This window comes from Berghia stephanieae, chromosome 2 (assembly GCF_034508935.2).
Source record: "Berghia stephanieae isolate SIO BIC M18660-M18661 chromosome 2, UCSD_Bste_1.3, whole genome shotgun sequence".
Lineage (NCBI taxonomy): Eukaryota > Metazoa > Mollusca > Gastropoda > Nudibranchia > Aeolidiidae > Berghia > Berghia stephanieae.
In genome coordinates this window covers 8,633,438-8,705,526 of record NC_088361.1, presented here as the reverse complement: position 1 = coordinate 8,705,526, position 72,089 = coordinate 8,633,438, and the positions used below count along the sequence as shown (strand labels likewise).

Sequence of the window (72,089 nt, the reverse complement as noted above, 5' to 3'; positions counted from 1 at the left end):
TTCTATAGTGATATCATTGCATAATTAAAGATATCATTCAATGAAAGGCGTGCTGTCTCTTATCATTGTTTGTATCAATTAGCTGGGCCTCCAGACCAACACAAGTGCTTGATTTTGATGTTAGAAGTAGAAGTTGAGACTATCTAATCTAGATATATCTAAATGTAAAGTGATTTTTTTTAATTGAGCTTTATATAGAGCAATATCCGCTAAATGTACTCAAAGCGTTTTACAAGGGGTCCCTGACCTACAGCAACATTTAACATATAGGACGGGGCATACCGCCTGTTAGGCACCCTAATAGATATCCCCCCCCCCCCCCCCCCCCCCCCCCCCAACAATAATCTATTTTTAGAATCGTGAGGAATGCCGTCATCGCACGTGACGGCTACGTCGCTCCTTGCTTCATAATACGTCCCCGTTTATAAACTGAGTGGGCAACTTCAGGTATTGTAATTTTCAGATACCACATAAGTTAGAAGTATCGATTATTATCGCACACCAAAAATGTCATCAAAAAATGTAACCAGCGCTTGTATATACTCAGAAAATTAAGGTCTTTCAATGTGAACAGAAAGACCATGATACAAATCTACAAGTCATTAATATTGAGTATCGTTTCGTTTGGCATCACAATGTGGTATGGAAGCTGTGGAACAAAAGAAAAATCCAAACTACATAGAACCCTCAGAGAGGCTTCAAAAATAATTAACACCGACCTAAGAAGCCTTGACACAACTTTTATTAATGCAGTTGAGAAGAAATCTTTTAACATTATCAACGAAAAGAGGCATCCGTTGAGCGAAAAATTCCAACTTCTGCGCTCCGGAAGACGGTATCTAGAAGCAAAATGTAGGACAAATCGACATAAGACAACCTTCATTCCAACCGCAATAAAATTAATTAACAAATCTATTGTGGAAAAATGAGACAACCAATGAAAATAAGAGAAGCAGTGTCGTGAATCATCATCATCGACATTGCCGCCGTCGTTATCATCATCATCATCATCATCATCATCATCATCATCATCATCATCATTATCGTAGTCATCATCATCATCATCATCATCATCATCATCATCATCATCATCATCATCATCACAACCATTGCCATCTTCTTCTTAATATAAGACACTATATTTATAATATGGTTATCTGCTGTCCCAGCAAATATATCGTATCGTTCTATCTGTCTGTCTGTGTGCCTGTATATATGTATGTATGTATGTATGTATGTATGTATGTATGTATGTCTGCATGTATGTATGTATGTATATGTGTTTGTATGTACGCTCATTTCTTTTGTATACATGTGTAGAAACAATGTGCAAGCGTGTATGTTCGTGTATGGCTGTGTTTGTATTTTTAAATGTGTTGATGTTCATACCATGAACCAAACTGAGCATTGTTTACCTCACATGAATTGCCTTTAATTTGGACAATAAAGATTATTATTATTATTATTATTATTATTATTATTATTATTATTATTATTATTATTATTATTATTATTATTATTATTATTATTATTATTATTATTATTTCACTATTTCCATATTTATTTTCTTACCGCTGATTTGGTTGCATGGCGTTGAAGCGCCCCCCCTCTCTCTCTCTCTCTCTCTCTCTCTCTCTCTCTCTCTCTCTCTCTCTCTCTCTCTCTCTCTTCTAGTGAGGCAAATTACATATTATAACTAATACAAATTGAGACTGCGTGAGGAGAAGAGAGGTTGACAAAACACGAACCACAAATCAACTGAGGATATCTAACTATGACCACAGACGTAATAGAGGAATTATTTTCATATCCGTGGACACAGACTGACAGTCATTTTTTTTTTCTCCATGCCAATGATCCCTCAGAAAAATGTTTTCAAAACAATAAAAATCGTGGGAGCATGCAATTTTTGAAACTTCCAACACATTTGTTCTAGGGAAGTAATTACTAAATCAGCCTTTCTTCCAACCCAGTTATCGATCACATAGTTTATTTTTGATGTTCAATTATTGGATAGATCTAATAGAGAGAGAGAGAGAGAGAGAGAGAGAGAGAGAGAGAGAGAGAGAGAGAGAGAGAGGGACTACTTTGTCTATTAAAATTGTGAATAAAGCTAACGAGTCGAGATGGACATCATGATCTATTGTTGTTGGAATTTTAGACAGCTGTAAGCAGATTTCTTGATGCGGATCCTTTTAGACTCATGTCTCTATATGATCCATAACTCGAGTCCATAAAACATTTAGATCATCTCCATATGATCTACTTAATCCGTAGAGTTATTTACATCTATAATAAACAATGTAGTATGAATGGGAGCGATCTATATTCAGGTTTTTGTCCGAGTCATCAATCACATGATTTGTTGCTGTCTAACGATTGGATTTTTAAAAAATGTAAACACGTTGCTTTGTTTATGAAAGTTATAAACATACCCATGCGTCAAGCTGAACGACATGACCAACCGTGATGTTAGATGTTTCAAAAGCTGTGAACACTGTTCATATGTGTGTCACTCTGAGCACACTTTGCAACGTGACCAATGACCTCGAGCACATGGAAAGTTAATATAGATCATCCCCATTGATGCCTAATGTTTATGTAAAAGTACTTGTATGACTATAGAGAAAACTCTGTGTTGTGTTTTTTTCTGAAATCTGGCTGAATAAAACATTAATGACGCTCATGTAAAGATTGACGAGTTTAATTTGATTCGAGATGACAGGACACTAAATCCTGGTAAGGAGAGAGGAGGGGGTGTTTGTTTATACTTGAACAAACGAAAACAATATAACGTGTAATAGAAACACTGCGTACGCCCTTTATCGCCCTCTCTATACGACCCTGTTATTTACCAAGGGAATTTACGAGCGTCATTTTCAACGGTGTGTAGATTTCACCCAGTGCCAACATTGTGAATGTAAAAGAAATTATTTCGAACTGTATGAGACTACACACCCAGATTCCATACGCATTGTAACGGATAATTTTAACCAAAGTAATATGAGCACAGAGTGTCCAAAATATCACAAATATGTGTCAGTGCCAACAAGGGGTAACATCATTCTTGATTCGTGTTGTGGAAATATAAAAAACGGCTATAAACGTACACAGCAACCACCACTGGGAGACTCGGACCACAACAATATGTTACTGACACTAAAATACAAACCGAAGTTGAAGACGACAAAAACATTTGGTCAGACGACGCGACAGCTGATTCCAACACTGATTGAGAAATCAGACTGGGAGGTTTTTGTAAACAATACTGATGACTTAAATGAACTCACTGACACTGTAATATCATACATAAAATTTCATGAAGATTTGTTTATTCCACGTAAGACAGTGACATACTACCCAAATAATAATCGGCCAATCAAAAATACAATTCTATAGATAGTATGCAGATGACGTCACTCAGGCTTTTGTTATTGTTTTTGCCATCCGCGTTTGTGAGTTGTTCTCACTAAACTGTATTAACCAGACTATAAAATTTCATGGTTACACAGAGTTTGTGTGTTGGTCCGTTATACTTCCGGATGGCAATGTTGTGAACTCCTTGGCCAAACGCATTCTATCTATAGATAGTTCGAAGATGACGTCACTCAGGCCTTTGTTATTGTTTTTGCCATCCGCGTTTGTGAGTTGTTATCACTAAACTGTATTAACCAGACTATAAAAGTTCATGGTTACACAGAGTTTGTGTGTTGGTCCGTTATACTTCCGGATGGCAATGTTGTGAACTCCTTGGTCAAGCGCATTCTATCTATAGTATGATAAATATATTAGATGACCGCCAGTTATTAATAGCCTGCCTTGATTTCTCCGCAAATATTGCAAGTTTTCCACTAGTTATTATAAATTATAATGATATTTATTATAGAATGATTATTATTATTATTATTATTATTATTATTATTATTATTATTATTATTATTATTATTATTATTATTATTATTATTATTATTATATATTAAATTATTATTATTATTATTATTATTATTATTATTATTATTATTATTATTATTATTATTATTATTACTATTATTATTATTATTATTATTATTATTATTATTATTATTATTATTATTATCATCATCATCATCTTCATCATCATTAATATTATTTTCATTATTATTATTGTTGTTATTTTCATTATAATAATAATAATAATAATAATAATAATAATAATAATAATAATAATAATAATAATAATAATAATAATAATAATAATAATTCTATAATAAATATCATTATAATTTATAATAACCGAGTCTTGAAGTGCTACGTGTGGCCAATCTTGTTATACGAATGCGAAAGCTGGACTACAAATGCAGAAACACAAAAGAACATTGAAGCTTTTGAAATGTGGTGTTTGAGAAGGATGCAGAGAATATCGTATACTGCACACAAAACGAACGAAGAAGTGCTAAAACAAACATACCAACAAAGGAAATTAATGCCCTTAATAGCGGATCGACAACTATCCTTTTTCGGACACATAGTAAGGAAAGATAAGAATGAATAACTGGCAAGTTGTGGAAAAATACCTGGTAAACGCGCCCGGGGGAGACAAAGAAAAACACTCACAGACCAACTGAAGGGCTTCACCAACCTAACAATCCAAGAGCTGTTTGAAAAAGCAAGAGACATGGAGGAATGGAGAGAGATAATTCATGCAGTATCCGAAGCCTGGACCAGGCATGGAACCTAGAAGAAGAAGAAGAAGAAGGTATCACTTAGTAGATTGTCCATTTTATGGGTGTGTGAAGAGCGGGACTATAGGGAATGAGATTAGCGGAAGAGTAGCGTCCCTTGATTGGACGGCACCCTTAGTCTGTGACGTCACCGGCGGAAAAGTTATTAGAGAGAGAACGTCATGTTGGTTGTGCGCATGCGTCTCTCGTCCTCGCGAAAATGTTCTCTAAACGAGGACTACCCCCCCCCCCCAAACACACACACACACACACATGCGCGCGCGCCCACACACACACACACACACACACACACACACACACACACACAAAGAACAACAACAATCAAAAGTACCCGGAAACAGTCATATCTTTTAAACCATTTAAGATTTTTGTTTACAATCTGTAAACGCCAAATGAAGGTGCATCCAAATTGCAATCTCTTCAAGGAGCACCAATATTGTCATTAATATTGAACATAATGACGTCATAGTAAAAATGGCCATCCTAATTGAAAAATGGTCAAAAGCAGAAGTTCGAGGTGATATTCGATTTATGCAGCCTAAAGAGCTAAATATGAAATTCATGGTGTGGTGAGATTCAAGCAGTTTATAGTAAAGATGTATTGGGAGAATCAAACGTATGTAGCCTATATAATATATTGGTGTCAATTGTGTAGGGCTGGGCACACTAATCTAAAAGATAAGCCGGGCCGTGGACCGAGGAGGCCTTCGCAAAGCTCCTCGTGATAGAATTTCTTTTACTTGGGAGGCCTACCGAAAGCTCCTACAAAGGGAAACAACTCAAAAAATATTCCCTAAACTAACCCAAAGAAAAAATAAAACCTAATACCTTTAACTAACCCTAATAGTAATAGGAAAAACAAACACCCTAGCACCTTTGCTGAGACTTATGACTAACCATAATAGAGAGAATCAAAACAATGGTCAAATTAGGAAACTTTAAACTTTCACAAATCCAAATCTATCAAGGTTTGTTCTAGAGTTTTTAAAATGTTTCTATATGATGACAAATTGAATAATAACCACATGACAAAAGATCAACGGTGAAAATACAAATTGAAAGAAGACTGAGGATGTAGGAGCTTTCGGTATGCCTCCCTTTAAAAACTCTAGAAAAAAACTTGATAGATTTGTGAAAGTTTAATATTTCCTAATTTGAACATTGTTTTGATTCTCGGCCGCCATTTTGATTTGTGAAGTATTGAAAAGTGCAACGCAGTCCTGGGTTGTTGTTGTTTTGTTTTTTTTTATCTATTAGGGTTAGGTCTAGGTCGAAGGATTTTTTTTCTATTAGGGTTAGTTATAAGTCTGTAAAGGTGCCAGGGTGTTTTTTTTTTCCTATTAGGGTTAGTTAAAGGTACAAGGTTGTATTTTGTCTTATAATTAGTTGAGGGAATATTTGGGTTGTTTCCCTTAGCACGGGGAACTTTGAGAAGGCCTCCCGAAAATTTGAGAAATTGCTGAAACTCCCAAACTGAAGGCATATCTTAGTCAACCGTCCACACAAATGTTGCTGATGAGATAGGTTACTGCAAAGTGAGCTCCAAAACAGATTACAGTTGATCACATGACACAAAGAGTTTAAATTTGCAGAACTTTGCTGGGATAATGTGGGCTTCGTGTCATGAATGCAGGTCGTGATCTCCAAATGCTTGCTGAAGACTTCCTGGGACAGATTGTTACAAGTGACGAAACTTGATTACACCATTCAAACTCAGAGACAAAACGTGATTCTATGATGTGGAAACATCCCCTTTCACCAACGCAAAACAAAAAAAAAGTGCAAGAGTTAGAAAATCAGCAGAAAAGGTCATGGCAACAGTTTTCGGAGGGTGGGGGTGGGGGGGGGGGGGGTCCCGGTAGCTAAGTTGGAGAGCACTCGCTCCACAAGCAAAGGGACCAAGATTGATCCCGGGTGCAATCGAGATTTTTTTCTGACTCCCCAGTGAATGGGTAGCTGAGTTCGTTAGATTTAGTGGAAAGTACTTTGCAATAGATTAGCGTCCTATCAAAAGGATAGCAAGCGATTACTAATGTCCGTTTCACGCTACAAAAACCGGGATAAACTCCACCTCCATGGGTCCAGTGGCTCTGAAGGACAACTACAGTTTTCTGGGATATGCAAGGACAAACAACCAATGCCACGAGACTCTGCCAAACTCTCGACACACTCAGAGAAGCTTTGCGCGGAAAGAGACCAGGGCAACTGACCCGTAGCGTGTTTTTTTTTTTTTCAACATGACAACGGAACTCCCCAAATACCGCTAGTGTCACCAATAGCTGGATCCAGAGACACGGATTGAAAGTTTTACCTCACCCCTCTTACAGTCCGGACTAAGCATAATCTGATTATCAGATTTTTGGACTGATGAATCGCTTTCTGGTAGAGATTCGATTCACCGATGACGACGAGCTTCCGGAAACTGTGTGCGAGACTGACTGCAGCCACTTGACGGAGATTTCTTAAAGCTCGGAAAAATGCGTCGATCGCAACGAAGATTACGTTGAAAAATAAAGCAGCGAACAAGGTAATGTTATGTGTTATTAAAAAGATAGGAATGAACCCAAAAATGTTGAATCTATGGCCATTTTTCGTGTTTTTCGTAGATCAACACAAACATATTTTCAGATGCTCCCCAAAATGTTCCTGACATTATTCTGATTATTCAATTTCTTTTCTTACGCTGTATTTTCAATGTTGTCTCTGTGGGTGTTTTGTGTAAAGAAACACCAATATATTTTGGACGAGGATCGTATGGTAGTAATGAGACATGAGCATTAAGGGCAAGTTGGTGTTAGTTTTGTGGTTGTTAAGATGAAAAAATCTGCTGTTTTCGTAATAGTGGGTTTTAAGCACCATTTTTCAAAGAAGGATCGAAGCTAACTGGTATCTTGGCTGAGTGAAGTTTCAATATCCCATGCACGTAGGGGATGTCAGAAATGAATTAGTGTTTCAAATCTTTGCAAAAATACCATGGTTGCTTAGGATTTAATCCAATCCGTCTGACATTGCAAACCCATATAAAATCACCGTTTAGAATTTTATCTCGTAAAATTAAACCTCTCTACACTTACTACAGAACTCGTGTTCAACATAAAAAAATAATTATGCACACTCTGATTTTCATCCGTGTGTGTTTGTGTGTGTGTGTGTGTGTTTGTGTGTGTGTGTGTGTGTGTGTGTGTGTGTGTAGGATCGTCTTAACGATTGAATTACCTCTTTGGCGTCGGGTAATATGTCCGTTTGAAAACCAAAAAGTCTCTGAGGCTTAATCCATAGCCGGGGTAGGCTGTTTGGGATTTTCCTATTCTTCTGTTTTTCTTTCTTTTTATTATTATGTGTTAACCACTTTGAGCCAGTGTCCTCCATACTTGATTTTCCTCTTACATAATCGTAAAATACTCAGACAATAGCCCGTTATTTCATTAGTTCCTTCCTTCCTTCCTTCCTTTTTTATAACCAGTGTCCTCCATACTTGAATTTCCTCTTACATAATCGTAAAATACTCAGACAATAGCCCGTTATTTCATTAGTTCCTTCCTTCCTTCCTTCCTTTTTTATAACCAGTGTCCTCCATACTTGAATTTCCTCTCAGATAATCGTAAAATACTCAGACAATAGCCCGTTATTTCATTAGTTCCTTCCTTCCTTCCTTCCTTTTTTATAGCCAGTGTCCTCCATACTTGAATTTCCTCTCAGATAATCGTAAAATACTCAGACAATAGCCCGTTATTTCATTAGTTCCTTCCTTCCTTCCTTCCTTTTTTATAACCAGTGTCCTCCATACTTGAATTTCCTCTCTGATAATCGTAAAATACTCAGACAATAGCCCGTTATAGCCCGTTATTTCATTAGATCCTTCCTTTTTTATAATGAAAAAACGGAAGTAATGTTATGTGGGGCAAAGAAAAATGGTCCATTCCCGACGATGAACTTGGACATCAATGGCAATTCAATAAAATCAAGTTAAACAATTAGAAATTTAATATTTTTAGATGATAACGATTTTGGGCATGAATTTACATGTTGATAATTGTATGCAAAATGTTTAATTCACATCTCAAGAAAATTGCTAATGGACGAACCTACTTGACTTAAGACGGAACGAAAAAAGCTGCTATCAACATTTATATTATCAAGATTAGATTATTGTAATTCTTATTTGGCTGGGATAACTAAGGATAACATTTTCAGACCTCAAACAATTCAAAATAGTGATGCAAAATTGATTACAAAACAAAAGAGATATGAACATTCGGTGCCCATTCTGTTTGAATTGCACTGGCTGCCAGTGAAAGAAAGGGTTAAATACAAGATCGCGCTGATCTGCTATAAATGCCTTTTTGGTTTAGCACATAGGTATATTAATGAATTCATAAATGTCTATTCTCCATCTAGAATGCCGCGGTCTTCATCTGACCATACTAAACTTCATGTAAACAACTAATCAAATTATTTATTTCATGGTGGGAGGTCGTTTTCAACACTTAGTCCTCAATATTGATAGATCTTCCCACGGCCCGTTTTCATGGACGAGGACTAGATTTAGTCATTTACTAGTCTAGTAAATGACTAGCTAATCTTATCCCAAGCGAATTAAGTGTGTAAAAAAATCGGATTTAATGAACGCTTTCTAGTCTCTGACTAGCTAGTCTCTTGCCTAGAAGTGGGCGTTGTAAGGACGGTGACTAATTCGACTATTTTGTGCGGGTAACATCGCCTCTCTACTACATGAAGGCAGGTTAAGATACACCAACTTTCATACTTACAAGCAAAAGATTTTCAAAGAGGAAATAGCAACACATGTGATATTGACTGTCGACTGAAATGTTATAGACTGAAATGATGTCCATTGTCGACTGTCAATTATATATTTAGAACAATGGCAGTTTCATTAAGACCACGAGCACCGAAATTGAAACTAAAAGAAATTGAACCAAAAAAAAAATAATTAAAAAACCCAAATAATTATACAAAAGAGAAAGTGTGTTCTGATTAATCACATTATTTCAGTCAATTGCAATGTCAACAGAATAACTTTTGTCTTCACTTTACTTTCTAATCATTTTTTTTGTTCTTTGACGCAAACCCTTTGATTTCGGAGTCTTTCCTTCAATCTCAACTCACTGAGCCGATAGATTCAGTTTTAGTTTTAGTTTTTACTCACAAAAATGTGTACTTTCGACGTCTGCACTTATCTTATAGTTTTTAAAGCCAATGTCAATGGCAACAGGACACTTTTTGCCTCTGTCATTCGTAACCGACGTATTTTTTTCCGAATCGAAACGCACTCAATCTAAAAATAGCTGCTATCTTGTTGACGCTATGACGCATCCTAGTTACTAGTCTCAGTCTAGCTTGCGAAGTCCTGCCTCAGCAAATGACTAAAACTTTGTCCGAATGTGTCGTGATTTTAGTCCCGGACTTGCTTTAATTAGCTCACATGAAATCCGATTTTTTCAAGTCATTGACTAAAGTCAGAGATAGTCAGAGACTAAGCGCTAGTCCGCGTTCATGAAAACGGCCCCTACCCTGGGCGTCAACGTTTTTAAATCAAAGCTTAAACATTACTTTCTTACAAAAACATATTTTAAAGTCTCTATCAATGTTTCACATTTATATGATATAGATGCTTGTTATTTTTTTCTTCTTTTGAGTGATAACTGAAAGTGTGTTTGTGTGTGTGTGTGTTTGTGTGTGTGTTGGTGATATTTTCGATTGCCATTCTTCTATGAAGCGCATAGAGCATGACATAGTCATGGTTATTGCGCTATACAAGTGCTGTACATGATAATATTAAGCAGTGGCATGGGGCCATTGGATCGAATGGTGCCAGGCACCACACCAATCTTTTAAAAATCATTAACGGCATAATTTAATTAAAAATAAAACTGAGAAATTTTAACTCCACTGTCTTTCGCCAACTCGCCAACAACATACTGCCTTTTCAGTCTCCACTCGATTCAAGATTCTGGATCACGCACTGCGCCGACTCGTGTGTTGGTGACATCACTGCGCGAATTAGTGACTGAATCAACACCGTGGTGCAAAGCAATCCGAGCTCCAGTTAATGCTCTATCCATTAGTATCGCTACAGCTGATTGAGCGAGAAACTGGGTCGAATTATACTATCTTCAAATAGCGGAAAAACCCTCGACTTGTGCCAGGATCTGAGAGCTCCACCGTTGGACGTCATAATTAGGGTAACTTCGGCCATCCAAAATATTACATTAACTGTCAAAAACACTGATCATTGTTAAGTTTATTTATGAGCAGCAAAGAAAAACAACATAAAACTTAAAAATATGACCTATCAAAATCCCCCTCCCCCCACCTCTTTTTCACGATTATTGAATAAAGTAATTCTTTGCAACACGAAGCATTGGGGACGAATTTGCCAACATTTTTCTTGCTTGTAGTGCCGAGTTGATGGTTACGTGTGTATGAGTGTTTATTTGAGTCTGTGTGTGTATGTGTGTGTGTGTGTGTGTTTGTGCGTGTGTATTTGTGTCAGTCAGAGAAAGAAAGCGAAGATTGTCAACAGTTATACTTTGGTGTGTTTTTTTTTTTTGATTTCTTAAGTACTTAAGTGGAGTGATTTTTTCTTTGTGATGCTTTAAGATCTGAATCTACCTTTTATTTGTGCAATCATTAATCGTATTCCACTGATTTCCATTATTTGAGATATACTTTGAAATTTTGTTTTGTTAAACAATGAATTGCAATGAATCAAGTTGACTCTTTACTTCACCGACCGTTTGGGAGATCGACACTAGATGACAAATTAGAAATAAAAAGACTAGTTCTTCACCAACCAACTGATTTTGAATTAACACAGGTGTGGAAATCTCGAAAACGCTCTTTTTCAGTGACATGGTATGACAGACATGAATGGCTCACAGTTAGTTTAGAAAAAAACCCCACGTTTCTTTTGTTTTTATTGTCTAGTTTTTACAGATACAACAAACACTGACAAATAATGGACATCTATAGGCTATAGTGACCTTAACCACTTTCATCGTATTTCTTGATCTCCTGAACGTTGTTTTAGCACCCTTAAAAGAGTGAAAAATTTCTTGCGAAATTCAATGAAACAGGAACGGTTAAATTCGTTAATGATTCTGTCAATTCACAAAGCTGAATAGATGCCAATTGCCATTCCAGATTTCAATAAACAAATTATAAAAAGATTTGCAGAGATGAAACATCGCTGTGCAGATTTTCATTACAAGTACTAAAAGTAAGTAATTTCTGTCATAGGTTTTTTTTTCTCTTTTGATTTACATATATCACATATTGATTGCATTATCTACCAAATCCAATCCTTTAAATGGTTGACAAAGAATAATTACAAAGACCTTTTCACACGGGACTTGTATCTCAGTGTTGTGGCTTGTTGTTTTCATGAATTATTTGTTTTTGTGAGTTTTGTACACTCGTAGAAACCATCGACCCTCCCCCAACCCTCCCAAAAAAAAGAGAGTTTTCAACATGTGCTCTCTCCTCTTAATCGTGTTCACTGTTTAAGAATTTTTTTCTTCTTCTAATCATGGCACCACCATATGCCGTCAATACGCCACGCCGCTGATATTAAGTGGTCATTGTGTGTACGAAATTATGAATAAACTAGGTAAAATTAGCGTTGCCGCTTACAACATCGTAATAGTCTCAAATCGGCGACTCATTTACGTTGAAGTACGTTGGGTCGTCTCCCAAGACAAAAAAGAAGGAATGAATTAAAATCGCCAGCCAAGGCAAATTTATTTAATTATATTAATTAATCACTTAACTGATTGAATAATTAATTCATTTATTTATGTTCCTATCTATTTTGCTTTATCTGGCATTGTCCATCAACTATGTTTTTACTCTACAAAATCTCCTCTGAGCTTATACAAATGGAATATCCAACGTGTACTTATTTGCATATAGATCTATGTATACGTCGTGTATATCCCATGATTGGTGATGCTATCTCTAAAACATTGATATAAAATATTGTAACAAAGGCAATGCAAACTAACAAAAACAAGAAAAAAAAAACAGGAAGAAAAATAAAGAAATCTGAATTTAAAGAAAGAAAGATAGAAAGAACGAATCATCGGTCTGAGCCCGACCTGTCACAAAGAGTAAAGAAAATATCTCCATATTTTCAAAAATAAAATGAAGGAGGGGTGGGGGTGATTTCAAAACAACATTCTGTATAATATCCCTCCCTCTCTATGAACTGTCAAGTTAAAATGCTTTAGAACTGATATTTTAACAAATTTTACGAAAATAGCCAATATTCAGACTTTAAAGAGTAACAGGAATCCCCCACCCCCACCAAAAACAAAAAACAAAACACATCTCCCTTTATTCAGCCCAACAAATTTAATTTTAGGATTTTTTCTCGAAAAAAAAAGAACCGAGATAATCCAGAAATCAGTCACAGGGCAGTGCAACAAAGTAAGCAAGAAGAGCTATGCTCTCAATAAAACTACGAGATGCCAATATATGGGTTCCAACCCGGCCCTCGGTTGGAGATGCAATTATTTTCTCTGTCCATCATCTCCGTAAGTAAATAATCGTGCTAACACTTTCGATTTGCAGCGTCGATACCAATCCAAGAAAATTTCGATATTCTACTACTTCCTGTTAACTTCGATCCTTTCTACTGAGTCCATTGATAGGACGACAATATTTTGTATTGTGGTTGTCCATCTCGACTCTATCCAAAATGGTTTGTTAACATCATCAAATTATATATTGATATTCCATTATTTAAATTCTATTGTGTTGATTTAAATCATAAATTTCGTCCTCCAAGGGCCAGTGGGCCATATTTTATATCAATTTTAGTTGGTGTATCTCTGCCAACCATTCATTTCACTATGTTATGAAATCAAAGGAGAGACCAACTGAGCATTTTGACCGCTCAATACATACATAAATGATCTATATTCATTTTTAACTAGTCCTGCTATTGTTGCCATTAAAAAAAATCAATCATTGATCTTAAATCCCAAGGCTGTTATTTTTGTTTACACATTTTTTTTCGTATTGTCTATAATTATTATAAATTATAATTATAATTGTCAAAATCAATGTCAACCAAGCAAGATCAAGTCTGTCCAGGCCAAACTATAAAGAATATGACCCTTGTAAAAGTAAATGAGAGTAAGACCCTTAGTCTTAGCCTTAGCCCCTGTCCCAATTATGTACCAAACACCGCTACACTCGAAGGTCAGCTTGTATCGTATTTCAACAAACTCAAACTGAAAGTGAAAGGAGTAAAACTTGGACTTGACATTGACCATTGTCATTGACACATTCCATCATTGTAATTTTTGTCTTGGCCTTGGGAGAAAAAGTGCAACTTGAGTTGTAGTCCTGCTGTGTTGTCAGGCACCATGTAACTGATTATGTTAACATTTATTTTTTTGACCCAGTTAGGTTGATAGATTTTGGATTTGATAGCTTCTACTCATTTCTTACCTAGAACAAGAGTAAGAGTTATAGTTAATGAATATTTATTAGTAAATTAAACGTTCTGATCTCAACAAGTAACGAGTCAACTAGTAGCTACTCTTCTGTTGACTACTGCTGACTTTTTATTGATTGTGAATCAACCACTGGGTGACTACAAAAGCTAGATTTTGCAAATTTGGAAGAAATTGAAATTCCCTTTACTTTACAGGCCCACATGTTGCTCACCTTGAATTACAGTAGAACTCGGAAATAGCGAGTTCGACGGGTCCACTCCTGATTACTTGCTATTCCCGAGTTGCCAGGAAAGGTTTTGCTGGTTATTCCCCTCTGTGTAATTCGAGTAAAAGCCGTCGTCCCTTTTTCAATTTCTTCATAGAAGTGGCAGAATGCTTGGTTTTTTGTTATTTTCAAGTAAAATCATGACTAGAAAAAAAAACAAAACCATAGAAGTGTGCGTGTGCGCGCGAGTGTTTGTATGCACTCGGCATGTTTGATGAGGTAAGCAAGCGCATCACTCAATCACTGACCCATTGAAATAATGGTTCCACACTCCCCTCTCTCGCTGATCGTGTCGTTCATTAACGATGCTACGAAGTGAGGCATGTTAACATGTGCTTACCTCGCGCGTCGCGTGGCACCACATTAGGTGAATAATTGACCCCCACCCCCAATACACACACACACAAACCCAACCCCCACCCAAATTTGTTTCGCCTATTATGTACTACAGACTAGGCTACTATGTAATATTACTCGTAATGAAAAATAAGAAAAGAAAGAGGCTAGGCTAAAAATATTTAAATTGCCATTGTCTCTTGTTTTGCTTTACTTCGTTCGCAGTCCTAGGCTGGGGCAGGAAATGCTCGTTATTTCCGAGTTGACCTCTTTTTCATACTCGCTACTTTCATGCTAATTTTATTGACTCAAATAAGGGGAAAAAAACGGGGATTTAGATTTTACTCGCTATTTCCGAGTTCTCGCTATTTCTGAGTACGTTACTTTCATGTTCTACTGTAGTTATCCAAAGAAAGAAGCAAATTGACCTCCAACGACTTTTCATTTTGGAAGTGTCAATTGCCAAGGAGTGAGTCCTTGGTAGTTGACGATTCATCAACTGCCAAGGAGTCAAATTGGTACACCAGATGCATGCGCTGATTTCAGTTGAGCCTTGATTTTCGTGCATACGAATATTGAATCCCTTAACTTCCAATCATTCATTCCTTGTCAATCCCTGCCAAGTCCTAGATCTGAAAAAAAAAAACGTAGGATTTCCTTTGTTTTAAAGGAAATTATACTGCACACATAAAATTTGTGCAACAAAATCAATCCTTGATATTTAATTGTAAATAGCTATTTGATGATTTACCAACTGGCAAGGTCCATGAGAACACAGGCCTGTAAATCTTCTATTGTCGGGTTCTAATATTTAAAAAAATAAATTTATAGTCAATAATAATACAATTCGTAACGTAAAAGAAGTTTTATTTTGTTCCTTGAAAACAGATTTTATTCCATTTCGAACGCCAACTTTAAAAAAAATGTTTTTATTTGCCGCACCAAAGACAAAACAAAACGAGACCGTCTATCGGTTAGCGATATTATTATGCCATCTATACGCTCCGCTAAACGTGTGTGTATTCACCTGTCATCTGCAATTTTTGCGGGCGCAAATATCAGGGCGATCCGCAAATTTCCCAAAATTGACAAATTTTGGGGAAAACAAGAAGCGAAAACAAAATAACGAACAACTATTTTGTAAATTAATAAATGTAGCATCCTTAAATGTAATAAGTTGTCTTTTATATATATTTTTTCTGTATCGCGTGTTAATTTTTAATGAAACGCTTAGTTCTCCTCGGCAAAGTTTGGCCTTATTGGCAAATTTTGGGCAAATTTTAGGTCCCAATTTGGCAAAAAATGCAGATAACAGATTCACTGCCTGCCTACTGTGCCACAGGCAGCGAGAGAGGGTCGCTGCCAGTTCGTGCGAGTCGTCTAAACCACGCCTATTCAGTAAAATAACTAGCAAGCATTGCGTGTGTGACGGACCAGGCTGTTTCTATTTTGCTACCGACACATGTATTTCTCCGTCTCTCTTTTCTTCTTGCCATGGTCTCTGTTTCCGTCTCATTGTTAACTGGAAAGAAAAAAATTATTATTCTTCGAAATATATATTCTTTGAAAGCTGTTAGCGACAGCTTTCTTTCCTCAATTTCTCTCTTTTTCCTCCACACACGACCGCGCCACCACCACTTTTTAAAAAAATTAGTCCAAATAAACGATAATCAGCTTTAAAATGTTACAAAAGAAAAAAGTAACAAGGAGCGAATATACACAGCTTCTCTTGTCAAGCACTAGACATCCTTCAAAAAGGTGGGAATTGTTCTCTTCCTTTCATTTTACAGCTAACTCAGACCTGGGCCCAGAAATGTGTATATCCTCTCAAATAATTGGGATTTTTTTTTGGTACTATAATATAATGACCTCTATAAATGAGTTGGGGAAAGTGACAGGATTGACTAGTCACTTGACATGTCATATCTGCGTTGTGTTTATTAATTAATCCATGTTTTTGTCCTGTTGGTCTATTTCCGCGTGTTCAAAAAGTTCCGGCAATTTTTTCACCAACCATTTACAGGCCTGATTTCAGCAGATGGAGCTTTAATTCTGCTGGGCAAATATGGGCGACTCTGTGAGAAATTATGTATTGAGTTATTTAAAATCCTGAGAAAGTTGGGAGGGATTTGAAGTAGATCACTACAAGCAAGCAAGAGTATTTGAATTTTGGTTACACAATTAAGATTCTTAATATTTAGTATGGCTAGATATTGTATTATTAGTGCCCACCACTAGCTTGAATTAAAAGTTAATAAACTTAATTAATTTATGACTTTATTAGTCTGTTAAGGTTTCCCGATGACTTCACCTCTTCTCAGTTTGCCTCAATTCTGATTTTCTATTTTTTCCCTCCCATAGGTGAACTTTACTGTTGACCAGATCCGTGCCATCATGGACAATAAACGGAACATAAGAAATATGTCCGTTATTGCCCATGTCGATCATGGCAAATCAACACTGACCGATTCACTCGTCAGCAAGGCTGGTATCATTGCAGGTGCCAAAGCAGGTGAAACTCGTTTCACAGACACCAGGAAAGATGAGCAGGAAAGATGTATCACCATCAAATCAACGTAAGTATTTGTATAAAGTTTATCTCCTTGTGGACTATTTAGACCTGTAAATTCTCAGTCAATTAACTGTAATCAGTCAATTCGTCAAATTCAAATATTTTTAAAAAGGGAAGAAAGAAATGAATAAAGAAAGAATTCATGAATCGTAGTCGATTGACTGTAAAGTTAACTAGGAATGTTCCTCAGCCCCACGCATAGCTCATGGGCTGTTTATATTAATGATGGATATATATTGCCAAGGCTAAGCGACGCTTTTTAGAATTGCCGTGTCTGAACACACCCCAGTTTATTTTCACACAGCCTTCGTGAAAAATTCGAAACACCGTAAGTTCGTTGTGTAGACACCTTCAAATCGAAAGTTAAATGATTGCTACAAGCACATCTCGATTACCTCATGTTGTAAACAAACTGGTTGACCGTTTCTAAGTTTCTTCACTGATTGGGTACCTAATTACAAGGAACAATGGTAAGTAGCCTAATTAATTCCCTCGAAATTTAGTTTTCTGCCATTGCTTTGCTCAAGTGAGCTTGCTGTTTACCTTTCATTTTGATTCTTTGGATTTTACCGCTACGACGAATTACGAAGAGTTTCAGTTTCAGTCAATTTTTATAGAGCTCATTTACAGGTCTAAGACTATTCCTGTTTTTGATAATTTGATATATCATACATCAATTGGTTTGCATTATCCCATTGCTGCCCGGGCATAATCTGAAAAAAATGTCCGTCACAGACCATGCGAGGGGAGATAACTCTTCCAAATGTCATAGTACACTTCATTAAAAAATTGATTGCAAGTATGTGAGGCATGCTAGAAACAAAATAAAAGCTGTTTTGGAAAGAAGAATGAATGGCCTTAAAAATTTGATGTATTGTTTTGGACTATTGATTCATATTTTGATTTGAAAAAAAAATGTTAAAGTTGAATAATATGTAATAATATTAAACCCTGATTAAAACACATGAAATCCATTGTCAATCAAAATACGCATCCAACTCAACCTCAGTGTCTGAAGAACACTTTCATCATCACTATCCATTAAAAAACGTTGATCACGCCCGAGAATTGAGGAATTCAAACGCGATTCCAGCAAAAAAGAAAAAAGGACGTTACCACAACCGATTTGGTTGACAAACTTTAAAAAATCACAGCAAACGAATTGAGATAAAAACGATCGGGAAATTTCTAGTTTCACTTTCACTCTATCTACTTTCGTTTTCTAAATAAAAAAAAAATTTTAGTTTACGGGTTCAAAGATGCTGGGTACCTGGCGGGTGATTTGGACTGATTGAGATTTTTTTTAGCGGGCGATTTGGGCGGCAATGGGTTAAAATAGACAAATTCATTCTTTATTAGATGGTCATTTAATGGACTTAAGGGCAATGCAAGAAGCACTCAAGAGTATATCTGCCATGATGGTCGTCAAATTGAAAATAAAAACGCAATGCATTTTTATACATTCCAAAGACGATTGAATTGGAGTGGGGGCATGATAAAAGATATGGTTTTGACCTGCAGGTGTTTGCTAGATTCGTTGAGTTGACCCAATAAATTAGCAGTGAATGATAGTGTGTCAAAGAAGGTAGACAACCCTAATTTTTTAAAAACAATGGACAACAGTATTATTATGTTAGGGCAGACTGTAGATTTTATTTTCGCTCATTAATAGCTCCCATACCACACCGTGAATTGGCAGCAGAGGGGATAAGACGGGGGGGAGGGGGGGGGGGGGGGCAAGTATGGAACATTGCATGAGTGGTGATGAAAGCAGTATGTGTATGATAATTTTAAACTATTACAAAACTTGGGGTTTATGTGGAAAATATAGGGCAGCGCAAAGCAACTATGTTTGATAGTGCCAGTAATAGGCAGTTTAGTGAGCAGTGGCCGTCAAATTGTGACCCAACTCACCCATAGGAAAGTTGTGACTAAAAATTGCCGTTCACGTTTTTGGGGGTTCAATTAAAGATGCATAACTTCGTTATACAGAGGAGTATCGCAGATATTTTGGTATCATTTTCGTCTTTCAATTTCCTTTTAAATGGTACCAATTAAGGAAAAATCCATTTAAAATTCCAGAAGTTATATGAAGTTAAAATTTGGCAATTTTCAAATGCATTTATTTTTTTATTTACCGCGTGTGTTTTTAAAATAAAAACGCTTGTTTTTAGAATAATATCTAAACTTTATTCATGTCAAGTTTCAGGGCTCTATATCTATTTGCAGACAGTTTTTAACTCTGCGCCGAAATGCCATGTTTACATTATCTTCTCATCATGGCTGCCCGACGATATCGATATTTTTAATTTAGTTCTGTATTATTTTAAATTTAGTCCATAATATTTTCAGTACTATTATTTACTTTATTTTGATTACATACTTTCCAACTTTTTTTATGGGCATTTTGTGGTTTTTGTTTTAAATGTTCGTATATTTCTTCTCTTTGTGAAATTCGAAATTAATAGTATCGATATTTTACAAATACCAATTACTTTGATTTTATTTTGTCATCAAGTTTCTTTCTCATATGTTTATTATCATCTGTATCCATATTCTAAAGGCCTTAGCCTTAATTGTTATGGTAAGAAGTTCTACAAGTTATAAATTTTGACACCCCTACACATGTATTAAATCAAAGAGGGGAATTATTTGCAATTGTTTCAGTGAAATATTGGAGATAAATCCAAAAGTGATACAGCAAAATGTATCTTGCGTCTTTTAATTATGTAACATTTACATCATATTATGTAATGTGTTAATTTGAAATATTTATCTTCCTCTTTATTAATGTAAATGCATTGTCCTCTATAAGACGAACATTTTGGTATACAATATGTGATAACTCCATATTGACTGTTTTAACCATTTTTTATTAACATCACGCGATTTCGGTCACAACTTTGCAATGGTAATTTTGGGGTAAAAATCAGTCTAAAATTTCAGACTTTGAACTGCCGTAACTACATTTCTAATCAAGATAGAAACAAACTTCAGACTGTTTTGTAGTATGTGTTGTCAGCTTTTTCATATGACTTTGGTTTCTAGTGTGTGAGTTACATTTCTTCATTTTTAGAATTTCTATTAAACTCCCTACCGGTGATGTCTTTCAATTCTCTCATATTAGTATGCACCCTATGTAGTGCCTTGAGTAAAACTAATTTTAATTGCATTCATGTATTGCTGTATGATCTCAGTTGAGTGAGAAGTGGCTTTTAGGTTATGCTACCATTTTATTTTCCTCAGTGCCATTTCTCTTTACTATGAACTTGCCAAGGAGGACATGAAGTACATCAAGCAGGAATACGACCCTGATAACAATAGTTTTCTCATCAATTTAATTGATTCACCGGGTCACGTTGACTTTTCATCTGAAGTAACTGCTGCCCTGCGTGTGACTGATGGAGCACTTGTTGTGGTGGATTGTGTATCAGGTTTGTTTTTTATCATACCGTGTTATACATAATTATATACTGTATATTCTTACACCTTGTCTTGTCTTTACATCGGTTATCATAGCTGCCAACCGTTCCGTAAAAAACGGATTTGTTCCGTATTTGTCTTTCTGAGTCCGTAAGTCCGTATTTTTAGTTCAAAATCCGGATTTTATAATTTTTGGCTGATTGGTGCTAAACACGGCACCTGAGCTTAATGAATTATTACTATTATTACTACTACCATACTATTATTATTATTATTATTATTATTATTGGTGTCCAGCGAGAGAAGTGGGCAGGGTTTAAATCAACACAGCATATGCTTCATTCCCATGTAGTTCTTTAATTTGAATTATACCTCTCTATCATAAATGATTTTCATCAATTAAAAAAATTTTAGTTGATTATATTACGCATTTTTTTCACTAAAACCTTTCATAATGTTAGGTACTTTGGTAAACGTCCATTTGGCCCTCCAGCAGGGAGCCGATAAATGGCCTAGTGGCTGTGACCCGATTTTTTTTTACTTTTGAGTGATGGGTCTCAGAAAAAGTTCCATAAATTTTTTGTTTATGGATGGATTTTAATGATTGATGTCTTATTTTCTTCAGGAGAAATTACTCTATCGTTTGGTGTAGTTTATTTTAAAATCAATGACAATTTAGTATAACTTTTGATTATGGATAAAATAGGGTATGATTTAGCTTTGGATAATAATTAAAAGATCAGTACTTGGTAAATCAAAATTTCATGCTGGCACGTTTATTTAACATCTTAACTTTTTTATAAAATTAAATTCAGGGCAAAGTTGTATACCGCATCCATGAAATTCGTTCCAGTATTATCCTTACTCAAATCTTAGCGGCCATTTTAGACCAGTTTTGAAATCCAAATGGTGGTTACTACCGGAAATGCAACAATTTTCAGGTCACAAAGTCCGTCAGTAAATAACAAAGGCAAATAGACCGTTTTTCAGCCTTTAAACTAACATAACTTTTTTTTCTGTTTATCTGATTTTCACAATTTTGGTATCATTAGAATCGTGTTGAAAAGCACTTAAAAATGATATAGGTTTCATTGAGCTCAATCCAATTTGATTTTTTTACCAAAGTACCTAATAATGTATTGGATATTTGCATAAAATATGCGTGTTAGCTTAGGATATACTTTAGTATTCTCAAATAGAATTGCTACGTTCACTATTTGATACAAATATTGTGTTAATTAATAATAAAATTAAATCAACATCGTTGATTGGAAGGTATTCAATCAGAAACCTACTACTTATATAGATTAAACATTACAATGATTATTGCCATTTATATAAATTCAATCCCTTTAAAAAGAATGTTGATCTGATTATATATATATTTGTTTTTTCAAGTAAGCTTTTATAATGGTTTAGGTTCAAGAGAAATAAGTTTACTTCATTTTTAGGTGTGTTTATATTGTCAAAGTAAAGAGGTTGGAATTCTCCAATATTTAGAGGTCCAATTTACTACAATTACTGTGATTTGATGAAGGGGGGGGGGGGGGGGGCACACGTCCTCCCCTCATCCCGGACCGAATGGGCGTTCCTTATTTTATTTTTCAAAAGCTGGCTGCTATGGGTTTTATTTGGTCTGTTATTGTACTGTCTGGTATGGAAGAGGCTCTATTAATCTTTGAAGTGACCATGCAGCTGGTTGTCGCCATTATGGACATAACTGTTGTCTTGTAAACATCCATTCAGCATTTCAGCAGTGAGCTGGTAAATTGCCCTAGTGACTGTGGCCCGATTTTTAGGACTTGGTCTCAGAAATAAATCCATAGATTTTTTTGGTTTATAAATGGATTTTAATGATTTATGTCTCGTGTACCTTTTTTTTTTTGTGTGTGTGTGTGTGCTTAGACTTATGACACGGGAGTTCATATTCGGAGTTAATAATATTTCATTCCAACATATTGGATTTATAGGATGATTTAGCTTCTGAAAAATCTTTCTCATTTTGGCTCTCCACAGTACATATTTTCATAGGCTAGTGTTGACAACACTGCCATTGCATGTTTTTCGTTTGTGGGATTTCAGTCAAATGATTATAATTGAACTTGTAGATTTGCCATAAAAGGCATAAACTTTACTTTGGGCAATTGGCATCAGAGGTACAATTTCAAATCAATTGGATACGTAGACATTCCATTATTTTACCAGCCATTTTTTAGCCATTGGAATCTTTTGAATTTTGCATCATATTCCCTTTAAGAATAAAATTAAAAAAATTTTCTTAAGCTTTTGTGTATAAAACTTTCATTGAATCCCAATTGCGAAATCTCTGATCCTAAAATATTTTTGCTTGTATTAAATTCGTGTTTCGATTAACTTTTGTACCCCGTTACATTTGGTCTAGGTGTCTGTGTGCAAACTGAAACTGTACTGCGTCAAGCTATCACCGAGCGAATTCGTCCAGTCCTTTTCATGAACAAGATGGACCTGGCTCTCCTGACTCTCCAACTGGAACCCGAGGACATGTACCTGACTTTCCAGAAAATCATCGAGAATGTGAATGTTATTATTGCAACATATGGAGAGGATGAAGGCCCAATGGGAGACATCCAGGTAATTAGCTGTTGTATTTAGCTTTTTAAAAAATGATTTGACAGTACATTGTGAAGCTACATTAAAGTTGTTTTGTAATTTATTTTAAATTGACTGTTTTGTAGCTTCCAACTTTTGCGCAACAGATTTTTTAATACCGTTTTACCTTGGCAGGTATATTGACAGATCTGGGTGAGTGTTCAATACAAATGAAAAATATATTAAAATTGTTTTGGAAAAGTTTCTATTTTACTTTATATTTACTTTGGTTTTGTCATTTAGGTGATCTCAAACTAAGTACTTTGATAGTGTGCTCTTGGAATCTACATCTGATCCCTATTTCAACAAATTCCCCTTTGTCTTACCTTTTCTTGGATGCTTTAATTGTAATTCTAGAACTTTTTACTATCCCATTTTCTTCCTTTTTACTGGCGCTGATATGACCTTAATGTGTTGCAAGCGCCGTAAAACCCTCAAAAACAAACAAGATCAATAACATAAAATATACCTGTAAATTCTCAGTCAATTAACTGAAATCGGTCAATTTGTCAAATTCAAATATTTTTTTCAAAAAAGGAAAGAAAGAAAGAAAGGATTCCTAATCGTAGTCGAATGACCGTAAAGTAATTAGGAGTGTTCCATAACGCTACGCATAGCTCATGAAGCAGTTTATATTAACTTTGGATTTATTGCCAAGGCGAAGCGGCGCTTTTTAGAATTGGCGTGACTGAACACATCCCAGTGTAATTTCACACAGCCTTCGTTAAATTATTTTTTCACTTTCCAACCTGTCGTGATCTCAACTGTAGCCAGTTTTAACTGAGACGTCGAGCGATAAATTTCACTGTTTCGTCTAAGCCAAAATTGACCACATTTACAAGCTGGGTTTTAAAAGTATAAAATAAATAAAATGCGAATGTCGGAAGTAACATCTCTAGTGGATGATAATGGGAGACACCTTTAAATCGAAAGTTAGTTTAGGATAGATTGCTACAAGCACATTTCGATTGCCTCACGTTGTAACCAAACTGGTTGACCGTTTCTTCACTGATTGGGTACATGATTATAAGGAACAATGGTTAGTAGCCTAATTAATTCCCGTGCAAATCAGGATGTTTTCTGGCATTGTTTTGCTCAAGCCCAAGCGAGCTTGCTGTTTTGTGGCGATTTACCTTCATTTCGATTCTTTGAATTTTTCCGCTACGCCTGCCGAAGTTTCTTCTTGATAATTCGCTTCTACTTAATAAATCAGTGTATTGGCCTGGAGTCATATATTTACTATTTTTTTCTGTCATTAACTGTTTGAAGATCAAGTTTGCTCATTGCTACATTATTCTAATGTTCTCACAATGGCTGAGCTGTTCGTGGATCGCAATTCAGACTTGTCGAGCATCGATAAAGATGTGAAGAATAAAAATTTAATTGGTCATGGCTAGAAGTTAAAGATGATAATGGTGATTATTTTTCTATGTCAGAAAAATTCCAGAGGCAGGAATATGACTTTGATGAAGTCATCTTTACCTATATGAATGACATGCTTATATTTAGCATTCCTTCTACATAAAATTATAGCTGTCATACTTCCAGTAAGAAATAACACCTACTATTTTAATGTATTGTATTTATCACTCTCCTCACCAATGAGGCCCTTATTTTTTTAAAAAATAATTGAATCTTCGGTTTGTCCATTTCAGTTTCAGTCAATTTTTATAGAGCTCATTTACAGGTCTAATTAAATAAAAGATAAAATATTCTTGCATGCTTTAAAAATCTTTTTTACTTCTTCTTAAGAGTTTCATAATTTAAGACAATGGGCTCCCATTATGCTGCAATGATTTTATATATATATATATATATATATATATATATATATATATATATTTGTAGCGTCTAAAGACGGAGCCAACTAAAAAGAAAATAAAAGTGTGCCTCGACGAGAGTATTTAAAAAACAAGCATTGTACTTATCTCGTCTAAGACAAAACAAACCAGCAGCATTCCATCTTGTCAATAATTATCACCTCCACACGGACGTGTACGTATTCACTGCCTACTGCCTGCCCATAGACTGTGTCTGCCCGCACGTAGCCAGCTAGTGTCGGTCGCTCGCGTTCGCGAGTCGTCGATCACACACAACGCGGTCAGTAATCAACTAACACACATAGCGTGTTGGGGACTGGGCCGTTTCTTTCTATTTTGCTACGGACATACACACGTCGTTCCGTTCTTCTTTTTTCAGGTCCATTCATTATCTCGTTCCGGGTGGAAGTGAACCGGAAAAATATGAATGCGAAATGAATATTTTTCCTGGAATGAAAAGGTGAATGAATGCTTATATCGGAAGTTTTCGCTCCTTTGGCCTACGGCCGAGCACGACCGTAGTTTTCAGTTATTTCTTAATTCAATTATTCTTCCTATTCAATATGCCTAAAGTGTTTTTAGATAGCAGTTGCGACTTACTTACCTTAGAATATGGTGTTAACGATAAATTTAAATGTTCTTGGCTTGAAGAGCAAGACACCAACGGCGATTTCTTCTCTTGCTATGTGAGGAAAATTGAGGCACTGGGAATGGCATTTTGTATTTATTGCCAACGTAGTCTTATTTATGGATCGAGAGGAAAGTCCTTTTTTGCAAGGCATGCCGAATCATGTGTTGTTAATCCACTTATTTTTGGTTTGGTTGGTCTATTTTCGCATCCTCGAAAAGTTCAATTTTTTTCACCAGCCATTTACAGGCCTGAATTAAGTAGATTGCATATTTTCCAAGACTTGACATGATCTCTATTGCAGGTTGATCCCAGAAATGGCACTGTTGGATTTGGATCAGGACTTCATGGCTGGGCTTTCACACTGAAGGACTTCGCTAAAATGTATTCTGGAAAATTTGGCATCGGAGAAGAGAAACTTATGAAGAGGTTGTGGGGCGATCAATTCTATGAGGCTAAAACCAAGAAATGGTTGAAAATGGCGTCGGATACTGCTGAGAGGGGTTTCACCAAGTACATCCTGAAAGCTATTTATGGTGTAAGTTCAATCTCTACCTATCTTAAATTTATTTAGTAAAGACTTTGTGCGTCCTGTTCCTTTGACAGGTGTCAATTTTTTTTTATTAAATCTGAAACACACAGATGAGTAGTTTGCTGTTGAATTTGGTTTCTGATTATCTCCCTTGTGTTTATTTTGCTTTTTCATATTTGCATCTTCTATTCTTAGGGCCCCATTCATCTCTCGCTGTATTTTTATTTTTTTCTGCCTTTCTTACCTTGATATATTTTTTTTGTGTAGGGAGTTTTAAGCCCAGTTTCTGATTTTTAAAATGTTTTGGGTTTTTAAATGTTCTGATTCTACTTTCGGATTCTACTTTCGGAATTTATTGGATTGGGCAGTTCATCTTGGATGGGAGTCTACCTCCTATTGTGTGCATGGTTAACATTTCTTCATTGTTATTATTTTTATGTTGGCTCCAATCTTTGAGGTCAATGAGCTAGGTAATATTATATGTTGGCTCCAATCGGTAGTGTTTCTTGGTTGCAGTCGGTCGGCATTCAATGCTTTGTTCTGAGACTGCCAAGGCCCCCTTTTTAGTCCTTAAACAATCTGCACATTTTACACATTTTATATTGTTTAGAGTAATTTTGGTTCTGTAAGTTGATTCTGGTTTTTGGTCTTAAATTCTTCTTTTTATGCATTCTGATTCCTATTTGGGACTATTGGAGGTAGGAGCCTCTGCAAGAATAGCATGTTGAACTTCATAAGACTTGTGTCGTATCTAAGTATTCTGAGAGTTTGTCAGTTTCAAGTCTTTACTATGTATTATTAAAGGATACTTTGTCTTATTTTTTTAGGGAGCTTTAATTGTAATTCTAGAACATTTATACTATAGCATCTTTTTACTGGCGCTGATATGTCCTTAATTAGTTGCAAGCGCGTAAAAACTTGACAAATTATTTGTTAAATTTAGCGCTTTGGTGGTAAATTTTTGGAACACTGTGACTTCATTTTCATTTTTATATTGACAACTCTGAATCTAGAAAATCGATGGCCTTGGTAGACTGATTCAACTTACAAATAGATTGGGATTAGCTAAATGTTATGCCTAAAATAGAGTATGCCTTATTTTACATTTTCACTCTTGTATTGGCAGATTTTCAATACCTGTATGAATAAGCCCAAGGAGGAGGGAATGAAGATGGCTGAGTCCATTGGTGTAAAACTACAGATGGAAGAGAAGCAGTTAGAAGGCAAACCCCTTTTGAAGGTGAGATCAATCTACTAATTTAAAATAATTTCAGTGTCCATCTTGCTCAAATGTATTGTCACAGGGTGTCCAACAAGGCCGAAACTCTGACCCTGTTCGTTTTATTTTATATTAATTTGATTTATATATATATATAAGTTAATTATTTGAAGAAGTATTTCACAAGTACTTTCCTCTTATATCTTGCAACCAGGCCTAGTTTATTTTGTTTGTTTGTGGGTTAATCATTACCTTAGCTGATGAATTTCTCATTTTATTGGAAGGAAAAAGGAAGTAGCACCAGTCTGAAGCAGCCGAGCACAGGCGTTTATTGCTTTCAGTTTAGTTCGCCAGGTAAATCTAGCCAGTCTAGTGATGATGAGTCATAGCTTTACACTGAGAGAGGGAGACAATTTTTTCGCCGTTTTGATCGATTTTTTCTGAATTTCAAACTAATGTAGTATTGCCGTAGCAAAAATATTTTTATACTATAAAACAGTTTATTAACAGAGTTTTCATTGATTATTTAATCATTATTATGATGTTGTTAAAAAGCAAGAGGGATAACCCATGAAATTGATACATAAATTTAAGTGAATTAAAATTTTTAAGAGAATATTTTAACATGTTCAACACTTAAAATTTTAAAACAAAAGTAGTGGAAATGATGTTGCATATCTGTAGAATGTAGACATATAAATTTTATACCAGTAGATTGAGGCGTTTTTGAGATATCAGTTTACCTGTACGTAAAAGGGTTTTGAGTAAGGTAAAACTGAAATCCAATCACAGCATTGTCTTAATAGACATTTTTTTAATAAACCAGAAACATAGTCAAATGTGATTCACTTATATTTATCCCAGATTCAACGAATTATAAGAATTCCATTAAAAATTGTTATATAAGGACATTCATTTAAAGACAATCAAAACCACTAAGAAAATCTTAAAAGAGTTCTTATAATTTTCATAAACTTATTTTTGAGATATCCAAGCCCATTACTTTTTTTATGTACTTGACCTGCACCTCGTTTAATTTGTGTGCCATATAGACTGCATATAGCACATCATTGGTGAAAGATTAGGATCATATTCACCCCATTTAGTATTGTTTCTTGTTCAGAGTTTTCTCATTGAACCAAAGGTATCAATACCTGCATCGCATTTCTTTAAATTATGTACCAGGGAGATACATTTCTCGCAAAATGAAATATTTAAATATGTCAGAATTTCTCATTTATATTTATAGTCAAATCCTCTCAGCACGGCTCTGTACTCTTTCACAACAAATTCGACATATTTCATTTGTACTGGTGTGATGACCGTCTTCAGTGTCTCTCTCCATGACCTGAACAGAACTTAAATAAGTAAATCTAAAAATTTCCGCTTAAATTCAATGAAATCAAATTAAATAAATGTCTTATCATCACTATCTAGTTTTATTATTGGATTTCTAAAATATCATGAAATATTCTCCTCTTTGTTGGTACCAAAAATAACTATTGAGATTCCTTTCCACACTCTCTATTCTTATATCCCTGAATCTACATAATAAAGTATATATCATATGAAAGATAATTTTATCTACTTTTCTCTGATCCCTCGCACTTGATGGTAAAAAGTGTTGGTTTGATATTTTGAATTTTTAAATATTTCTTAAACAACTCTGATTATTTAAAAGAGCAAAACACAAACTTATCATTTAATGATGTAAACAAAAATAATTGCGTCTTTAGAGGAAAAGCTGGTCTTTGTATCCATATATGTTTGAAGATTATGAAAAAGATGCTGCGTCCACAACAGGCTGAGAAAATTGAGTATTTTGATGAAATTTCTACTACTCTCTGCCTGAGAGTAATTCAAAGCGATGAGATTTACCTGCAGACATAATTTATTGCCAGTGCACCCCGTCTTGACAGCTATCACTGTGGTTGATGGTGGATTGTTTACATTACTTGACGGTAGCCAGTGAGGGAAGAAGTAACTAAACTGAAAGTTTGGGCCCTATTTAAGCGGCTGTGCGAGAAATTACATTTTATGTGGGATTGAATTCGTTTAATGTGACTTATTTTAGGAGAGGGGGGTTGGAATGTAAACTTTAACCAGGTGTCTGATTTAATACGGCTGGGTGTCCGAACTGGAGTTTTCAGTCTTTTAAAATAAAAAAACAAAGCAAACATAGATATGCTTACTTATACTTCATAATGGCCAATTGCCACAATAGAGTCGTAACTGTTACGATCTGACCTGCTAATTAAATTTTTTGAATTGATGGAAATTACTGCTATTTTATGTGTGTCTGGGACTATTATCTGAAGGCATGCGACTATAATTGCCAACTTCCCTTTAGAGAATGAGATCTTTAAATGAATAAGGCCTTGTCCTTTTTCAATCTCAATTTTATTTCAGAGATACAGAATATCGAAGAAAGACAATTGCATCATCTGTGAACAAATACATAACAGTGAAACGTAACAATAACTGATATCGTAAGGCTTTTATAATTCTCTATGCCCCCCAAGTCTTTGGATAGTGCTTTCTTGACAAGTAGGGGACAAAGACTGATATTAAATTAGAAAAATGATGATCAGTTGCAATAATATGGTGCTTTCTTCGCAGATAGAGGACAGGGATATAGATTAGACTCGTACTAAATGATTTTTGAGTTTTAAGTAACGTAAAATGAAAGTCATTTAATTCTTGAGCGCCTCTCGGGTAGCTGGTCTGTTTCCTTCAGACCAGGCTTGTATGGCTGGAGGGCCATCAAAGCGCGGGGCAAGCGAGCTGTCCTAGGAGGTGGAGTTCCTTCGGCATCACCGGCTGGAGCAATCGGTTTGTTAGGTTGTTTTGTTGGGACGATAATTTCGTCAGCAGGACCGTTGCTGGGTGGCTCTTCGAGCGGTGGAGCATCGGGCTGTACTGTCTCTGGAGTTGCTTTCTGGCCTGCTGAGTTGGAGACCATCTTGGGTGTTGCAGGCGTTGAATTATTGCTCTTTGCCACTGTTGTGGTGGGTGTAGGCAGTGTGGCTAGAGGGGCCCTGGCAATCACTGGGTGATATAGGCGCAGGAATTTTCTGTTTCTTGGTGTTATTCTGCCCGATCCATCAACTCTGACGACATACTGGTCGAACTGACGGACTTCAATAACGATTCCTGTTTTGTCCCATTTCGTGGGAAATGGTCCTGTCTGATTTTGTATCCTGACGCAGTCTCCAACAGTAAGGGGGGGTAGAATGCGAGTATGGGCAGATAGTCTTTCTGCATCCTTCATGTGCCTGTTTCTTAAGGCATCTTCCCTGTTGGCCAAGGTCTCTTGCCAGGTTTTATGGGGGATATATTTTCCTGGGTGTATCGGAATAAAGTCCCTGGTTGGCCTTCCAAATATGCGCATCGCAGGGGATAGCCGAGTGTCCCTGTCTGGCGTGTTACGATACTGAAGGATGGCGCATTGGAAGGAGTCTGTGTCAAGGTTCCCGTCACGACCTGTGTTGTCCATGATCATTCGTTTGATGGTCTTGACACCAATCTCTGCCCTGCTGTTGCTGTGGGGGAATGCCACTGAGGAGAGACGGTGTTGGACCCCCCAGTTGCGCAGGAACGTTGTTGTGGCTGTAGAGGTGAATTCTGGGCCACCGTCAGATGAGAGTTCATCACTGATGCCGTAAGTAGTGAAAGTGCGTCTTAGGCTGGTAATGAGGCCTGTGGATCCACCATGTGCTCTTTCCACGATGGGCCAATTGCTATATGTCGACAATAACTAAGTAGTTATGTCCTGCATATTGGAAAAAGTCTGCACAGATACACTGGAAGGGGTATTCGGGTTGCATTGGCGGGGTAGGGGGAGCACTTGGTTGAGTTGGGGCTATGCGGTTGCAAGACTGGCACTTTGTTCGCATTTCACTTATTGCAGCGGTCATCCCAGGCCAGAAAAATGAGGCGTCAGCGCGGGAGAACATTTGGGACACACTTTGATGAGCTGAGTGGAGGGCTCGAAGGGCTTTGTCGCGCAGACTAGGAGGAATAATTATGCGGTCATTGTACAAAGCCACACCGTCGAAACTTGTAAGTTTGTCTCTGAATTGAAAGTAAGGTCTAAGTTCTGTTGGCAAATTGTCTTTTGCATCAGGGAACCCATTTTCTATCAGGTCAATTAATTCAACCATTGAGTGGTCACTGCTGGTGGCAACACGAACATCGTTGCAAGTTATTGAGCTGATACCTCCAATGGGTATTTCTTCATCTGGGTGTAAATTGGGGTTTGCAGGTTGTGCTCTGATGGCCATGAGGAAGTCATGAGGCAGAGTAGGGAGACTGAGGTCAGTGGAGATGTGGGTTGCATCGTCGGGTAGATGGAGGTGTTCGGCTTCGCCCACTGGTTTGCGTGAGATGGTGTCTGCAGCAACATGATGGACACCAGGGATATGAGTAATCTGGAACCGATATTTCAGTGTCTTTTCTTTTAAGTTCCTGAGTCGTGGGTTTGGGATGGCATCCAAGTTCCTGTCACTGAACACCTTAAGGAGGGGTTTGTGATCAACTGCGATAATCAGGTTGGGACACTGGGTGGGGATCCTGACCTCCCATAGTGGGCAGGGAGGTACATGCTATGTCTTCTATCCCCCATACCCGTTTTCCAATTGTTTCCTGTCTTTGTTGTGGAATGAGATTACTTGGTTTTGTCCTGATCCTTGCCGGAGCTCCTTGGCTGGGAGGGAAACAGTCGAATGTATAGTTATAGTTTTGGGAGATGATTTTTTTTCTTTTTTTGTAAATCATCTCTCTGTTATGCATTGTATTATGTTTAGTTTACAAATTATATTATATGATTGGTAAACATTTGAGTGTATTCCTCTTAGTTGGGAGCTGTGCTTGTGTCTGGATGAGACTTTTAGGTGATCTCAAACTAAGTACATTGGTGGTATGCTCTTGGAATCTACATCTGATCCCTATTTGTTCCCAGTTCCCCTATGTCTTGCTTTTTCTTGGGTGCTTCAATTGTAATTCTATAACTTTTTACTATCCCATTTTCTTCCTTTTTACTGGCGCTGATATAACCTAAATGTGTTGCAAGCGCCGTAAAACCCTTAAAAACAAAACAAACAGGTTGGGACAGCCTAGCACGAAATGACGAGTTTTGTTGAGGGCATCTACCACAGCCAGGGCCTCTCCTTCAATCGGGGCGTATCTTGCCTCTGCTGGTGATGTAAAGCGGCTGCCCACTAATGTCACTTTCCACCCTGTTCGGCAGCAGAATGGTTTGTTTGATGCGCATGTGCAATGCTTTTGTAGTAGCCAGAATCCAATGCCATCTTTGCTGAAATCAGTGGCCAGGCATGTCGGTTTGTTTTTGTCAAATATTTCCACGCCTCTCTGAATTTCTTGGACGATGATGGACTTAGTTTCTTCAAACAGCTTGTCTAGATCTTCAGTCCACACGAATGATGTCTTGGGTTGAAGCAGTGTGCGGAATGGTTGCATTCTTTCTGCTGACGCAAAGGCATATGCGACCTGGTTTACAAGGCCAAACCAGCTTCTCACGTCGGTGATTGTGCGGGGTTTGGGAAATTTCTGAATTGCTTCTAAGACTTGTGGGCATGGACGAACAGTTGTTGGCGTAATTTCAAACCCTGTGAACTGGACTGTTTCTTTTGCAAAGGAGAACTTTGATGGGTTAAGAATAACCCCATTCCTGCCACATGTATCCAGGAACTTGGCTGTTTGGAAGAAACTGTCTTCTATGGATTGGGACCACATGATAGTGTCATCAATTACTTTTGTCTTGTTGCCGATGTCACGTATGATCTCGTCGAATCGTCTTGTGTAGGCATCGCCAGATGAAATGTACCCTTGAGGGCACACGCGATATCTGTATCGGCCCCAAGGGGTTATGAAGGTAGTCAGGTGTCTGTCCTCGGGGTCTAGTGCTATGCTGTGATAGCCATTCCAGGCATCGAAAGTACTCTTTCTCGAGTTGTGTGGAACCATGCGGGCCTGGTGGAATGGCGACTGAGTGTGGTGCGTCTCTCTAGTGGCATAGCGATTAAGGGCTTGGAAGTCCACGGTTCGGCGAGGTTTTCCCGATTTCTTAGCGCAGACAACCATCTGATGACACCATGACACTGGGGTCCCGATTGGAACTGGTTCCAGTACGCCAAGTTGATTGTCCTGATCAAGGCCAGCCTTAACCTGTTCCTGCCAGTAGATGGGTACTGGGATAGGGGTGTGGTGTGCAACAGGCGTGGCCTCATCGTCGATAAGGAGTCTCATTGGGGGTCCAGACATCATTGGTAGCCCTTGGTGCTCGCAGACATTGAAAGTGCTACTTTTGTAGTGGTCTAAGAGCCATTGTTCAAGCTTTTCTCTGTTTTCTTCTATGCCTGGGAAGGGAAGGATTGTTGGGAGGGGTGGTGGTTTCTGGCGAGGGGGACAATTGCAAGGGTCTTTGTCAGCAGTATTATTAGATTCACTATGTAGGACAGATTGGATGGTCTTCATAGAGTCTGTTATTATGGCTGATTCTATTGAAGGGAATGAGTGGTGTATGATACCAAGGTCTTTGCAGGCTTCCATGGATAAGAAAAATTTGTCAGTTGCTTGCGAGATGTAAACAATTTGACGCGTTGTTTTCCGTTGCATGGAATGTGTGAAGCCTGTTATTCGAAGGGCTAGGGCACCCACGATCTCGATGGGGTTTTGATTTGCAGCTCTCATCTTCATTGAAGTAGGAGTGAGGTGGGCAGTGGTTAAACCTAGCTGTGTAAGGAGTGAGGTTCCAGCAAGACATGATTGGCAGCCGGTGTCTGCAATGGCCAGGGCTTTTGCCGTATTGGTTGGGTTGCACAGGGTGGAATCGATTCCAAGGTCGTTAGCATCTGACGGGAGGGCTTGGATCTCAATTTGGACTGTCGGCTGTTGTGCAGATGGGCGCTTTTCCCATGACTCGCGTGCAGAATTGTACACATGATGGTCAAGACGATCAATCGAGCATAGTGCTTCAAACACAGCTGTTGCAGAGTTGCCTTGCCTTTTCTGTTTTGGTTTTCTGCAGACATTTTCAAAGTGGTGCGGAATGTCGCAATTGATGCATATATGACCGTATGCAGGGCAATGGTTGACTCTGTCTTGTTTCTTAGTGCCATGTCCATCTCTACCACAATAGCCGCATTTCCTTTCAGGGGGTCAGTTAGTGAGGCGTTTTCTTTCCATTTGTCTATACGTGCTACTTGCTGCGTTGACTGATGTAGGGGTGAGCGTTAGAGGAAGGGGGTTAATCCTGCCAGCCGAGCGCTTCCCGCTTTCCTTAGCCTCGATAAAACGGATGGTGTTGTCGAGTGACATGTCTTGGTCAGCCTGTCCCAGCACATCGAGGCGAATGTCGTCGTCTGCTAAGCCGATTATCAAAGTGTCCCGAATCATCTGATCACTGTATGAGACATTGACTCCACATGTGCACTTCAAATCGTACTGACAGACACTAGCTTGACCTTTGATGCGTGCGGCAAAGGTCCGGGCTGGTTCATCTCTTGTCGCATCTGCTGGAGTTGTAACCTAGCCACCATGACGTTTTCTTGGCGGATTGCGAGTTTTTTAATATTATCGAGGAGAGTATTTTCATCACATGACGTGAGGTTAGTGAAACTCCTTGATAAGTCTCTACGGAGGGCCTCGTCGCAGCATTCAAGGAGTTGAAAAATGATGTCCTGGCCGCTAAGTCGCGTGGCGAGCTTATATTCCGACCACCTCTGCTTGAAGTATGTCCATTCCACACAGAGATGATCGGTCGCTTGACTTTTTCAGCTTTAACCCCTGTGGCCGTGGGCGCTGTTGCAGGGGATGTAGTCGGATGAGCAGTCCTCTCGTGGATGTCGAGGAGTCTGAGCAGGACGTCTGAAGGGATGTTTGATGTCCATGATTCTAGACAGCCTGGGCAGGACATCGTATTGCGGTGATCTCCGCGAGATCTCTAGCGTCCGTCATACTTTTAGTTTCTTCGATATAAATGAATAAGGCCTTGTCCTTTTTCAATCTCAATTTTATTTCAGAGATACAGAATATCGAAGAAAGACAATTGCATCATCTGTGAACAAATACATAACAGTGAAACGTAACAATAACTGATATCGTAAGGCTTTTATAATTCTCTAATCTTGAAACGTGCTGAAGTGAGGGTTTATGCAAGAATAATTGTGTATCGTTCTGCTCAGCAAAGTTGCTTTTTTGTACCAGTGTTTTGGTCCTTGTAAAGGATGGAGTCAATTCTGGACAAATTGGAGTATGAATTCAAAATATATGGCATTGAAAGCTTTTGATCAGGAATTCCTTCAGCTTTCCTCAATTCAGCAGTGGTTTGCAGTAAGTAGACCTGTAAATTCTCAGTCAATTAACTGAAATCAGTCAATTTGTCAAATTCAAATATTTAAAAAAGGAAAGAAAGAAATAAATGAAAAAAAGAAAGAATTCACAAATCGTAGTCGAATGACCGTAAAATAATTAGGAGTGTTCCACAGCGCTACGCATAGCTCATGGGGACCGTTTATATTAACGATGTATATATTGCCAAGACAAAGCGACGCTTTTTATAAAGGCGTGTCTGAACACTTCCCTGGGTATTTTCGCACATCCTTCGTTAAATTATTTTTTCACTTTCCAATCCGTCGTGATCCCAACTGTAGCCAATTTTAACTGAGCCACCGAGCGATAAATTTCACTGTTTCATCTAAGTCAAAATTGACCACATTTACCCTTCGAGTCTCAAAACTATGATAAAGTAAATTGCGAATGCCGCAAGTCCGTTATGTAGACATCTTCAAATTGAAAGGTAGGATAGATTGCTACAAGCACATTTCGATTGCCTCACGTAAACAAACTGGTTGACCGTTTCTTCATTGATTGAGTATCTGATCATAAGGAACAATGGTAAGTAGCCTAATTAATTCCCGTGCAAATCAGGACGTTTTCTGGCATTGTTTTGCTCAAGCCCAAGCGAGCTTGCTGTTTTGTGGCGATTTACCTTCATTTCGATTCTTTGAATTTTTCCGCTACGCCTGCCGAAGTTTCTTCTTGATAATTCACTTCTACTTAATAATTCAGTATATTGGCCTGAAGTCATAATTATTAAGTTTTTTTTTCTCTCTGTCATTTACTGATTGAAAATCAAGTTTGCTCATTGCTACATTATTCTAATGTTCTCACAATGGCTGAGCTGTTCGTGGATCGCAATTCAGACTTGTCGAGCATCGATAAAGATGTGAGTCCCGTGAGGAATAAATTCAATTGGTCATGGCTAGAAGTTAAAGATGATAATGGTGATTATTTTTCTATGTCAAAAAAATTCCAGAGGCAGGAATATGACTTTGATGAAGTCATCTTTACCTATATGAATGACATGCTTATTTAGCATTCCTTCTACATCAAATTATGGCAGTCATACTTCCAGTAAGAAATAACACCCACTATTTTGATATATTGTATTTATCACTCTCCTCTCCAATGATGCCCTTATTTTTTAAAAAAATAATTGAATCTTCAGTTTGTCGAAGAGTTTCAGTCAATTTTATAGAGCTCATTTACAGGTCTAAGTAAGCAAATTTGTTGATTCTCTTTGGGTGTTGAAGTTTCAAAGGCTTGCTCACTTCTAAACTTCGTGAGGAAGACCAAAACCAATTTCAGAGGATCCTTCAGTGTAGTGCGGGGCGGTCCTTGGCAAGCTTAAGGACCACGGTCCTACGGTCCTTGGGAAATGAAGACCGCAAGGACCGGTCCTTTTCGACATTGAACATTCCTGAGAGACTGTTGGAAATTCGAACCGGTTTGACCTTTGAGACCATGGGATCGTTCATTCTTGAACCGTTAAAGACCGCTACACGATGAAAACCGTGGTCTACAGGAGTAAAACACACGGATTAGTCACACTCATTTCAAATTGTAACCTAATTAGAGAAGAGGGGTGATGTCTTCTTTATTTGCTCACCGTACTTCATTGTTACTTCGATAATTTAATAAAATTTGAAATTTATCCCCATTAACGGAGATAATGGCATCGCCCAAGGCGGTGATCGAGTTGTTCGTGGCGTTGATACACACACGCAACTCCTACCCACCCCCTCATCCCCCCCCCCCCCCCACACACACACACACATTAGAGGCCAACGAGCATTGAAGAGTAAGAGAGAGACGTGAAGTTATAATAAGAGGGGGTGGATGAGGTAATAAGAGGGGTCGATGGTGACTTTTCGCCAGATCTAACAAACTCAGGTACCCATTCATTGCTGAGTAGACAGGGATTCAGAAAAAAATGACTGCACCCGGATCGATCTCTGGCCCTGTGCGTATAAAGAGAGTGCTCTATCAACTGAGCTATCGGGGTCCCCAAATATTCTATTGGACTTTTTTAAAATTCAGACGTTATAACTGGGTTTTTTGGAAGGAAGAAACTAATGAAACTCATATTATTTGATTAGTAAAAACACCAACGAAATTTTAATATTATTGTATTATTTTAAATGACAACACTGCGATAGAAAGGAGTGGTGACAAGGGATGGACAAAAGAAAACAAAAAATCGGATTTGCTACTTGCTAGGTTCGACACACACACACACAAACACACACATCTTTAGTAGTCACATACATTTCAAACAATAACCCATTAGAGAAGAGGGGTCATGCCTTCACCATAGATCATTGTCATTGCGATCATTATGGTGTAGTAAATTTTGAAATTTACCCCGTATAATGGAATCGTCCAAGGCGTGCGCCTCCTGTTTGTTCCCCCCATCTCACACACGAAAGGGCGGTTTGCAGAGTGGAGGTTGGTTGTCGTCTGCCTGTATGGTCGTCTGTGTCGTTTAGTGTATGGCAAAGGGGGGTGGGTGCGATTAATTAAGTGGGATGGAAGGTGATTGGTGGAAGATAGGCAACCGAAGCAACGAATCGCTGGGGCAGGGTTGCCAGTTTGGCATTTTAAATGCCAGATTCCAAAAATCTGGCATTTTTGAAAACCGTTTGGCATTAGAAAAATCATTTGGCATTTTCTTTTCTTGTATATTATACTTCAAATGACACCTTTTCTTAATTATTTCTAAACGCGTAAAAACAAACATCCAACCGTGGTGTAGTGGTTTAGCACTCCACTTAGTAGTCAGTAGGTAAATAATTACCCCAACAGGAAATTTAGTATAATTCAAAAAAAAAAAAAAGAAAAGAAAAAGAAAAAACACGCAAGCCACCAGGATATGATAGTAAATTGTCTATCAAAAGTGAGTAGTTTTCTTAGTGGGGGTGGGAGTCAACAGACTTTGGCATCTTTTTGAGTGTTTTGGCATTTTTTGAGTCTTCCCCTGGCATTTTGTTGAAAAATAATCTGGCAACCCTGCGCTGGGGAAGTAGTAGGCTATGGCGCGAGACCGTAGGACCGTGGTCCTTGCAAGGACCGCCCCGCACTAGTTGAAAGGTGATAAGAAGTGAGGGCCGCCGCCGATCTTCCCCTATGGGACCGGTCTTCGGTTCACAGCTAAAAGACCGTCGGACCACGGTCTAGACCGGTCTTCAGCGCGGCACTACTTCAGTGCAGATGTGTTGGCTAGTCTTCTTATCGGAAATTCAGACTCCATCCCTTGCTATAATCCTGAATTTACGTTAGAATTCCTGAAGAGGAGAAAAGCTACTACAAAAGTAGCAGTAAACCCCAGCAAACTCCTGGACTATATTTATTTATGAATTAAGCGGTGATGTACAGTTGAGATGGTAACCTGTGGTTTATGTAATTATTTTATAGGTGCCTAGAAGATGAGTTAATTACCATTCTGATTATGAGCTTTTGCTGTGTTGAGTCGAAGCGATGGGATGTTCTGTTTCTGCTCTTTGAAAAGTTGGCTGCTATGTTATTGATTCCAGATGATGTTCAACCACAATTTTCAAATCAAAATGTGAAAAATCCTTTTCATTTGTTTGAATTTATATTGCAAATGTTGTTGCTTTATATTAATTAAACTGTAAGATGCCATGAATTCGCGAGAAAGTAATGGGCGAAGCTCGTACCTGATCTTCCAAGTGAGACAGGGATTTTAAGAGAATTTAATTACATAACATGGAAAAGCTCAGGTTGGCTTAAATATATCATGCATTTATTTCTGGCTATGTTAAATCAGAACTCAGCTCTGTGTCATCATTCCTATTAAAATTAGGCGTTAAAATAGGTGAATGTTGAAGGTCCGGATTGGAACACCCCACCCTAATATTTACAATTTATTTTTTTAGGTGGAAATTTTTTGCACTTGTGGTCTAACTCTACGGGAGCATGCTCTCAGACTATAAACATCTTTAATTTGTTGCCAGTGATATGTTAGGTCTGCACTTGGATATATGAGCTGCTTAAAAAAATTATTGTAGCTTTTCACTAACAGTTGTAACTTTTCACTATCAGACCATCATGAGGAAATGGCTTCCTGCTGGAGATGCTATGTTGCAGATGATTGTCATCCACTTGCCCTCTCCAGTCACTGCCCAGAAGTATAGGGCTGAACTCCTTTATGAAGGTCCCACTGATGATGAATGTTGTCAAGGTTTGTAATGTTTTCATCTATTTGTTTCATCTTGAGTCTGATATATTATATGAGTGCTATAACTAGTGCCATACATTGTCCTGGCAAAAATATAGACCTTCCTCAGGAGGAATAACGTTGTTCATGCAAATCATAATCACTGATATCCATTTCATTGTCTTAATTAGTTCCTTCAAAGTGTATGTCATGAAATATTTCTATATTTTATAGACCCAATGAATATTCATATGGCCTTGCCCGAGAGAAAGCGTCCCTGCACATGCGCAATCACTTAAAAAGTGAACCTTGCAAAGCAATCATCGTGTATTTAATTCTCTTGGATTTAAAATTAATTACCTACTTATATTGATGCAATAGTTATTGAAAATATATTATTTTGTGCTTAAATTATCATGTGATGATTCGTGGATTATGATTTTGTCCTTCAATTATTAAGATATTAAGTGGATTGTCATCGATTTCATTTTATCGTGCGTGATTTCGAGCGCTTGCACTTATTAAGACAATGGCGTCGGACGCCCCACTGACCCAATTCCTTAACAGGATGGCGTGTAACAATAACAATGAAACCAAAAATAACAGTGATGACGGTGAAAATAGGAGTGATGTGTCGAGTAAGACTGAAGGTAGGAAGAAGGGCGAGCCTTCCAAAGTAAAGAGAAGTAAAAAATCAGATAATGGTGGCGACGGCGAACTTTCAGAAATTAAACAAAATAATTTTACAATGTGTCAAAGGCTGTAAAATCCAATTCATTTCTCCACCAATTCAAAATAAAATTCCCCATCAATTGAAATTTAATGCACAGGAAACCATAGCATTAAGGGCTATAATTGGAGAATTATTGAAACAAGAAGTAATTGAGGAAAGCACTGTTGAAGAGGGAGATTACATGAATAATATTTTCCATATTATGTTATAAGGGGGGTCAATGATGTGGGTAGTTACTTAGCTACAAGCTTATTGTTCGCTACTAACATTTTGTTGTCTAGCATTCATTATTGTCAACCATTCATATCTCTTTCAATTATTTAAATGGCGTTCTTTGGGAAAAGGAACATATGCTGAATGAGCCTTGTGCAGTGTCATCCAAGCAGTATTTTTTAAATATTAAACCTAGGAGACTGTGAGTTGTGAAAAACTGTGTTTGGTGTGAAGTATAGTATTGACGAAATTTGGAGGCATGCTGAACAGCCTCAGCACTTTAATAGGGGCAAACTACAATCCTATTTCCCTACGTGTTTCAGGGATGTCCTTTTCCCATTAAAGCAGGAAAACCGGCTTTTTAAAGATCTGATTATTTGCTTGCAATATTTTCATATGGTCTTTATGCGAACATTTTTTGAGGCTTTTTTGTTATGGGCAAAGGTAATATCTGGTGTTGTTCCTGAAATTTGATGTTTTATCTGTAACTTGTTCCTGATGCTTAAAAATTCAATAGATTTTGGGTGAGTCTTACTTTAATCACCGCTTTCATCAATCATTATGCTATCATAGCTGCCAACCGTTCCGTTAAAAACAGATTTGTTCCGTATTTGACTTCCTGAGTCCGTAAGTCCTTATTTTTAGTTCAAAATCCGTATTTTGTAATTTTTGACAAATTTGTGGTAAACAAGGCATGTGAGCCTCATGAATTATTATTATTGATCCATTATTATTACTATTACTACTACTATTATTGTTATTATTATTATTATTTTTATTATTGGTGTCCAGTGAGAGAGGATGAGCAGGGTTTAAATCAGCACAGCATAATCTCCATTCCTGTGTAGCTCTTGAATTTGTATTATGCCTCTTATCATAAATGATTTTCAACAATTAGAAAAATTCCAGTTGTTTATATGACGCCTGTTTTTTACTCAAACCTTTCATAATGTATTGGAGATTTGCATAGAATAGGATGTTAGTCTCGATATACTTTTATTATTCTAAGACAGTATTGATACTTTCACTATTTGTTACAAATATTATTTTAATTAAAAATAAAATTAAATCCACATCTTTGATTGGAAGGTATTCAATCAGAAAATCAATTGCTTATCTAGATTAAACATGACAATGATTATTTCCCTTTAATGATTTACGAAATATAAATTTAATCCCTTTAAAAAGACATCTTCATTTGATTTTGATTTTTGATTTTTCAAGCAAGCTTTTGTAACGGTTTAGGTTCAAGAAAAATAAGTATACTCCATTTTTAGGTGTGTTTATCTTGTCACAGTAAAGAAGTAGGAATTCTCCAATATTTAGAGGTGCATTTTACTATAACTACTATTATTGTGTACTACTTAAAGACCATTATGTTGCATGAAAGAAAATCGCCTACTTTTTAGCCGAACTCACCTATTTTTTTTAACCCAAAACGGTTGGCAGTTATGCATTTCTAACCATCCAAAGTTATTTCATTTATTTTACAATTGTGCTTCTTGTGTATGGGTCCTTATCAAAGTTGAGGCAGTTGAAGTCTTTCTTTATATTGTCTGTTCTGAACTTTTGATCTCATTGTGGAAAGTGTCATTGTAACGATTCAAATGTGCTGGTACTAAACCCGATAATTTAGCAACATTTGGACTAGCCTCTGTTATCTCAAACTTGTTAGTGTTAGTAATAGTAATTAAAAAGGCTGACTTTTATATGTTGCGATTCGATGAAGGGGGGGGGGGGGGGGGGGGGGGGGCTTCGGCACACATCGTCCCTCATCCCGGGCCAAATGAGCGTTCCTTATTTTATTTTTGAAAAAGTTGGCAGTTATGTGCTATGGACATTTTATAATTCAATTGGTCTAAAGGCCTTAAGTACAATAATGGAAACCAAAACCATCACTAAGGTTACTCATTTTTATTCATTTTTAACCAGACATGAAATGGTTTATTTTACTTTTGTCTCAACCATTCTTCTTCAGCTGTGGCTAAATGTGATCCTAAAGGCCCATTGATGATGTACGTTTCTAAGATGGTGCCCACAACTGACAAAGGGCGTTTCTATGCTTTTGGACGTGTTTTCTCTGGAATCATTGCTACAGGCCTGAAAGTGCGTTTGATGGGACCCAATTACGTACCTGGAAAGAGAGAGGATCTCTATGAAAAGAACATCCAGAGGTTGTATATCAAATCCTATTATAAAGGGGTTGGGGTTGAGGGCTGGAAAGTAGTTAGTCAGCCTAATGTATCAGATTTTCCTGCCTATTTATTCATTTGGTTATTATTTCCATTTTTATTTTATCTTATGTACGGTGATTGATAGTATACCTCATTGTTAGATATTTCTCTGTATATTTAGGACATTTGTCTGACGTTCAGTCTTCTTGCATGTCATTCATAGCAATACACTTCAGTTTGGAAAACCATTGAGTAAATTTGAGTGTTGGGTGCAGCAGACTTTGTACCTGCCAGCTCCTTTATGCATGTATCAGTAAATCAAATGATATGCTTTGATTGAACTTCATAGAAGGATAGATGATTCAGATTTTAATGAAATTGGTGTACAGTGTTTCTATTCTTTTCTTCACAGAACCATTCTCATGATGGGAAGATATGTTGAATCCATTGAGGATGTGCCTTGTGGTAACATCTGTGGTCTGGTTGGTGTTGATCAATTCCTGGTCAAAACAGGTACCATCTCAACACACAAGGATGCCCACAACATGAGAGTCATGAAATTCAGTGTCAGCCCTGTTGTGCGTGTGGCTGTTGAATGTAAGAATCCATCTGACCTACCCAAGCTTGTTGAGGGTCTTAAACGTTTGGCCAAATCTGATCCTATGGTCCAGGTATGTTAATATTTCTGCCTTTGTGAATTATTTTTAGCTTTAAACAAGTCATTTTGCTTTCATTTCAATGCTAACTGGACTCACTATGACATCGCTAAAGTCTCAAGTTCTGCTAGTTGAGATGATAGCTTTACGGTAAGCTTTAATGAACAAGAAACACCACTAGTATATCATTGAGTACAACATCTGAAACAACACAGCAATAAAGAACAGTTAGATACAACATATGACAACATAATGTGGATGTAAACTAAAATATACAACACAAGTATAATTATTCTTAATTATTTTATGCCTCCAATGTCATGTTAGCCTTAACAGACCTCTTAAATATTCCATCTTAGGACGGAATTCCGTTATTTGGCCTTTATACCTGTTTGTTTTTGTTTACATCATTTAAAAAAACGTCCATATAATTACAACATCTGCGAGGCCATTTTAAATCCGCAGTGTCGATAACACGCCTCCGCCTTGCTCTTTGCCAATATCCATGCTATTATTTATTATAGCATAGAGTCTGAGATCGTAACCTTCCTCTATGTTGTCGAGCCCTCAACAGCTCGTCTTCCTCAGTCCTAAATCCAATCTCTATGGTTCCGTCCTCCGAGGACGGAATTGAAATTCGGTATAACTGTACACTGTATACCACGAGTCGACAAAGATTCACTTGTGTAGTTTAGAGCTGTTAGCTATTAGTTCCAGTATAACAATCTCGTCCCTTGTATTGATTTAATTTCTCGATTCATCACTATCTCGAGTATTTTTTAGATTCTTGTGTCGATGAAAATTCATGAATTTTCTGCATTTACTAATTTGGTAAACATAGCTGCCGACCGTTCCGTGTTTGACTTCCTGAGTCTTAAGTCCTTATTTGTAGTTCAAAATCTGTATTTTGTCATTTTTGGCTAATTTGTGGCAAACAAGGCATGTGTGCCTAATGAATTATTATTACTACGACTATTATTGTTATTATTGATGGGCAGGGTTTAAATCATCACAGCATATTCTCCATTCCTGTGTAGCTCTTTAATTGTATTATCCCTCTCTATTCTAAATGATTTTCAACAGTTTAAAGAGATTGCATAAAATTTGCACGTTAGCCTCGAATATACTTTTCGTGTTCTCAGACAGTGTTGATATTTTCACTATTTGTTACAAATATTGTTTTAATTTTAAATAAATTAAAATCAGCATCTTTGATTGGAAGGTATTCGATCAGAAAATCAATTTCTTACGTAGATTAAACATTACAATGATTATTTCCATTTATTAATTTATGAAATATAAATTCAATTCCTTTAATAAAATCTTGATTTTAATTTTGTTTTTTTTTTTCAAGTAAGCTTTTTTATAATTTCAAGAGAAATAAGTATATCCCCTTTTTAGGTGTATTTATCTTGTCAAAGTAAAGAGGTAGGAATTTTCCAATATTTAGAGGTTCATTTTACTATAACTACTATTATAGTGTGCTATTTAAAGACCATTATGCTGCGTGATAGAAATTATGCAATCGCCTACTTTTTAGCCAGTCTCCATAATTTTTACCCCAAAACGCCGTTTCACTTTCAAGTGATGTACCAGTTTGGCAATTATGCGTTTCTAAACATCTTAAGTTATTTCCTTTATTTTACAGTACAATTTTTATTGTGCTTGTGTATTGGTCCTTATCAAAGTTAAGGATGTTGAATTCTTTCTTTATTTTGTTTATTCTGAAAATTTGATTTCATTGTGGGAAGTGTCATTTCGTAACGATTCAAATGGATATATACCCGATAATTTAGCAACATTTGGACAAGCCTCTGTCATCTTAAACTTGTTAGTGTTAGTAGTCGTAATTTGAAAGGCTGACTTTTATATGTTGTGATTCGATGAAGGGGGGGGGGGGGGCAAATGGGCGTTCCTTATTTTCTTTTTGAAAAGTTGGCAGCTGTGGGTAAAATACCTGGATGTGTAATTATTCTTTCTCTCAAAATATAGTTCTTACTCCACTTGTTACAATGGAATTTATTCCAGAAATTATTTTTTTAAAAGTATTTATTTAGCTTTGTCTCGACGTTCGTTATGTGGTTGTTGGTTTTCAAACTTTTGTTAAAAAATGTTTAGTGTTCCTGTAAACGCCTCGTTGCTATTTTAGTCTTACTCATTTCTTGAATATTTCAGTGTATCATTGAAGAATCTGGAGAACACATTATTGCTGGTGCTGGTGAGTTGCATCTGGAAATTTGCCTGAAGGACCTTGAGGAAGACCATGCTGGTATTCCCCTAAAGAAGACTGAACCTGTTGTGTCTTACAGGGAAACAGTGCAGGAAGAATCGACAATAACTTGCTTATCCAAGTCTCCCAACAAACACAACCGTTTGTTCATGAGAGCTGCACCTCTCCCCGTTGGTGTTGCTGAAGCCATTGATAATGTAAGTTCTTAATGCATGTTAGGAGGGTTTGTGCTTTCTTGTGAACCCTTCTGCTTTTGGCAGAATCATTCTGGGTGGGGTTCCTTACCTCCCATAGTGAGCAGGGAGGTACTTACTGTGTCTTCTACCCATAATAATTTTTCTTCGAAAGCTCTCACGCGACAGCACCACCTCCTCTTCTTCTTCTTGCTTCTTCTTCTTTGTCGTCAACGTCTTCTTCTTCTTCTTCTATAAGAATTAATCCAAGTAAACGAAAGAATCAGCTAAACATTTAACACAAACAGGAGCGAAGATACGCAGCTTCCTGTGTCAAGCACGAGATACACATCCTTCAAAAGGGTAGGAATTGTTCTCTCTTTACAACTAACTCAGACCTGGGCCCTCAAATATTTGGGATTTTTTTTTTGGTATCATGAATAAGGATCTCCTCATAAATAAGTAGGGGAAAGTGACATGATTTGACTAGTCAATTGATGTGTCATATCTGTGTTGTGTCCATATTTTTGTCCTGTTGTGTCTTTTCGTGTGTTCGGACAATTTTTTCACCAACCATTTACCAACCTTTTTCAACCTGAAACAAAAACATTGGTAGAATCATTCCTATTTCCACTTTTCCTTTTCGCCCTTCCACCATAGTCGCTTCAGTTCAAATATTAAAACATAAGAGAGAATGGAAGGGGGGCATTCCTATTTCCTGACGTTCTGATTCTACTTATGGAATATGAAGCATTGGCAGGTCTGGTTGTGCCTGAGTTTCTGTTTCGCATATTGAGATTCACTGAAAGAACAGGAGAGGTGATGGGTGAAAGATGTGTCACTTTTTAAATTGTTAGTTCTTGATGAGTGTTGGGTTCTATCATTCTTAGTTTTTCTTTTTTACCAAATTTAAAAAAAAAAAAGAAAGAAATTAACTAATCGAAAGAATAGAGCCAATTTTACGGGGTGGTACTAAATGGACACTTCTTGGGTACTCTAATGCATCCAGTTGAAGTTTGCACATTATCAGTGTGCTTAGATCATTATTCAATGGTCATATTTTATTTAATCACCCCATATAATATGTGTTGATTGAAAGTGGTATCTGTAAATGTTCATTTTGGTCTTAATTCTTATCCTGCTCCAAGTTCTAATGAGTTCAATCAAGCAAACTCCACATTTTAAAACTTTTTCCTTTTTTCTTTTCCAGGGAGATATTACACCAAGACAAGAAGTTAAAGAAAGAGCAAGATTCTTGGCTGACAAGTTTGAATTTGATGTTGGAGAGGCAAGAAAGATCTGGTGTTTTGGTCCTGAAGGCACAGGTCCCAACCTGTTGATAGATTGCACCAAAGCTGTACAGTACTTGAACGAAATTAAAGACAGTGTTGTCGTTGGATTCCAATGGGCTTGCAAAGAGGTAAAGACAGTCTCATTTCTTAGATGTCAATGATCAAGGGTAACCTTTTGTTGACTTGCCTGATTAATATTCATGCACTGTGGTTAAGTTATCATACTTGGTTTTGGTTCATTGGTTCAAGCCCTTGATGGAGGCTCTTTACTCATTGCTATCAGGTGTGAAGTGAGTGTCTGATTGGTAACAGCATTGTATTTCGGAGGGGCAAGAGATAAAGGTAGTTTAATATTTACATGAGGGCCAGTGGTACCTTTTTATCTCTTGCCCCTCCTGACGCCCCCAGCCATCCATTGTCTATTCTTCAATTGTATACCAGTATCTTTATTACAACTACTACTACTCGGAAGTATTGCTGTTGCTTCCCTGCTACTGCTATGTATGACTATACTAATACCCACATCCCTTACATTTTGTATTTATTTCCCAACAATTGTCTAAGCTTTTTTTTTCCACTTTCTATACGGCCCTTCACAGTTTCTCCTCACATCCTCTAGTTATTGCACACCTTTTATAAAATCTATTTGTTCTATTTTAATTCGTCCCTCCTTACTAACTGGGTGGGGTTCCCTACCTCCACAGTGGGCAGGGAGGTACATATCGTGATCTCAGACTAAGTACATTGATGGTATGCTCTTGGAATTTACATCTGATCCCTATTTGTTCTCAATTCACCTTTGTCTTACTTTCTCTTGGGTGCTTTAATTGTAATTCTAGAACTTTCTACTGTCCCATTTTCTTCCTTTTTACTGGCGCTGATATAACCTAAATGTGTTGCAAGCGCCGTAAAACCATTAAAAACAAAACAAACCTTCCTTACTAGGGGGCATATTATTTCTTGTCCCATCAATGGTTTTGTTTATTCACCTTTACAACGTCATTATCTCATTCGTCTGTCATGTTACATTCATCCTTTTTTGTTGATAAAGGGGAAACCCATGACGTCCGTATTATGCTTTCGTTTATTAGATTGAAGCTTACATTCAATTTCACGTTGATTTTTTTTTTTTTTTTGAGCAGCATTTACATTGCGTGTTTTAAGGGGAATTATCTTTTGATATTAGGAGGATTCTTCTTTGGCTGCACCGTTGATGCTTGTCAAGCCATTTTGATAAATCATGATGAGCAAAACTTTGGCTGGGAGATCTATTAATAGTATCATGAGAAAGTTTAGGCTCTTTCATGGATGCTAAATCGCTGGTGGGTTGTGTTTTTTGTCAAACCAGTATGACACGCTGTCCCCCCCCCCCCCCCCCCCCCCCCCCCCGTTTACTGGAGATGCCAAAATTCTGTTTTGGATCTAAAAAGACATCACTACTACAACCACTGCCACCAAATCACTATCACTACTACTATAGCCACTACCATCATCATTACCACGTCCTCCACCACCAAATCATCATTGACCTATATCTTACCATAATTTTTCCCCAAAATTTTTTTATCTTTTCTTTACTCCAGGGAGTACTATGTGAGGAGAACATGCGTGGAGCCCGTTACAATATCTTGGATGTCACTCTGCACGCTGATGCTATTCACCGTGGTGGTGGTCAGATCATCTCCACAGCCAGAAGAGTTTGTTATGCCTCAGCTCTCACTGCTAGTCCCGGAATTCTTGAGCCAATCTATTCAGTGGAAATTCAGGTACATTGACAATTTAATGTCAGTGAATGATTGATCAGATGAGTGTTTGTTTGACTTGTACTTGCGAGCTGCTGCTTCGACATAAGAATTTTTCAGCTTTCTGGCTGTTGATCACGTCAGCAAAAATATGGCTTTAAAAACGCTTTTACAGTATAAATTTTTTACAATTAATGGGGGGGGGGGGGGGGGGGGGGGTATTTTTGCGATGGAATAAATAGTAGAACAAAAACCGTCATGATAGAAAATATTTTCTTGGTAATGCCTTTATTATTATGAAATTTCATTATTCAGATAAAAGGGGTAAACTTTTTGGTGGAGTGGAGAAAGGTTGATCTTTTTTCTTTTCTTTATCTTTGCATCTGATATAGCAGGGGATTTTGCTCTAGTTCCGCCATACCTGTCAAATCAGGTTTCCACTGTAGGCAAATAGAAACATTGCAAAAGAAAATTGGAAAATTATAGTTGGCTGAAATTGTGAGGTACTGGTCTTGTAGTTTCAGCGTTCTTTTTGAATGCCCAAGAATTCTCCTACTTGTTATTAGTAGTCCTGTCCGAATTAAGCAATACTCGTCGTGTCTGCAGAAACAAAAGTCCCTCTGCTTATTAATATTTGAAGTGATGACATTGTCTTCTGGATCGTCTGCCCGCAGCATGCTTCCATTAAATTTGATTCAATCTGTTCAGTTATTAAAACTATATAGTCACAACCCAAATACGGATGCCATGTGTTCTTTTCCAGATCATCTTTCATTCTGTACGCATGGCACATTTATTTTATCTAAGGGCATCTCTGTTGCCCTGTTCTACTGCATGCTTAAACACACTAGAGCATTTATATAGCACAACATCCTCTAAATGTGTTCAAAGTGCTTTACAAAGGGTCCCTGACCAACAGCAAAGCGTAACATGTAGAACAAGACACGCCTGATAGACAATATACATTATTTTTTTTTCATTATTGAAGATGATAGTCATGAATTGACGAAACTATTGATCTGTCCACTGTTTAGGTCCCAGAAAGTGCTGTTGGTGGTATCTTTGGTGTGTTGAACAAGCGTCGTGGTGTTATCCAAGAAAACTTAACCATTGGAAACACCCCACAACGTATTGTCAAGGCCTCCTTGCCTGTCATGGAGTCTTTTGGTAAGAGACTTTTTTTAATATATATTGCCTTTTGTTTTTATATTAATGCAAAGTATTGTTACGAAAGGCTGCCTTGGGGTCATGGTCAGAATTTAGAGGTGGTACCATTTCAGATCTTGAAAAAAATCCCCAAAAAACAGTTAACAAAATGACAGCAAAGGCTGTTTTTGAATACCATGCATTTTATTATTAATCAAATGCATTGATATCTTAAGCTAAGTTGAGAATAGTGAACTTGAGGCCCTTACACTGCTGTGGAAGCAGCTGTTGAGTTGTCAGTACTAGTGGAGAAACTTATACGTCGAAGGGATAAAGTTGAACATTGACCGGACATCCTGATGGAGCATAATTTGGTCTTTGACTAGATACAAAAGAAGGTCACGCTGGGTTCTCTTCCCTTTTTTTTCTCCTACTAGTCCCTTCTGCATTTACAATAGAAGTTATTTTCATATGGGTTCCAAAATGTGATAACCATAGCAGTAATTACTGGCCTCTTGCACACTCACTCCACTTGCATCTTTCTCTCTTTACAGGATTCACAGCAGATTTGCGATCTAACACAGGCGGTCAAGCCTTCCCACAGTGCGTATTTGATCATTGGGAGTTACTTCCTGGAGATGCCATGGAACCCACATCCAAACCTGGCGGTGTTGTTACTTCCACCAGGAAACGCAAGGGTCTGAAAGAAGGCATCCCAGCCCTGGACAACTACTTGGATAAATTGTAACCCTGGATATTGGCAACCCTGTAGATGGGACTGAAAAATAGTTCTTAATATTTAACTCCCTTTTTATTTTACCCTTGACTTATTACATCAGTCAGACTGACATAAACAATGTTCCAATGCAACGGTAACACTTTTCTCTTCAGCAAGTGAAGTTCATCATAGATCAACGGAGTGTTATGAGGTTTTTCTACAACTTATACCATTGGTCACGCCCTCAAATAAATGATTCCCACTATATTGTGGTGTAAAGATTACAATAAATTATGAATTAAATGCAAACTCGTTCCTTTAATTTTTACACTGGTGGCAGATTCAGGTGTTTTTTTCACCATGGGGTGGGTCTTCTGACCTCCCGTGTTGTGTTGTCCACTCCAAACTGTTTAACTGTAACCTTTTCTTGTTGTTGTCTTTTGTTCTGGATTGGGGTTTTTTTTCATATTTTTTTTTTCCTGGGTTCAGGTGCGATCCTGAACTTACTGGGTGGGGCTGCCTGACCTTCCATAGTTGGCAGGGAGGTCACTTATTCGTCTTCTTTACTCCTATATCTATTTCCAACTTGCTTTTTGTCATTTGCCAAGTCTGTTCCCTATTTGTACCATTCCCTTTGTCTTACTTGTGTGCTTTTAATTTTACTATACCATTTTCTTCCCATGTTACTAGTGCTGAAATGACCTAAATCTGTCGTAAGCTCTGTAATACCCTTATAATCAAACAGATCCTTAGCTGATGTATAATTCCCTTTTCTTTCTTATGATATTGTTCCAGTTAACCATTACTACTACTACAACTACTTTCACAACCAATTCTACTATAACAATTACTAATACTGCTGCTACTACTACTATTACCACTACAACTACAACTTCTAATAAACTACTACTGCTACTACTACCACAGCTGCATTTTCTACTATCGCAACATCTACTACTACTACCACTATTACTACTAATGCTACTACTTCTATACCACCGCTGCATTTTCTACTATCGCTACAACAAAACATCTACTAGTACTCTCACTTCTACTACTACTAGTATGACGACGACTACTACTACTACAACTACCACCAGCACAATATTATCGTTTTATTAAACAGGATGATAATCTTCCGCGGAATTTTGGGATTTTCCGCTGATTTTGCCGTGTCAAACATTTTTCTCTGATAAAAGCTCAGATCAAGTGGTGGATCTGTGAAAAAAAATACTAATATAAAAATACATTTAATTCACCTTTGCTCAGTTGCATGAATTTTGGTGACACTTCCATTTTTGTCGTCAGTCTAGACAAACTGGCGCCAGATGTCAAAATTGAAATAAAGGCAATTAATGGTCGAATAGTGAGGGGGTAAATGAGTCGAGATTTTATTTGTAAGTAGGACAAGAGTAGTACTTCTGTTATAGGTCTTTCTAAAAAGATAATTATTATAACTTCCCCCCCCCCCCCCCCCCCCCCCCCTAATTAGAAAAAAAAAAGCCCTATCAAATAAACTACCCTTTTTTTTTCCTCTCTCTTCCTCGTTCTTTATCACTCTCCCTCTCTTTACTTTCACTCTGTCCCTTTCTCTCTCTCTCTCTGTTTTTCTCTTTCCCTTATCCATATATCTCCCATAGTGGACAGGGCGGTACATACTGCGCCTCCTATCCCCCTAGATCTGTTTTCCAACTTGCTTTCTGTCTTTGTCTTGGAATGAAATTACTTGGTTTTGTCCTGGCCCTGGCTGCCTGGGAGGGAAAGTCAAATCAGAGATGCCAACTTTAAATTTGGCTCACAGGAGTTTCAGCCACCACTCGTAGGAATTTCAACGCCGAAAGAGGAATTTCCGCTCACAAAAAGAAAAGGAATTGGAACGATATTTGGCATTGTGCTTACATATTGTATAGTTCTAAATAGATAACTGATTAGAATTACAGTGTATATTATGATACATAAACACATTGCAAATTACAATCTCAAAGTTTCCTTATTTCAAATGAAGTAAAGCGCCAAAACCTAACGGTAGAGATTGTAGTACTGGTGGTAGTGAGGATGATGTGGTGTTGGTGGTTGTAGTAATAGTGGTAGAGATGATGAAGATGTGATAGTGGCTGATGTTGTAGTTGTAGTGGTAGTGATGATGATATGGTGGTGGTTGAGGTAGTAGTTGTAGTGATGATGATATGGTGGTGGTGCTGGTTGAAGTAGTAGTTGTAGTGATGATGTAGTGGTGGTATAGTGGTTGTAGTAGTAGTTGTGGTCGTGATAATGATGTGGTGGTAGTGATGTTGATGTGGTGGTGGTGGTGGTTGTAGTACAACAAATGGTAGTGATGATGTGGTAGTGGTGGTTGTAGTAGTAATGGTAATTATGATGTGGGTTGTAGTAGTAGTCGTGGTAGTGATGATAATGTGGTGGTGGTGGTTGTAAGTTGTAGTAGTACTGGTCGTGATGATGATGTGATGCTGGTGGTTGTAGTAGTAGTGGTAGTGATGATGATATTGTAGTGTTTGTTGTAGTAGTGGTGGTAGTGATGAAGATGAGGTGATGGTAGTAGTTGTAGTAGTATTGGTAGTGATGATGATGTGGTGGTGGTTGTTGTAGTGGTGGTTGTAGTAGTAGTGGTAGTGATGATGTGGTTGTGGTTGTAGTAGTAGTGGTAGTGATGATGTGGTGGTGGTTGTTGTTGTAGTGGTAGTGATGATGTGGTTGTGGTGGTTGTAGTAGTGGTAGTGATGATGTCGTGGTGGTGGTGGTTGTAGTAGTAGTGGTAGTGATGATGTGGTTGTGGTGGTTGTAGTAGTAATGGTAGTGATGATGTTGTAGTGGTGGTTGTAGTAGTAGTGGTAGTGATGATAATGTGGTGGTGGTGGTTGTAGTAGTACTGGTCGTGATGATGTGGTGCTGGTGGTTGTAGTAGTAGTGGTAGTGATGATGATATTGTAGTGGTTGATGTTGTAGTATAGTAGTAGTAGTAGTGATGATGATGATGATGTGGTGGTTGTAGTAGCAGTGGTAGTGATGATGATGATGTGGTGGTGGTGGTTGTAGTTGTAGTAATGAAGATGAGGTGATGGTAGTAGTTGTAGTAGTATTGGTAGTGGTGGTGATGGTGGTTGTAGTAGTGGTGGTAGTGATGATGATGTGGTGGTGGTTGTAGTATGTGTAGTGATGATGATGTGGTGGTTGTAGTAGTATTGTAGTGGTAGTGATGAGTGTAGTGTGTGGTGGTAGTGATGATGATGTGGTGGTGGTTGTAGTAGTGGTGGTAGTGATGATGATGTGGTGGTGTTGTGTAGTAGTATTAGTGGTAGTGATGATGATGTTGTGGTGGGTTGTGATGTGTGTGGTGTATAGTTGGTAGTGATGATATGTGGTGGTGGTTGTAGTAGTATTAGTGGTAGTATGATGATGGTTGTGGTGGTTGTAGTAGTTAGTTGTAGTGATGATGTGGTGGTGGTTGTTTGTGTAGTGGTAGTGTGATGATGTGGTGTGGTGGTTGTTGTAGTAGTGGTAGTGATGATGTGGTGGTGGTGGTGGTTGTAGTAGTAGTGGTAGTGATGATGTGGTTGTGGTGGTTGTAGTAGTAGTGGTAGTGATGAGTGTTTGTTTAGTGGTGGTTGTTAGTAGTAGTGGTAGTGATGATAATGTGGTGGTGGTGGTTGTAGTAGTACTGGTCGTGATGATGATGTGGTGCTGGTGGTTGTAGTAGTAGTGGTAGTGATGATGATATTGTAGTGGTTGTTGTTGTAGTATAGTAGTAGCATTAGCAGTAGTAGTAGTAGTAGTGATGATGATGATGATGTGGTGGTTGTAATAGCAGTGGTAGTGATGATGATGATGATGTGGTGGTGGTGGTTGTAGTTGTAGTAATGAAGATGAGGTGATGGTAGTAGTTGTAGTAGTATTGGTAGTGATGATGATGTGGTGGTGATGGTGGTTGTAGTAGTGGTGGTAGTGATGATGTGGTGGTGGTTGTGGTAGTGGTGGTAGTGATGATGATGTGGTGGTGGTTGTAGTAGTATTAGTGGTAGTGATGATGATGTTGTGGTGGTGGTAGTGATGATGTGGTGGTGGTTGTAGTAGTAGTGGTAGTGATGATGTGGTTGTGGTGGTTGTAGTAGTAGTGGTAGTGATGATGTGGTGGTGGTTGTAGTAGTAGTGGTAGTGATGATGTGAAGCTGGTGGTTGTAGTAGTAGTGGTTGTGATGATGATGTGGTGGTGGTTGCAGTAGTAGTGGTGGTGATGATGGTTGTAATACTAGTGGTAATGATGATAATGTGGTGGTTGGAAGGGAGGGGGTATCCTTGGAACAAATTGACCTCACCGGAATTTGACGGAAGTTGCCCGGAGCCCGGAATTTTTTGCTCCAGACCGGAGTTTTTTCCGGTGAAACCGGAGTTTTGGCATCACTGGTCAAATGAATAGTTTTGCAGTGATGCCAAAACTCCGGTTTCACCGGAAAAAACAGGTCTGGAGCAAAAAATTCCGGGCTCCGGGCAAATTCCGGTGAGGTCAATTTGTTCCAAGGATACCACCACATCATCATCATTACCATTAGTATTAAAACCATCATCACCACCACCACATCCTCATCACTACCACTACTACTACAACCACCACCATATCATTACCACATTACTACTACAACCACCACCACCACCACATCATCATCATTACCACTAATACTACGCCACATCATCATCACTACCACTACTACTACAACCACCAGCCTTGCACCATCACTACCACCACTACTACAACCACCAGTATCACATCATCACTACCACTACTACTACTACCACATCATCATCACGACCTCTACTACTACAACCACCAACACATCATCATCACTACTACTACAACAACCACCACTACATCGTCATTACCACTACTACTACTACAACCACCACCACCCACATCATCATTACCACTACTACTAGAACCACCGCCACCTCATCATCACTACCTCTACTACTAGAACCACCACCACCTCATCATCACTACTACTACAACCACCACCACATAATCATTACCACTACTACTACAACCACCACCACATCATCACTACCACTACCACTACAACCACCACCACATCATCACTACCACTACTACTACAACCACCACAACCACATCATCATTACCGCTACTACTACAACCACTACCAGCACATCATCACTACCACGACTACTACAACCACCACTACCACATCATCATCACAACCACCACCACCACATCATCACTACAACTACAATACCACCACCACCACCACATCATCATTACCACTACTACTATAACCACTACCACTAATACTACTACAACCACCACCACATCATCATCACTACCACCACTACTACAACCACCACCACATCATCATCACTACCACCACTATTACAACCACCACCACATCATCATCACTACCACCACCACAGCATCATCACTACCACTACTACAACCACCATCATCATCACTACTACTACAAGTACCACCATTACCTCGTCTTCATCGCTACCACCACTACTGCTACTACAACCACCACCACCGCATTATCATCATCACTACCACTGCTACTACAACCACAACATCATCATCATCATCACTACTACTACTACTGCTACTACTACTACTACTACTACTACTACTACTACTACTACTACTACTACTACTACTGCTACTACTATACTACAACAACCACTACCTGGGCGGGGTTCCTGACCTCCCATAGTGGGCAGGGGGGTACATACTGTGTCTTCTACTTCTATCCCCTTATATCTGTTTTCCAACATGCTTTCTGTCTTTGTCTTGGAATGAGATTACTTGGTTTTGTCCTGGTCCTGGCTGAGAGGGAAACAGTCGAATGTACAGTTAGTTTTGGGAGATGATTTTTTTTTCATTGTAACTCATCTCTCTGTTATGCACTGTATTATGCTTTCTTTATATTATATATGATTTGTGAAACATTCGAGTGTGTTCCTCTTAGCGGGGACCTGTGCTTGTGTCTAAATGAGACTTATAGTGATCTCAAACTAAGTACTTTGATAGAGTGCTTTTGGAACCTACATCTGTTTCTTATTTGAACCAATTCCCCTTTGTCTTCCCTTTTCTTGGATGCTTTATTGTAATTCTTCTAGAACTTTTTACTATCCCATTTTCTTCCTTTTTACTGGCGCTGATATGACCTTGATGTGTTGCAAGCGCCGTAAAACCCTTAAAAACAACAAACAACAAACAACCACTACAATATCATCATCACTACTACTACAGCCACCAGCGCCACATCATCATCACGACCAGTACTACTACAACAACCACATTATCATCACTACCATGACTACTACTACAACCACCTGCACATCATTATTACCACTACTACTACAACCACCACTACCACATTATCATCACTACCATTTGTACTACAACCACCATCACTACCACAACATCACTACCACCACTACTACAACCACTATACCACCACCACATCATCATCACTACAACTACTACTTCAACCAGCACCACCACCATATCATCATCACTACCACTACTACTTCAACCACCACCACCATATCATCATCACTACAACTACAACATCAACCACTATCACATCTTCATCATCTCTACCACTATTACTACAACCACCAACACCACATCATCCTCACTACCACCAGTACTACAATCTCTACCATTAGGTTTTAGCGCTTCACTTAATTTGAAATAAGGAAACTTTGGGATGTTGTAATTTGCAATGTGCTTATGTATCATAATATACACTGTAGTTCTTATCAGTTATCTATTTAGAACTATACAACATGTAAACACAATTCCAAATACCATTCCAATTCCTTTTTTTTTTTTTGTGCGCGGAAATTCCTCTTTCGGCATTGAAATTCCTACGAGTGGTGGCTGAAACTTCTGTGAGCGAAATTTAAAGTTGGCGTCTCTGAGTTTTGGGAGATGATATTTTTTTTCTTGTAAATCATCTCTCTGTTATGCACTATTATTATTATTTTTCCTTTTACATATGTAAGATTTGTAAACAATTGTGTTTATTTTGGCGGGGACCTGTGCTTGTGTCTGAATGAGACGTTTGGTGATCTCAAACTAAGTACACTGATAGTGTGCTCCTGACCTCCCAAAGTGGGCAGGGAGGTACATACTGGGTCTTCTATCCCCCTATATGTTTTCCAACTTACTTTCTGTCTTTGTCTTGGAATGATTTTACTGGGTTTGTTCTGACCCTTGTCGGAGTCCTTGGATGGGAGAGAAACAGTCGAATGATCGGAATGTATAGTTAATTTTGGGAGATGATATTTTTTTCCTTGTAAATCATCTCTGTGTACTATATTATGTTCTGTTTACGTATTATATATGATTTGTAAACATTTGAGTGTATTCCTCTTAGTGGGGACCCGTGCTTGTATCTGGATGAGACTTTTAGGTGATCTCAAACAAGTACTTTGATAAATGTACCTTTGGAATCGACATGTGTTTCCTATTTGAACAAATTCCCCTTTGTCTTACTTTTTTTCTTGGGTGCTTTAATTGTAATTCTTGAACTTTTTACTATCCTATTTTCTTCCTTTTTACTGGCGCTGATATGTCCATTTGTTCTGAATGTATCCTGTAAACAGTTGCGTGTGTTCCTCTAAATGGGATTCTGTGCTGGTGTCTGGATTAGACTTGTAGGTGATTCAAAATAAGTACATTGATGGTATGCTCTTGAAATCTACATGTTCTCTATTCGAACCATTGCCCTTTGTCTTACTTTTTTTTTTGTGTACTTTCAAATCTAAATCTAGAATTTTTTTTTGACTATCCCATTTCCTCCTTTTTACTGACGCTATGACCTAAATGTGTTGCAAGCGCATTAACACCCTTAAAAAAACAAAAAAAAAAAAAACAACCACTAACACCCCCACCCCCTCCCCATTAACAAAACCACCACCATCACATCATCGCCACTGCTACAACCAACCACATCAATATCACTGCCATTACTACAACCAGCACATCATCACTACCATGTCAGTACTACTACTACCACCACCACCAAATCAGCATCATGACCACATCATCACTATCAGTACGTCCTGCCACAACCAAACAATCTTCCATCTATTGTCGGATTTCCGACAGCACGATTTTGCTCTTAAGTGAAAATTCGTAACGTCAAAGAACAGAACCAATAAAAAATAAAATAAAAGACTTTTATTTCGTTCCTCGAAAAAAAAAGATTTTATTCCATTTAATTTTTTTTTTTTTTTTTTAATTTTCATTTGTTGCATCAAAGACAAAACAAAACTTGCCGTCTATCTGTTAGCTATAATATATTATCATGCCACCTACACGCTCCGCTTGCCGTGGAAGTATTCACTGCCTGGCTACTGTGCCATAGCCAGCGAGAGTGGGTCGCGAAGTTCGCGCGAGTCTTCACACACGCACCTAGTCAGTAAATAACGCACGCACAGAAGTGTGTCGAACCGGACCTGAAGGTTTCTCTCTATTTTGCTACCGACACACATGCATATCTCCGGTTCTTATTTCTCAGTCTCTATATTTCTTTGGTTCCGTCCAGATGTAAGACGGAAAGAAAATAATGCGAAATAATTATTTTTCTTCGAAATATACATTCTTCTTCGAACGCTCTCACACGACAGAACCACCTCCTCTTCTTTTTCTTCTTCTTCTTCTATAGATAGTATGCAGATGACGTCACTCAGGCCTTTGTTATTGTTTTTGCCATCCGCGTTTGTGAGTTGTTCTCACTAAACTGTATTAACCAGACTATAAAAGTTCATGGTTACACAGAGTTTGTGTGTTGGTCCGTTATACTTCCGGATGGCAATGTTGTGAACTCCTTGGCCAAGCGCATTCTATCTATAAGAATTAATCCAAATAAACGAAATAATCAGCGTAAACATTTAACACAAACAGGAGCGAAGATACGCAGCTTCCTGTGTCATCAAGCACGAGATACACATCATTCAAAAGGGTAGGAATGTTTTCTTCCTTTCCTTTTACTAATTCAGACCTGGGCCCTCAAATAATTGGGATTTTTTTATTACCATAAAATAAGGACCTCGTTATAAATAAGTAGGGGAATGTGACATGATTTGACTAGTCAATTGACGTGTTGTGTCCATATTTTTGTCCTGTTGTGTCTATTTTCGCGTGTTCAAAAAGTTCCGACAATTTTTTCACCATTACAGGCCTGAATCATCACTACTCTTCTACTCGTCTTCAATACAAAAGCACCACTTCCAGGTCATAATAATCTCTACCACCACAACTACCAACTTACTTTACCAACTCGTCATCAATACTGCCGCTACCACCAAAATCACATCGCTATCACCAATGTCCAACACCACTATAACAACTTCATGCATATCATCACCGTAACCACCATACCACATCATCGATACTGCCAATAACACTACCACACACTCGACTACAACATCATCACTTCCACTACTACAACTACAACCACATCATTATCTACCGTAACCGCTGTCACAACCACCACTACAATATCGACATTATTACTACTGCAACCATCTCAACACCACTACAATATTGACATTATTACTACTGCAACCATCTCAACACCACTACAATATTGACATTATTACTACTGCAACCATCTCCACATGATGATCATTACCACTGCGACCACTTCCACATCATCTCTAAATAAACCCGTAAAACAACAGAATGAGAGGGAAAACAATGATGTTCCTCCATAACATTTTCCAACAAAATATTTCGATTGATTTAACAAAGAACATAAATCTAGTAGTGGAGCCATAGCAGCAAAATAATTCCACCATACGCAATAACCGAATCATACCTGAATTTATTCTTTCCTTCTGCAATTAAACTTTGGATCCAGGAATAAACTCCTACAAGACATTCACGAATAATTCAATTCTACATCAGGAATAACTAAAATCCCCGTTTCTAAATATGTGTCCTTCGTGTACGAATGCGTTCATTATGAAACCACTACTACAACCATCTCCACACGATCATCACCCTGGGTGGGGTTCCTGACCTCCCATAGTGGGCAGGGGGGGGGGGGGGGGGGTACATACTGTGTCTTCTATCTCCTTATATCTGTTTTTCAACATGCTTTCTGTCTCTGTCTTGGAATGAGATTACTTGGTTTTGTCCTGTCTCTGGCCGGAGTCCTAGCTGGGAGGGAAAACAGTCAAATGCGGAGTTATTTTTTTCCCTTGTAAATCATCTGTTATGTATTATTATATTTATTATTTTGAATGTATAATGTAAGCATTTGAGTGTATTTCTCCTTGTTGGATTTTGTGCTTGTGTCCGGATGAGACATAGGTGATCTCAAACTAAGTACATTGGTGGTGTGCTCTTGGAATCTACATCTGATCCCTATTTGTTCCCAGTTCCCATATGTCTTACTTTCTCTTGGGTGCTTTAATTGTAATTCTAGAACTTCTACTATCCCATTTTCTTCCTTTTTACTGGCGCTGATATAACCTAAATGTGTTGCAAGCGCCGTAAAACCCTTAAAAACAAAGCAAACGATCATCACCAATACCGCAGCACTAACACCACAACTACAGCAATTATAAATATAACCATATCATCATTAGTACTGCTACTGCCAAAACCACATATCATCATCACTACCAACTCCTCCACATCATCACAACCCCCACCATATACATACATTCATCACTACTATTACTATAGCCACCACCACCACCACATGACCGCTATCATCATCACCACTACAACCACCATAACAAAATCAGCATTACTACTACTGCCACAACACCACCATCAACACTGCTACTGCTTCATCAAACCATCATCACTACCACCACTTCTAATGGGGTCTCCTGACCTGCCATGGTGAGCAGAGCGGTCTCTTTTTGATTTGTTTTCACTCCCCCCCCCCCCCCCCCCCCCCCCCCTTCCCAACCGTATAACTTACATTCATTTTCCCTTTCCATTTCTCTGTTATGGATTGAGATTGCTCGTTTTTTCCCAGATCCTGGCGGGGTTTCTTAGCTGAAAGTGAGAGGGTTGTGGTCAAACGTTCAGTTCATTTTTTTGAGAGAAGATATTTTTTTTCATTGTAAATCATGTTATGTGCTATCAAAGTTTAAAAGAAAATGTCAACATTTGGTATCCTTTGATTGTACCAGGATGGGACTTCGAGGTAACAGAAATTTAAAAAAAAATAAATTGGCTTATTGATGGAATTGTGGAATCTTCTATACCTTATTTAAAAGTACCTGTAACTTTTTCTTTGGTGTTTTAAATTTTAATCTTAGAACTACAACTTTTCCCCAACTATGTTTGTTTTGTTTTTAAGGGTTTTACGGCGCTTGCAACACATTTAGGTTATATCAGCGCCAGTAAAAAGGACGAAAATGGGACAGTAAAAAGTTATAGAATTACAATTAAAGCATCCAAGAAAAAGTAAGACAAAGGGGAACTGGGAACAAATAGGGATCAGATGTAGATTCCAAGAGCATACCATCAATGTTCTTAGTTTGAGATCACCTATAAGTCTCATCCGGACACAAGCACGGCCCCCACTAAGAGGAATACACTCAAATGCTTACAATATAAATTAGAACAAATATAATAATACATAACAGAGAGATGATTTACAAGGAAAAAAATATCATCTCCCAAAACAATAACTATGCATTCGACTGTTTCCCTCCCAGCCAGGACCCCGACCAGGGCCAGGACAAAACCAAGCAATCTCATTCCAAGACAAAGACAGAAAGCAAGTTGGAAAACAGATATAGGAGGATAGAAGACACAATAAGTACCTCCCTGCCCACTATGGGAGGTAGGAACCCCACCCAGTTCCCCAACTATCTTCCCTTTTACTTGTGGATGAGTTCAAATAATACAAGTAGGCAGTCATATTGAACTTTTAGTTGGGATATATTTTCCGATCGAATGTTGACCTCATCTTTTATTTCCAAAAAAATACGTTCCGCTTTTGCAACAACCAGAAATCTCGACAGCTCAGTTGGTAGAGCACTCACTTCACATGCAAAGAGACCGAGATTGATCCCGGGTGAAGTAGATTTTTTTTCTGACCCCTATGTCCACCCAGTAGATATTGGGTCTGTAGGATTTGGTGGAAAAGTACTTTGTTATTTACTTTAAATTAAAAAAAAAAAAACACTTCCCATAATCAAGCAAAGTTGAACAACAAAATAAAAGCCAAACATTGTTTGCTTTATTATTATTTTTTTAATGTGTTAGATGTATTCACAATTAATATATATGTACATAATATTCAACACAAATAAATATCACAAATCTGAAACATACATAAATATGGAATCAATCCATATTAATATCACATATCGCAACAAAATTCTCACCATTGCCTTCTTTAAAAGCTTCATTATGTTTGCCTCACGTTTTACTCAGAGGGGCTATAGAATTAATACAATATTTATAAATTGGGAGCAAACAATGATATTGATATCAGAAAATGTTATCAGTCAATGGGATATCATCATCATCATCATCATCTGAGCAACATCATCAATATCAGCCATTAAAAACATTGTTCAGATTCCATTCATGTCCATGTCTATTGATTCAATTTAAAAGGTAACTGAAAACTACTTTCAAACCGTTCATCACAGTAGTAACAATTGTCACCCTTTCAGTCATCAAAGTAGTAAAAACGCTCACCGCTTAATTACCCAATCTTGAGGGTTGCAACTTTACCAGTTAATAGGCAAAGAAGGTTCTTACATGAAGACAGAAGGAATGAGGAAAGAGGTGAATACTGAAAACTTCAAGTGGCATTCTAAAATGGCAAAGATGCAGTGCATTTATTAAAACAATAGTAGTTCTTGAAAGATTGAGTGCATAACTTTCAATAAATGTTTGATTGTAGTAAAATTTCATTTATAATATTATGTGATTGTAGTAAAATTTCATTTATAATATTATGTCGACTTCAGGCTTATAAACAGGCTTAACTTTTATCCTCGCAATCCATTTATAATTTATATTTCAAGGCTACATTTTTTTACAATGTAAGAATCAACCTGTTATATTTTTATAAGTATATCTATTATTCCTTTGGGCAGGGTCCAATTAGTTTGGGTTACGCCTCCCCCTGACCAAAAGACATCATTCTTCCCTGACTGTCCCAAAAAGATCGCTTCTTACCACAAATTCACACTCTTCTTATTTATTGTTGTTCAGTGAGATGACTTCAGTGTTCAAACTTGTGTCATTTCTTACAAACACCCCCCCCCCCCCACCTCCCACACACACACACACATTCTTTCTCAACTAAGATATTTTTATTTCTGGCTGGTAATGATGAAGCAAAAAAGGGAAGGGATGGGTGGGGGGAGGGGAAGTGTTTCTTGGTTTCATTCCATCCTTCTTTCTTTTTTTAATTTTTTTTTGGGTGCTAATTAATTAATCTATTCCACTATTCCCACAGCCCTCCTAAAAAAATGCCTGAACGAGCTCTTGCCATTATAACCTTAATCTTAAACCACTCTCTGTCTTCCGGAACGGTCCCATCAAATTTTTAAAAAGCAATTGTCTGACCCCTATTCATAAAGCAGAATCTCGACCAGAATGAGTTGAAGTACTATCGGCCAGTTTCGAATTTATCGTTTTTGTCTAAAATACTGGAAAAAATTGTTCTTGAGCAACTCAAACACCTCAGCAGAAACAACATGGGCGAAAAGTTTCAATCTGCCTATAAATCTCTCACCCTATGGAAACTGCCCTCCTCTGAGTTTTTAACGACATCTACAGATATATCGATGAAGGCAACATTGTTTTTCTCAACATGCTCGACCTTAGTTCAACCTTCAATACCATCGACCACAAAATTCTACTCCACAGGATGAAAACACATTTTGGTCTATAGGGAACTGTACTAGACTGGTTTGAGTCTATCTTCTTCTTCTAGGTTCCATGCCTGGTCCAGGCTTCGGATACTGCATGAATTATCTCTCTCCATTCCTCCCTGTCTCTTGCCTTTTCAAACAGCTCTTGGATTGTTAGGCTGGTGAAGCCCTTCAGTTGGTCTATGAGTGTTTTTCTTTGTCTCCCCCGGGCGCGTTTACCAGGTATTTTTCCACAACTTGCCAGGTATTCATTCTTATCTTTCCTTACTATGTGTCCGAAAAAGGATAGTTGTCGATCCACTATTAAGGGCATTAGTTTCCTTTGTTGGTATGTTTGTTTTAGCACTTCTTCGTTCGTTTTGTGTGCAGTATACGATATTCTCTGCATCCTTCTCAAGCACCACATTTCAAAAGCTTCAATGTTCTTTTGTGTTTCTGCATTTGTAGTCCAGCTTTCGCATCCGTATAACAAGATTGGCCACACGTAGCACTTCAAGACTCGGAATCTAATCCCGAACGACATCTGTTTGTTTTTCAAAATGTTTCCCAGGTCCATGAAGGCCTGTTTGGCTTGAGTTATTCTTGCTCGTATGTCTCGGTTACATCTTCCATCTGTTGTCACTATTGAACCTAGGTATTTAAAACTTTCTACGTTGGTAAGTTGCTCGCCGTGAATCGTTATATTGCAGGTGTTGTTGTTTTCGGGGTTTTTCTGTATTACCATGCATTCCGTTTTGGTGATATTCACTTCCATTCCCTTGGTTCACTATCTACTACCACTTTGTCAACAATCTTTTGAAGTTGGATTTCTGATGTTGCAATGAGTACCGTATCGTCTGCGTATCTTATATTATTTATGTTGTGACCTCCCACTTTTATTCCCTCCATATTATTTATGCCCCTCATGATTGTTTCTTGGTATAGATTAAACAGATCTGGTGAGGCAACACACCCTTGACGGACTCCTTTCTTAATAGGAATGGAATTTCCTGTAGAGTTTCCGATTTTGATAGATGCCTGCTGGGTGTAGTATAATGTTTGCATGAGTCTGAGGTCTTTCTCATCAGCGCCAATGGAGTGCAGTTGTTTTAGTATTTCTTCGTGGCGTACTCTATCAAAAGCTTTTTTGTAGTCGACAAAACAGAGGTATAGTGGGGTCTGAACCTGTATAGCTCTTTCACTTAAAACACGGAGGAGGTATATTGCGTTCCTTGTCCCTCTGTCAGGTTGGAATCCATATTGTTCTTCTGCGATTTCGGGGTTAATCTTATTCCTTAGCCTGTTGATAATTATACGCAACAGTATTTTGTTGATGTGGCTTATTAAACTTATAGTTCTAAAATTTTCGCATCTGACTGCACCTGCTTTCTTTGGTATTGCTATGAAAATAGAGTTACAGAGATCTTCTGGAATTTTCCCAGTATTGTATATATTGTTGAATAATATGTGAAGTTCATCAATTGCTAGATCTCCTAGGCTTTTTAATACCTCTACAGATATTTCATCAGGGCCTGTTGCTTTACCATCCCTCATTCGTTCCATGGCATGTTCAATTTCACTTTTGGTGATGTTTGGTCCGCTTAATGGTTCTTTGAATTTCAGTGGTGGTTCATTTCTATTTGGATCATTGTACAGTTCGCCTATGTATTCTACCCATCGGCTTTCTATATGTTGTTCTTCAAATAGCAGTTCCCCTTGTTTGTTTTGGATACAACTTCCTGCTGCTTTGCTTTTCCTTTTCCCTGATAGTTCTTTTATTCTTTGGTGAGCTTGTTGGGGGTTGGGTTTGTATTCTCTTTCGATTTCGCAGCATTTCCAGTCTAGATAGTTCTCGTGTGCCTCGATGCATTTGGATTTAATGTGGTTGTTCAATGTTTGGTATTCTGCAGACCCTCTGTTGCATTTTCGTCTTTCTTCAAATAGGTTTAGAATTTCATTTGTCATCCATTCCTTTTTGCTGTTTATTTGAGCTATTGGTAAATGCTTTTCTGCAGTTGCTTTGACACACTTTTGGAATATATCAAATTGTTTTTCACATTTTTCATTATCAGGTTCACTTTGGCTTTGTATCATGAGTGCATTTTCAAATTCTTCTCTCATTTTTGTTTGTATGCCATTGTCTTTGCATAACCTGTAATCCCTCTTTATTCTACCAGCTGTTCTCTGAATAGCTTTAAACTTTATCCTTATTGTACAAACAACTGGGACATGGTCACTGTCTACATCGGCGCCTGGGTAGGTTTTGCAATTTAATATGCCATTTCTGAATCTTGATGATACTGCTATAAAGTCTATCTGGTTCCTTGCTCTGTCCCCTGGTGATTGCCATGTCCAGGTTCTTCTTGGGTGTTGTTGAAACCAGGTGTTTGAAATCATTAATTTATTTGTTCTACACCAATCTGCCCAGATGTTTCCTCGTTCATTTCTGTCTCCGAGTCCATGTGGTCCGATTATGTCACCATCTCTGCCTCTGCCAATCTTAGCATTTAGGTCCCCCATTACCATAAGGACTTCTTGTGATTTACACATTCGTTTTGCTTTGTCTAGTGAATGGTAAAACTCTGTCATATCTGCATCTGTCGCAGAGTCATCTAAAGTCTAAAATCTTGAGTCTATCTAAAAGGACGTAAATAATGTATAAAAATAAGTGAGTACACCTCAGAGGAGAAAGAACTGCCGTATGATGTGCCACAGGGCTCTGACCTTGGACCCATTCTCTTCAGTCTATGCATGGAGCCATTATCCCATATTATTGCTTCCCATACATACGCCACAAAAGATACGCCACAAACAATTCGAACTGCTTCAAAATCCCACAGACAGGAACACAAAACTACAGAAATTAGAACTATCTTGGAGTGGAATGGGCTGGATGAACTGGTCATCATGGCACCACACCTAAACGACTGACATGGGTCCGCGCCCAATGAGGACGCCGCTGAAATACAACCAGACCATTGTTTCTTCAGCGCCAACCATACAGATACAGTTCATGACACAATTGGGCGTTTTCAAAAATGCATGATTGACAGTAAGAACTGGATGATTGAGAACAAACTCCAACTAAACGAATCCAAAACTGAAAGTATTTTTATTGCTAAAAACACTCAAACAAAGCAATTCGAAATTAGAAGCATTATTATAAATAAAAGTGAAGTGCATTTGTCTAAGCAGGTTAGGAATATTGGGGTCATCTTTGATGAAAATCTATCCATGTCATTCCATATAAATAATGTCTGTAAATCTTTTAACTGAAAATGTCACCAAAAAATTAATGGTTTCTTTGGTTTTACCAAAGCTCGATTATTGCAATTCCCTTTTGTCAGGTCTCCCACTGAATTTAACTGGTAAATTACAACGGGTACAAAATTCAGCAGCCTGCATAATATTTCAAAAAAGAAAATTCGTCGACCAATTCACCCCACATTTGGAAAATTTGCACTGGCTTCCTGTCCGCTATATATTAGATTACAAAAGCTCTTTATTAGTTTTCAAATGCCTCAACAATTTAGCCCCTCTTTACCTTTATCTTTCTGAATTTATAAACCAGAAGCCTTGAACCAGAAGCCTTTGATCATCACGTAACAGCACTTTATTATCTCTACCAAAAAGTAAGTTAAAATCTTTTTGTGATCTCTCTTCAATATTATGGCCCCAAACTCTGGAAGACCCTATCACAACCCATTGAAGAAATCGAGAATATCTCAAACTTCAAATCTGCCTTAAAAACCCACTTTTTCAATTTTTCATTTTGACTATACATATGTTCATAATGTAATTCATTATCCGTCAAGCGCTTTGAGATGTTTGGTTTCATGGAAAGCATTTAACAAGTGTCTTTTTATTATTATTATTATTATTATTAATCTATTATCACTTTTTAAATTCTATTCCTGAGCTCTTTATCATGTGTTCTTTATTTTAGGATTTATTTCCAGTTACTTTTAAACGTCCAGACGTCCAGCCTTGGCAATTTATTCTTATTTATGTCATCAGTATTTATATTAAAATAGTGATGTTCTAGATAATAATTTTGATCCCATAAGAATCACTTTGACTTTGATGTTATTGTGATGGCATTATAACCATTCATTCATATAGATCCTCCGACATAGATGGGCTACCACATGATAACAACAATGACGACAAAGAAAGTAAAGGAATAGATGGTAATAGAGCAAAGTATATCAGGAGGAACAAAATATTTTGGTTATTACATGTTTTACATCTGATTACAGAGTAGTCATTAGTTCTGGTCGTGTGTATCCGCATATGGGTATGAGCAAAATGTGAAATGAGTTTGTTACTGAATAATCCACAGTGAGTCACAGAATGATGATGATGATGATGATGATGATGATGATGATGATGATGATGATGATGATGATGTTGAAAATGCGATGACGACAGTGGTGCTGGTAATGTTGATGATGATGAAAGGGGTGATGGTGGTGGTGATGGTGATGATGATGATGATGATGATGATGGTAGTGGTAGTGGTGATGATAATGATGATGATGGTGGTGCTGGTGGTGGTGATGATGATGATGGTGGTGGTGCTGATAATGATGATGATGGTGGTGATGATGATGATGATAAGGTGAAGGAGGATAACTATTGTGAGTTATCTGATCATGTTGATCTGATTTAATACTCCATGTAACATTTGCCACTATACTAGGTGGAAAGTGCAAACGAAATTCATATCTTTCTTATCAATTGAAGTTTTGGAAATCAAATTTTGATTTGTCCGCCAATTTGATTCTTATCGCACCTTCAAAAGTAAATGAAAACAGTGCTATATGATTCAATATAAGTATTCATGTGAGTGGTTGAAAGACACATATGGAAAGTAGTATTCATGCAATAAAATACTTACTTTTAAATACAGATTGTAATATGCTAGAATCAGTTAAAATTGCATTAACAAAATTAGATTCCAATCTTGTACTGTGGTGCTGGCAATTCAATGGATGTATAATACAGAACAAAGGCAGCTGACGTCTAGGAGAAGAGAGGCATTAAAATAAAGTTGTCAATGATACAACAGTTTATGAATTCATTATCTGACAAGCTAAAAATCTTACACTACTATCAAAACACCACGAAGTCTGTTTCTATACAACACTATGAATGTATTGCTGGGATGAAACTCTGCTCAACGCTATAAAATAGTTATACCAAAAATAATATAAAAACAGATTTCGGCTATTTCTTATCTTGGAGTGAGAAAAAAAAACCCATTACTGCTGTTACGTTTGTCTACGTTTTGTATCACAGTATACTATATGCTATTTATAATAATGCACCCAGCTACAATCAATGCTGAATGGACAGGTAGGCCAAAAATATTTGGTGTGAAGCAGATCAATTTGTTTCTATGGATATTTGGGGGGATGGGGGGAGACTCTTTCTTGTAAACCACAAAGAATTTTTTTTTTAAATGTGAAAATATAGGCAACAATATTATTTTAAAAATACATACAAATAAGATAGCTAATCATTACATCATCATACCTATATACATCATGGTGGAAAGTACTTTGCGATAGACTAGCGTCTTATCCAAAGGGTAGCAAGCAATTGCTATTGTCACGAAATAGATACTGGGATAAACTCCGGCTCAATGGGCCGAATGGCGCTGAAGGACTACTACTATATATACATAACCATATCACGTTTTATTTTGGTTGTTTTTTTGTGTTTTGTTTCAATTGAAAAAGAGGAGGTTTCAGACAATTTGACAACTTTTACCTCAGCAAAAGTCAAGCGACTGGTGATTTACATAGATTGAGCCAGTTGCTAACTGGGGCTCCCTTAAGGTACAAGAACAATAACAATATCTATCTTACCTTGACGTCTGATTTAGAGATATCGCTGACATCCTGATCATCAAATTTGTACCACTTTGTTGTCACAGGATTTCGACAAAACGCCGTATCTGGAACAGAAGTAAATAAACTTTATCCACATTGCTGATGTCAAAAATATTAGTATAATCAAATTTTGAAATGATTAATTTTATACGTTTCCATGGTTCACAATTTATTGGCCTATTTTTCACTTGTTTTTGTTTTTATTTTTGTTTTTACAGCACTTGCAATGCTCGTAGGTCACTTCGAACCATTAAAAAGATAGAATAGGAATTGTAAAAAAAATTCATAGATTTACAATTAAAAGCACCACAGAAAAAGTATGAAAAAGAGGACTAGCTCAAATTTGGAAACAAGTAGATTCCAAGAGCACACAATCAGTGTAAACTTTTCATCCAGACACTAGCATAGGATCCCGTTAAGACGAACACAATCAAATGTTTATAAAACATTCTATTCAAAATAAAAACAGTAACAGCACACAACAGAGAGAGATGATTTACAAGGAAAAAATATCTCACAAAACTAAGACTATACATTTGACAGCCTCCTTCTCAGCCAAGGACTCTCATTCTAGAAAAAAACCCACAGAAAACAACCTGAAAAAAGAAATTAAATAGAGGGGAATAGCAAGAGGGACCTCCCCGCACCCAATGGACAGTCAAAAGACCCACAAACATTTTTTACAGTTAATAAATCAATCAAAAGAGCACTAGACTTCCAAGCAGATGGATCTGGATTCAGCAGTGAAAAAACAAGCAGTTTTTTTTATTTCAGTCCACAAAGCACTAAATGAGTACGTAGTTAAGTCAGATCTCAAATGACTGATAGGAGAGCACAAATGTCCGACAGTTGGGATCAAAATAGTGAAGTAAAGCAATACTGTCGACTCCGTTTAATTGCACACCCTCGGGAGTATGGATTAGTGTGTCGATTAAGCGGAGTATGCTATTAAGCGGAGAAGGAAAAAAAAAGGATCTAAGCACCAGTTTTCAGGTGCCAGTTATGAAGGACCTATTGTATATTTATGAATACCAATGGAATAATTCTTTTTTAATCATTTTTTTGTTTTGTTT

General features: G+C 37.6%; 2 protein-coding genes across 2 annotated transcripts in view; one reads left to right on the top strand and one right to left on the bottom strand.

Moving 5' to 3' along the window:
* The first annotated feature begins 13,267 nt into the window (after positions 1-13,267).
* On the top strand, positions 13,268-51,547 carry LOC144964269 (elongation factor 2-like). The gene is made up of 14 exons (XM_078898352.1): positions 13,268-13,443; positions 17,169-17,383; positions 20,626-20,813; positions 23,204-23,412; positions 26,183-26,416; positions 27,537-27,650; positions 40,053-40,191; positions 43,092-43,287; positions 43,700-43,958; positions 46,119-46,370; positions 47,557-47,766; positions 49,222-49,404; positions 50,415-50,547; positions 51,081-51,547. Exons 1-14 carry the CDS (start codon positions 13,441-13,443, stop codon positions 51,272-51,274), a joined length of 2,529 nt encoding a protein of 842 aa, XP_078754478.1. The 5' UTR covers positions 13,268-13,440; the 3' UTR covers positions 51,275-51,547.
* A 14,300-nt stretch (positions 51,548-65,847) lies between these two features.
* LOC144964266 (ubiquitin carboxyl-terminal hydrolase 8-like) overlaps positions 65,848-72,089 on the bottom strand; it is a 41,608-nt gene continuing 35,366 nt past the window's right edge. The window contains exons 23-24 of the mRNA XM_078898348.1: positions 70,993-71,081; positions 65,848-70,144 (exon numbers count right to left, since the gene is read on the bottom strand). Of these exons, the coding sequence (XP_078754474.1) occupies positions 70,073-70,144; positions 70,993-71,081 (161 nt within the window). The 3' untranslated portion in view covers positions 65,848-70,072. The remainder of the gene's footprint in view (positions 70,145-70,992; positions 71,082-72,089) is intronic.

Excerpts from the sequence above, each read along its gene's own strand:
- LOC144964269 (XM_078898352.1), top strand. Across the intron at positions 20,814-23,203 it reads TGTGGTGGATTGTGTATCAG|GTGTCTGTGTGCAAACTGAA; the intron begins GTTTGTTTTTTA and ends CATTTGGTCTAG. Across the intron at positions 43,959-46,118 it reads AATCTGATCCTATGGTCCAG|TGTATCATTGAAGAATCTGG; the intron begins GTATGTTAATAT and ends TGAATATTTCAG.